At 52.4% G+C, this 70,714-nt stretch overlaps 1 protein-coding gene and 1 non-coding gene across 2 annotated transcripts; one reads left to right on the forward strand and one right to left on the reverse strand.

The window, feature by feature from the left end:
- Nucleotides 1-5,587: 5,587 nt before the first annotated feature.
- ECEL1 (endothelin converting enzyme like 1) lies at nucleotides 5,588-36,546 on the forward strand. Its single transcript, XM_029049625.2, has 18 exons — nucleotides 5,588-5,657; nucleotides 10,521-11,389; nucleotides 18,268-18,336; nucleotides 19,602-19,712; nucleotides 20,844-20,936; nucleotides 22,005-22,129; nucleotides 25,023-25,245; nucleotides 27,261-27,359; nucleotides 27,757-27,831; nucleotides 29,099-29,202; nucleotides 29,484-29,542; nucleotides 31,432-31,483; nucleotides 32,818-32,885; nucleotides 33,729-33,853; nucleotides 34,178-34,243; nucleotides 34,891-34,986; nucleotides 35,468-35,544; nucleotides 35,764-36,546. Exons 2-18 carry the CDS (start codon nucleotides 10,595-10,597, stop codon nucleotides 35,861-35,863), a joined length of 2,337 nt encoding a protein of 778 aa, XP_028905458.1. The 5' UTR covers nucleotides 5,588-5,657; nucleotides 10,521-10,594; the 3' UTR covers nucleotides 35,864-36,546.
- On the reverse strand, nucleotides 12,438-12,561 carry LOC114816723. Its single transcript, XR_003764536.1, has one exon. It is a non-coding gene; the product is annotated as a U6atac minor spliceosomal RNA (small nuclear RNA).
- Nucleotides 36,547-70,714: the final 34,168 nt, after the last annotated feature.

Genomic DNA, 70,714 nt, shown 5'->3' on the forward strand with positions numbered 1-70,714 from the left:
CCAGGATTAAACCCCACATCTTCTGACTTCAGGCCTGGGCTCTATCCAGTGCACCATGCTGCTTCTCTCCCCGGGTTAGGAAAGGGTCTGGCCGTCCCCGGGACCCTCCGACCCTCCCTTCTCTCTCCGTTCCAGGCCGGGGTTCCCGTGGCTTTGCCGCTCCGCTCTGCTCTCTCCTCTTTCCCCGTAGCTGCCGTCCCTTGGTGCTTGGCTGCGAGAGCCCAACCTCGGAATCATTTTCGTGCTCATGATTCTCGGGGTCACCTTGCCAATCTGCCGGGGAGGGACTCAGAGCCAAGGCAAACAGGGAGACGCAGGCCAGGGGAGAGCCGCTCCGATCGCGCTGCCAGGTTCAGGAAATTGGGCTGGGAGCCAGAACTCCTGGTTTAGGCTATTGACAGGTCGGGTGAGCTCACCCTCTGGATAGTTCCTAGGCTTCCAGCTCCTCTTACTATTATTATTAGTAATAATCGTATTTATTGAGGGCTTACTGTTGGCAAAGCACTGTATTAAGCACTTGGGAGAGTGTGATATAACATCCCTTCTGGAAAACCGGGAGAATCCCTTTCCTGTCCCCCAGGGTGGAGAAGATGATTGAGAGGGTGACCAAGAGGAGGAGAAGGAGGAGAGGGAGGAGGAGGAGGAAGAAAAGGAGGATGAGGAGGAGGGGGCAAAGAGGAGGAGAGGAGGAGTAGGATGAGGAGAGGGAAGAGGAGGAAGAAGAGGACGAGGAGGGGGGAAGGAGGAGGAGAGGAGGAGGATGAGAAGGAGAAGGAGCAGGAGGAGAAGGAGCAGGAGGAGGAGGAGAGGAAGAGCACAAGAGGAGGGGGGAAAGAAGAGAGGAGGACGAGGAGGAGGAGCAGGAGGAGAAGGGATAAACTGGAGTGAAGCAGGGGATTCCGATTATTGATTATCGGGCCCAGGGGTGTCCGGGAGAGGTCGGGAAACCCCATAGCACCCATGGGAGGGAATCCCCGTCCCCTCTAGATCCCCACCTTGGCCTGAGAAGTGAGTGTGGAGAGCCAGCCAAGCTGCTGGGGGAAGGAAAAGGTAATGAGATATAGAGAAGGCAAGAAGCGTTAGCCCAGCCAGGCAGGGGTGGCCGGGCTGCCGGATTGAGAGCTAGATAAACAGATCAATGGAGGTTGGGGAGACCGATGGGTGGAGGGAGGTGGGAGCCCGCAGGTAGGCTGGGGGCACCGTCCGGGCCGTGAGGGGTCGATGGGCAGCTGCGGGAGCTGGATGCAGGGACCGGACCCGGATCGAGTCCCGGGAGCTGGAGACGGGGTCCGGGCTGGTCTGGAGGGGGACACGTTGGGCTCTGCGCCTTTCTGTCGGATAGCGCGTCTCCCCGAGACAATATCCATTTTTATATTTCTTGGAAATTTCACGGCATTCATTTCGGGGAAAATAAAAGCTGTCATTGCCGGAGAAATGATACCAATCGGGGCCTGAAAAGGCTGGGAAATTATCCTCCCGGAGACGGAACGTTGGGGGAAAAAAATGCAGATTAAAAAACACAAAGAGCCACTTTGCCATCCCTCTCTCCCCGCTTCTCCCCCCGCCACGGAATCGCCGCATTTTACATAATTCCAACTCTCCGAGTCAGAATTAATTCCGCAGAAGAGGAGAAAGCGAGGACCGGAAAGACACGGTGACAGAGATATACCCGCAGAGAGACAGAGACAGAGAGATGAGCAGAGACCCATGGAGAAGGAGAGTGGGGGAAAGAGGGAGAGACAGAGAATACGGCCCGAGGCAAAGTGAGGGGCAGCACGGAAAGAGAGACCACCAGCTCCAGGAGCCAGATGGCCTCATCCATCCCATCCCCTGACATCCTTTGCTCCAGGGCCGACAAACCCACAGACCCTGGGCCCCACCCTCTCCCCTTGAACTGGGAACTTTAATAATAATAATAGTTATTATTATTATTATTATTGTGGTATTCGTTAACCGCTTACTACGTGCCAGGCACTGTAATAAGCACTGGGTGGATCCAAGCAAAATCGGGTTGGACACAGTCCCTGTCCCACGTGGGGCTCACAGTCTTAATCCCCATTTTACAGATGAGGTAACTGAGACACAGAGAAGTGAAGTGACTTGCCCCCAGTCACACTGGGACCAGTCCAGTCAGTTTAGGGGGAAACCAGAGTGGATAGAGCCCAGGCCTGGGAATCAGAGGGTCATGGGTCATGCCACCTGTCTGCTGTGTGACCTTGGGCAAATCACTTCCCCTTTCTGTGCCTCAGTGACCTCATCTGTAAAATGGGGAGTAAGACTGTGAGCCTCACGTGGGACTACCTGATTACCCTGTATCTCCCCCAGCGCTTAGAACAGTGCTCTGCCCATAGTAAGCGCTTAGCAAATACCAACATCATCATCATCATCATCATCAGGATAAGCTGCATTCAATCATTCAACCGTATGCAGGCTGTACCTAGTCTGCTAGAGGCGAGGCGCAGAGCTCGGGGTACCCAGGGCACCGGACCCGCCCGGGGAGACGGAACCTAGGGCACGGGGTCCGGGAGGGACCCCAGGGCTCGGGGCAGATGGAGCCCAGGCCCAGTTTTATTCCCACCTCTTAATCCGGGGTCGAGGCCGAAGTAGGCGAGGAATAATGCGAGGATTCAGAAGTAGGTCCAGAGCAAGGCAGCTCTACCTTGGGCCAGGTGGAGCTGCCCTAGCCCGTGGTTGCCATGGAAATGCTTTTCATTTCTGTCCAGCGAGTGGCCTGACCTCTAAATGGGTGATCCAGGAGGCTCTCCCCCTTAGCTCAAGGGCTTTGGGCCACACTGGATCCTGACAAAGAGCTGGGGGTAGTTAAGGGTGAGGTTAGAGAAGCAGCGTGGCTCAGTGGGAAGAGCCCGGGCCTGGGAGTCATGGGTCATGGGTGCGAATCCCCGCTCTACCACTTGTCAGCTGCGTGACTGTGGGCAAGTCACTTCGCTTCCCCGTGCCTCTGTGTGTCACGCAGCCGACACGTGGCCGAGCCGGGATTAGAACCCACGACCTACAGTATAACAGAGTTGGTAGACCAGTTCCCTGCCCATGTCGAGTTTACAGTCTAGAGGGGGAAATCGATTTGTCTCTCCCCAGACAGCCGGGGAGGGGAGTTGGATTCGTCACTATTTAATCAGCTAAGCAGCTCTCTTCTGCCTAGGGACCCCAGAACTCTGACAAGCATCTTCCCCTGGGGCAGCTCCTTGGGGAAGATCTGAGCCAGATCTGGGCTCTTTTCTCAGACAGCCTCTGTCTGGGCTCAGGCGGAGATCCGGAGGTTAACAATTCTCCACTCGAGGCCTGTCATCCCTCTAATTCCGAACAGAGGCTGCTCCTTCCCTGCCTTCTCACCTCCCCCGACCTCCCCAGCCCCAGCTAAGAGGATTAGGGGTGGTGTCTTTGCGTAGGTGAGGGGAGAAGAGGAAATGGATTCTCTGGGGAGATGGAGACGGCGGCCGCCTAGTCCCTTCCTCGCTCTGGAAGGTTAGCGGATCCCTTCCCGAGCCCCCCATCTCCTCCCCGCCTCTAGACCGTGAGCCAGTGGCGAGCAGGGACTGTCTCTCTTTATTGCCGTATTGTACTTTCCAAGAGCTCAGTACAGTGCTCTGCACAAAGTGAGCGCTCAATCAAGACGACGGAATGAATAAATGAATCGCCTCTAGCCTCAGCGCTGACCCTTTTATGGCCGGACACCTTTCATAGGGTGGCGGGGAGACAGGAAAGGAAAACCACGGGTCTTCTTGCCTTAGGGGAGTGCCGTCCTCCCCCTACTTGGCATTCCCAAGGAGGCACTGGGCATCTTGGAATTGAGGATTATGCCAGTTTATTGTTGCATGCTACTCTCCCGAGCGCTTAGTACAGGGCTCCCCACACCGTAAGCGCTCAGTAAATACGACCGAACGAACGAATGCGTTCCCTTTACACACCTGCTGCCGCAGCTGAATAGAGGGACAACGGGAAGAGGCCGCAGTGGGCGAGGGCTCCGCTCCTTCAGACCCTACCCGTTGGAGCTGACCACCGCCCCACACCCTCCGCGATCCATCAGTCGTATTTATCGAGCGCTTACTGTGTGCAGAGCACTGCGCTAAGCGCTTGGGAGAGTACGACACAACAAAATAACAACTGGCACATCCCCAGCCGACAGCAAATTGCAGGCTAGAGGGAATACACGCACGCAGACATACACACACGCCCCTTTCCCCCTCAGTTTTTTCAGCCCCCGGAGAAGTTGTCCCCATGCTACCCAGGCTTCCAGGGGATCCCTCCCTGGTGCGGCCCCTAAGTAGCCTCGGGGATGACCCCCGGTTTGCTGTTCCGAGGAGGGGCCGTGGCTTCTCTGTGAGCGAATGAGTGAGTGAGAGCCTCGCTCACGGGTGGGAGTCTGGCTAATTTGGTGGCTAATTTAGAGACCGTCCAGGCCGAAGGGAAGCTTGACAGCAACCCGGCTGGGGGAAATGTAGGCGGGCGAGGGTTACTATTTCAATGGACCTTTTAAAAGAGACAACGGTCACCGAGTCACCAAAGGTCAGAGGTCACTGACCAAGCCCTGACTCCCGAAGGGGCGGGGGACCCGACCCTCCCTTTTCCTTTGTCTCTCCTCCTTCCCCTTCTTCTTGTCTCTTTCCTGGGCTCTCTTGATCTCGCTCTCTCTGCCTCAGTCGCTGTCTCTGTGACTCTTTCTTCCCATTCCCCTTCTCCCTCCCATTCTGGTTCCCGTCTCTCCCAATCGGACAATGAGGTCAGACTTTCTAGTGGTCCAAACCTATTTGCATAATAATCTGGTTAATGTTCCCGCGGCCCCAGCCTTACCCCCCCCCCCCCAGCTCCTCCCCCTCCCCCCACTCTCCCCCTCCAGACCCCCATCTCTCTCCCTCCCCTCCCCCATCTCTCCCCCTCCCCGGCCCCCAGCTCTCCCCCTCCCCCCTCCAGACCCCCCATCACTCCCCCCTCCTCCCCCAGCTCTCCCCCTCTCCAGCCCCCAGCTCTTCCCCTCCCCCCAGACTCCCATCTCTCCCCCTCCCTCCCCCAGCTCTCCCCCTCCCCAGCCCCCAGCTCTCCCCCTCCCCCCTCCAAACCCCCATCTCTCCCTCCCCCAGACCCCCCAGCTCTCCTCCTTCCCTCCCTTAGCTCTCCCCCTCCCCCCTCCAGACCCCCATCTCTCCCCTTCCCCTCCCTTAGCTCTCCCCCTCCCCAACCCCCGGCTCTCCCCTTCCCCCCCCCCAGACCCCGCATCTCTCCCCCTCCTCCCCCAGCTCTCCCCCTCTTCCTCCCAACCCTCCCCCTCCCCCTCCCGACCCCCAGCTCTCCCTCTCCCCCCCCCTCCCGACCCCCCAAATCTTCCCCTCTCCCCAGATCTCCCCCTCCCCCTGCTTGCTGCAGCCCCTGCTCCACGCTCACCCCCCGCCCCAGCACCGACAGGTAGGAGGGAGGGGAGGAGGAGGAGGAGGAGGGAGAGGAGGAGGAGGGTGGAGTCGCCTGCGCTGCCCCTTCCCCAGGGAGGGATCCGAGACTGTGCTGGCAGCTCGGCAGAGCAGCTCAAGGTGCCGGGGAGAGAGGCTCGGCCGGACGGGGGTCCCGCCCCCTCCCGCAGCCCCCTCCCCCTCTCCAGCCTCAGCTCCGGGGTCCAGCCCCCAGACCCTTACTCACCTGCCCGGCCGGTAAGACCCTCGGCGTCTCTCGGGCTCCTTGTCTCTCTCTCTCTCTCTCTCTGGCCCGTCCTGAGTCTCTTTGGATCTGTCTCTTGGCCCTGGCTCTCAGAATATCTCTGTCTCTCTTGGCTCTCTCTCTCTTTCTCTCCCCCTTTGCGCTTGCCTCTGGGTCTCTGCTCTGCCCTCGTGTCTCTGTCTCTTTCTGCTCTTGCTTCTCTGTCTCTCTCTTTCTCTCCCTCTTTGCTCTTTTCTCTGGGTCTCTGCCCTGCCTTCGTTTCTCTGTCTCTCTCTGCTCTGGCTTCTCTGTCTCTCTCTCTCTCTCCCTCTTTGCTCCTTTCTCTGGGTCTCTGCTCTGCCTTCCCGTCTCTGTCTCTCTCTTTCTCTCCCTCTTTGCTCTTTTCTCTGGGTCTCTGCTCTCGTGTCTCTGTCTCTGCTCTTGCTTCTCTGTCTCTCTCTTTCTCTCCCTCTTTGCTCTTTTCTCTGGGTCTCTGCTCTCGTGTCTCTGTCTCTGCTCTTGCTTCTCTGTCTCTCTCTTTCTCTCCCTCTTTGCTCTTTTCTCTGGGTCTCTGCTCTCGTGTCTCTGTCTCTGCTCTTGCTTCTCTGTCTCTCTCTTTCTCTCCCTCTTTGCTCTTGCCTCTGGGTCTCTGCTCTGCTTTCCCGTCTCTGTCTCTCTCTCTCTCTCTCCCTCTCTGCTCTTTTCTCCGCGTCTCTGCTCTGCCCTCGTGTCTCTGTCTCTGCTCTTGCTTCTGTGTCTCTTTTTCTCCCTCTTTGCTCTTGCCTCTGGATCTCTGCTCTGCCCTCGTGTCTCTGTCTCTCTCTGCTCTTGCTCCTGTCTCTCCCTTTCTCTTTCTTTCTCCCTCTTTGCTCTTGCCTCTGTGTGTCTCTTTCCCTCCCTCTCTGCTCTGGCCTCACGTCTCCGTCTCTCTCTGCTCTTGCTTCTGCATCTCTCTCTTTCTCCCTCTTGGCTCTTGCCTCTGTGGGCGTCTCTCTCTTTCTCTCCCTCTTAGCTCTTGCCTCTGTCTCTCTTTGCTCTTACCTCTGTGTCTCTCTCTGTCTCTTTTTGCTCTGGCTTCTGTCTGGGTCTCTGTCCCTTTCTTTGCTCTTACCTCTGTGGGTCTCTCTCTGCCCTCGCCTGTCTCTCTGTCTTTTTTTCCTCTGTGTTTCTCCGGGTCTGGACCGTGTAGGGCGGCGTGGCCCGGGGTAGCCGGTTGCTGGCCAGAGGGTTGGGGTTGGGGGGGGAGGGAGCGGGGGCGGCTCAGCCCTGGGTTCGAGGGGGAGAAACTTTCCTCAAGTTTGGGGTGTTCGTTAGAGAGAGCTCCCTGTCGCAGCCTGCCGGGGCAGGGGAGAGGATAAACCCTACAATCACTCTTCCCCCACCTCCCCGCCCCTTCAAAGCCCTACTGAAGACGCACCTCCTCCAAGAGGCCTTCCCAGATTAAGCCCCCCCCCCTTTCCTCAGCTCCCCCTCCCTTCCGCATCACCCTGACGCGCTCCCTCTGCTTTTCCCCCCCCCCTCCCCGCCCCACAACACTCATCTATAGATCTATCATTTTATTTATTGACATTGAAGCCTGTTGACTTGTACTGATGTCTGTCTCCCCCGTTCTAGACCGTGAGCCCGTCGCGGGCAGGGACACGGTAAGCGCTCCATAAATACGATTAAACGAATAAACGAATGAACCTACGGACAGCTCCCCGGGTTTTGGGCTAAGGGGCCGAGAGGTTGAGGGGGTGGGAGCATGAGTTCTAATCCCGGTGCTTGGACAAGCCACTTCACTTCTCTGTGCCTCACTTACCTCATCTGTAAAATGGGGATCAAGACTGTGAGTCCCACGTGGGACAGCCTCATTCATTCATTCGTTCAATCGTATTTATTGAGCGCTTACTGCGTGCAGAGCACCGTACTGAGCGTTTGGAAAGCACTACCTTGTATCTACCCCAGCTCTTAGAACAGTGCTTGGCAGATAGTAAGCGCTTAACAAATACCATCATCATTATTATTAAAATGGGGATTAGGAGTGGGAGCCCCATGTGGGACCACCTGCTTTCCTTCACTCCACCCCAGCGCTTTGAACGGTGCTTGGCACATAGTAAGCGCTTAACCAATACCACTATTCTGTTTAGACGGCGAGCCCGACGTTGGGCAGGGATTGTCTCTATCTGTTGCCGAATTGTCCATTCCAAGCGCTTAGTACAGTGCTCTGTACGTGGTAAGCGCTCAGTAAATACTATTGAATGGATGAATGAATGAACAAATACCATCATTATTATTACTAAAATGGGGATTAGGACTGTGAGCCCCACGGTGGGCGACCTGGTTACCTTCAGTCTACCCCAGGGCTTTGAACAGTGCTTGGCACATAGTGAGCGCTTAACAAATACCATCATTATTATCGCCCGCTGACTGGGTACGGGGGAAGAGCCAGGGGCAGAACCCAGTAGGGGCCGAACCAGTGGAGAAATTCGTTGTGTCGAATACGCCCTAAATAGATTTTCCCCCTCTCCTGACCTGGAGGGAGGGGGTGGATGAGGGAAGCGGGAAAAGCGGGAGAAGCAGCTCATCCTTCTCTTTCCCTGAACTCTTCCCCTCTCCTCCGCATTCCGTCCCGACCTCCTCTCTCCATCTTTGTCTCCGATTCCCTTCCCTGGACCCCTCCTCTCCCCTCCCACCCCCACGCTTGCATTTCTTTTTAGATCCACCTGGGCAATGGCTAGCCATCGTGGCTTGGGAGGGGATCCTTCTGCCTCAGTCGATCAACCGACACTGGACATTTCCGGGGGGCCGAGCACTGTTCTAAGCGCTTGGGAGAGCACAGCGCAAAGGAGTCCGTAGAGGGGTCGTCTCTACCGCAAGGAGCTTCCAGTCCAGAGGGGTTGATAGACTCTTTAAAGTGAATTACGGTTGGATACGCACCAGAGTGCTCTGGGGCCGGGGAAGGGGGAAGATCTCAGATTGCCTCCTCTCTGCTATTGTGTCTGCCTTCTCTCAGCCCCCTTTCTCCTGCTTCTCGCCCTGTTTCTTGCCGCCTTTCTCCTTCTCCTTCTTTCTCCCTTCAGCACGCCACTCCTCCCCGGACGCAGAATCATTCATTCAATCGTATTTATTGAGCGCTTACCGTGTGCAGGGCCCTGTCCTTCCCGCTGCCCCTACGGCTCAAGGGTTGGGAGGGGGACTGTGCCTGTCGATTTCTCGGGGCCGGAGGCGGTGGCGACCTCACCCCTCTCCCCGCCAGGGTCGATCTGGGCATCAGGCGAGGGGCTGTACCGAGCACCCCCGGGCACCTCCCTCTCCCCCTCTCCCTGCGGGCTCCATCCGGAACTATGAGCCGTCCGTCTTTGGAGCCCGGGCCTGGGAGTCAGAGGGGTCATGGGTTCCAATCCCCCTCCACCACATGTCCGCTGCGGTGGAGTCACTTGACTGTGCCTCAGTTCCCTCATCTGTCAAATGAGGACGGAGACCGGGAGCCCCACGTAGGACGGGGACGGTGTCTGACCGGATTTGCTTGGATCCATCCCAGCACTTAGCACCACGCCTTGCACAAAGTGAGCTGTTAACAAATACCACAATTATCATCATTCTTCGTGCCTCGGTTCCCTCATCTGTCAAACGGGGATGGGGACTGTGAGCCCCACGTAAGACAGGGACTGCGTCCAGCTCGGTTTGCTTGGATCTACCCCAGTGCTTAGTACAACGCCTGGCACATAGTCAGCACTTAACAGATATCGTAATTATTATTAGCGTTATTATCATCCCCGTTGGGCAGGCCGGGTGCAGGGACCGACCCTCCCTGAGCCTCTAGTCTTCTTCTTCCTTCCCTGCAGGGTCCAGCCCGCCACCATGAGCCTTCCATCCTCGGATCCCGGGCGGTAGCATCCCACCGATCCGGACCGGACCGGACCGGACTGACCCTCCTTGAGCTCCCAGGCTTCTTCTTCTTCTTCCTCTTCTTCTTCCTCCTCTCTTAGAGTCCGGCCCGGGACCACGAGCCGTCCTTCCTCAGAGCCCGGGCCGCAGCATCCCCATTATTCCGACCGGGCCCACCCTCCCTGAGCCCCCAGGCTTCTTCTTCTTCCCCTGCGGGGTCCAGCTCGGGACCATGAGCCCTCTGTCCTCGGAGCATCCCCGTAGCGTCCCCGTTATCCAGACCAGACCGGATCAGATGGACCTTCTCTGATCCCTCAGGCTTCTTCTTCTTCTTCCCCTGCGGGGTCCAGCCTGGACCGTGAGCAGGCCGGAATCCAGGCCGTAGCATCCCCGTTATCCGGACCGGCCCGGACCGACCCTCCCTGATCCCCCAGGCTTCTTCTTCTTCCTCTTCTTCTTCCTCCCCTGCAGGGTCCAACCCGGGGCCAGGAGCCATCCGTCCTCAGAACCCGGGCCGTAGCATCCCCGTTATCCGGACCGGACCGGACGGACCCTCCCCGAGTCCACAGGCCTCTTCTTCTTCTTCTTCCTCTGCAGGGTCCGGACCACGAGCAGGCCGGAACCCGGGCCGTAGCATCCCCGCCATCCGGACCGACCCTCCCCGAGCCCCCAGGCTTCATCTTCTTCTTCTTCCTCTCCCTTAGGGTACATCCTGGGCCCACGAGCCACCCGTCCTCAGAGCCCGGGCCTTAGCATCCCCGTTATCCGGCCTGACCCTGGCTGGACCACCCCGGCCGTCCCCTCCCCGCCCCCCCCCGCCCCCGGGGCTTCTTCTCCTTCCTCCTCTTCATCCATTCATTCAGTCGCACCGATTGAGCGCTGACCCTGTGCGGAGCACTGGACTATGGGCTTGGGAAGTACGATTCGGCCACAGACGGAGACCACCCCTGCCCAAAGACGGGCTCGCTCATCTTCCTCTCCCCCCTACCCCCCCCCCCCCCCCGCAGGGTCCCTCCGGACACCATGAGCCATCCGTCCACCACCGAAGCCGGGCCTTAGCGTCCCGGGGTCTGGGGCGGCCATGGAGCCCACCTACTCCCTGACGGCCCACTACGACGAGTTCCAGGAGGTCAAGTACGTGAGCAAATGCAACTCGGGGGGCGGCTCCTCCCTCCCCCACGGCTTCCCCCTGCCCCGCGGGGCGGGGGGCTCGGGTCGGGGCCGGGGCCGGGGTTCCCCCGGCTGGAACCGGCGGGAGCTCTGCCTGCTGTCGGGGCTGGTCTTCGCCGCGGGGCTGTGCGCCATCCTGGGCTGCATGCTGGCCCTCAAGTACCTGGGCCCGGGGCGGGCGGGAGCCGGGCCCGGGGCCTGTCCGGAGGGCTGCCCCGACCGCAAGGCCTCCGGCCGCGCCGCCCGCTTCCTGGCCGCCAACCTGGACGCCAGCATCGACCCGTGCCGGGATTTCTACTCCTTCGCCTGCGGGGGCTGGCTGCGGCGCCACGCCATCCCCGAGGACAAGCTGACCTACGGCACCATCGCCGCCATCGGCGAGCAGAACGAGGAGCGGCTGAGGAGGCTCCTGGCCAGGCCCGGCGGCGGACCCGGGGGCGACGCTCAGCGCAAGGTCCGAGCCTTTTTCCGCTCCTGCCTGGACATGGGCGAGATCGAGCGGCTGGGGCCCCGGCCCATGCTGGAGGTCATCGACGACTGCGGGGGCTGGGACCTCCGAGGAGGAGGGCACGGAGGAGACCCACCGGGCCCGCGCTGGGACCTCAACCGCCTCCTCTACAAGGCGCAGGGCGTCTACAGCGCCGCCGCCCTCTTCTCCCTGGCCGTCAGCCTCGACGACAAGAACTCCTCCCGCTACGTCATACGCGTGAGTCCCGACGGGCCCCGATAGTCCCCCGTCCCACCGACTTGTCCCAACATCGCCAATCGCAGCCCCGTCCCTCATGATAATATTGGCATTTGTTAAGCGCTCACTACGTGCCGAGCACCGTCCTAAGCGCTGGGGGAGCTACGGGGTCATCAGGTGGTCCCACGGGAGGCTCACCGTCTCCACCCCCATTTTGCAGATGAGGGAACTGAGGCCCAGAGAAGTGAAGCGACTCGCCCACGGTCACCCGGCTGACAAGTGGCGGAGCGGGGATTCGAACCCATGACCTCTGACTCCCGAGCCCGGGCTCTTTCCACCGAGCCACGCCGCTTTACTATGTGCGGAGCGCTGTTCTGAGTGGTGAGGTAGAAACAGGGTAATCGTTCATTCAATAGTATTTATTGAGCGCTCACTCTGTGCAGAGCACCGTACTAAGCGCTTGGAATGGACAATTCGGCAACAGATAGAGACGATCCCTGCCCAGTGACGGGCTCACGGTCTAATCGGGGGGAGACGGACGGACAAAAACAAGACAACGTAATCACGATAAATAGAATCAAGTATATATTTTCGTTACCCTATTTATTTTGTTAATGAGATGTACATCACCCTGATTCTATTTATCTGCTATTGTTTTAATGAGACGTTCTTCCCCTCGACTCTGTTTATCGCCATCGTTCTCGTCCGTCCGTCTCCCCCGATTAGACCGTGAGCCCGTCAGACGGCGGGGACCGTCTCTATCTGTTACCGATTTGTCCGTTCCAAGCGCTTCGTCGGTGCCCTGCACGTAGTGAGCGCTCAATAAATACTATTGAACGAATTGAATGAATGTACACTTCGTTAACAAAATAAATAGGGTAGTAAAGCAGATTGTCCCGGGTGAGGCTCCCAGTCTTCATCCCCACTTTCCAGATGAGGTCACTGAGGCCCAGAGAAGTGAAGCGACTCGCCCACGGTCACCCGGCTGACAAGTGGCGGAGCCGGCATTCGAACCCATGACTTCAGACTCCCGAGCCCGGGGTCTTTCCAGCGAGCCACGCTGCTCTCTTAAATTAGGTTAGATGCCACGAAGCAGGTGGCAATGCCTTAACCACATGTGTGTTGTAAAGGTCACCAGGACCTCTTCCGTCCTTCTCCGGGGGAGTGCTAACCTTCTCCCCTCTCATAGCCACGCCCCCTCCCCGACCGACCGATCCGGGCCCCGCCCCGCCTGGCCCCGCCCCTCGTAGCCACGCCCCTTTCCCCACCAGTCAATCCGGCCCCTGCCCAGCCTAGCCCCGCCCCTCATAGCCACTCCCCTTTCCCCACCAGTCAATCCGGCCCCTCTCCCCCTAGCCCCGCCCCTTCATAGCCACGCCCCCTCCCCGATCAGCCAAGCCGGGCCCTGCCCCGCCTAGTCCCGCCCCCTCATAGCCACGCCCCTTCCCCGACCAGCCAATCCGGGCCCTGTCCCGCCTAGCCCCGCCCCTCATAGCCACGCCCCTTTCCCCACCAGTCAATCCGGCCGCTGCCCAGCCTAGCACCGCCCCTTCATAGCCACGCCCCTTCCCCGATCAGCCAATCCGGGCCCTGCCCCGCCTAGTCCCGCCCCCTCATAGCCACGCCCCTTTCCCGACCAGCCAATCCTGCCCCGCCTAGCCACGCCCTCATAGCCACACCCCTTCCCTCATAGCCACACCCCGTTCTGACCAGCCAATCCAGGCCCTGTCCCTCGTAGCCACGCCCTTCATAGCCACGCCCCCGCCACGCCCAGCCAATCCTGGCCCTGCCCTCCCCTAGCCCCCCACCCCACCCCGACCAGCCAATCAGGGCCCTGCCCCGCCTAGTCCCGCCCCCTCATAGCCACGCCCCTTTCCCCACCAGTCAATCCGGGCCCTGCCCCGCCTAGTCCCGCCCCCTCATAGCCACGCCCCTGCCCCGACCAGCCAATCCGGGCCCTGCCCCGCCTAGCACCGCCCCCTCATAGTCACGCCCTCCCCTCATAGCCACGCCCCTTTCCCGACCAGCCAATCCTGGCCCTGCCCCGCCTAGCCACGCCCTCATAGCCACACCCCTTCCCTCATAGCCACACCCCGTTCTGACCAGCCAATCCAGGCCCTGTCCCTCGTAGCCACGCCCTTCATAGCCACGCCCCCGCCACGCCCAGCCAATCCTGGCCCTGCCCTCCCCTAGCCCCCCCCCCGACCAGCCAATCAGGGCCCTGCCCCCGCGTAGCCCCGCCCCTCCCAGGACAGCCAGTCCTGGCCAGAGAAGCCGCGTGACTCAGTGGCACGAACCCGGGCTTGGGTGTCAGAGGTCGTGGGTTCTAATCCCGCTCCGCCGCTTGCCAGCTGTGCGACTTTGGACAAGTCACTTCACTTCTCTGCGCCTCAGTGACGTCATCTGGAAAATGGGAATTAAAACTGTGAGTCCCACGTGGGGCAACCTGATCTCCTTGTATCCCCCGCCCCCAGCGCTTAGAGCAGTACTTTGCATAGCGTGGCTCTGTGGAAAGAGCTTGGGCTTGGGAGTCTAGAGGTCATGGGTTCGAATCCCCACTCCGAATCTTATCAGCTGAGTGACTGTGGGCAAGTCGCTTCACTTCTCTGGGCCTCAGTGACCCCCTCTGTAAAATGGGGATGAAGACTGTGAGCCTCACGTGACCTTGTATCCTCCCCAGCGCTTAGAACAGTGCTCTGCACCTAGTAAGCGCTTAACAAATGCCGACATGGTTATTATTATTACTATATAGTAAGCGCTTAACAAATAGCACTATTATTATTAGTAGTAGTATTATTATTATTAGCCCCGCCCCTCCCAGCCCAGAGGATCCTAGTCCCGCCCCTCGGACTCCCGCCTCCCTAATAGCCCCGCCCCTTTTAGTCTGCCCCGCCAATCGTAGCCCAGACAAGTCATAGCAGCGTGGCTCAGTGGCTTGGGAGTCAGAGGTCGTGGGTTCTAATCCCAGCTCCGCCACTTGTCCGCTCTTTGACTGTGGGTAAGTCACTTCACTTCTCTGGGCCTCAGTTACTCCATCTGTCAAATGGGGATGAAGACTGTGAGCCGCACGAGGGACAACCTAATCACCTTGTTTCTACCCAGCGTTTAGAACAGTGCTTGGCACATAGTAAACGCTTAACAAATACCAACATTATTATTCTTGTCATAGCCCCGTCCCTGATAACCACGCCCCTGCCAGCTCAGCCAATCCTGGCCCCTCTTTGGAGCCCTGCCCCGCGTAGCCCCGCCCCTTCCAGAGCAGCCAGTTTTAGCCCCGCCCTCGGAGCCCCGCCCCTTTTAGACGCCCCGCCAATCACAGCCCAGACCCTCCTAGCCCCGCCCCTCCTAGCCCCGCCCCTCCCAGCTCAGCCAATCCGGACCCCTCCTTGGAGCCCTGCCCCTCCTAGCCACGCCCCTCCTAGCCACGCCCCTCCCAGATCAGCCAATCCGGGCCGCTCCTTTGAGCCCTGCCCCGCGAAGCCCCGCCCCTCCCAGAACAGCCAGTCTTAGTCCGGCCCTTCATGGCCCCGCCCCTTTTAGTCTGCCCCGCCAATCACAGCCCAGACCATCATAACCCCGCCCCTAACAGCCACGCCCCTCCCAGCTCAGCCAATCCTAACCCCTCCTTGGAGCCCTGCCCCCCCCATAGCCCCTCCCCTCCCAGAACAACCAGTCTTAGTCGGGCCCCTCATGGCCCCGCCCCTTTTAGACCGCCCCGCCAATCGCAGCCCAGACCCTCATAGCCCCGCCCCTCCTAGCCCCGCCCCTCCCAGCTCAGCCAATCCTGACCCCTCCTTGGAGCCCTGCCCCTCCTAGCCACGCCCCTCCCAGCTCAGCCAATCCGGGCCCCTCCTTTGAGCCCTGCCCCGCGTTGCCCCGCCCCCCCAGAACAGTCAGTCTTAGCCCGGCCCCTCATGGCCCCGCCCCTTTTAGTCTGCCCCGCCAATCACAGCCCAGACCATCATAACCCCGCCCCTCCCAGCTCAGCCAATCCTGACCCCTCCTTGGAGCCCTGCCCCCCCCCCCGTAGCCACGCCCCTCCCACCTCAGCCAATCCCGGCCCCTCCTTGGAGCCCCGCCCCACGTAGCCCCGCCCCTCCCAGAACAGCCAGTCTTAGTCCGGCCCCTCCTGGCCCCGCCCCTTTTAGTCCGCCCCGCCAATCACAGCCCAGACCCTCAGAGCCCCGCCCCCTCAGAGCCCCGCCCCTCCCCGCCCAGCCAATCCTGGCCCCGCTCCTCAGAACCCTGCCCCTTTTAAACTGTGACCCCGGTCACTGGGCAGGGCTGGTCTCTATCAGTTGCCCAATTGTCCATTCCAAGCGCTTAGCACGGTGCTCGGCACATAGTAAGCGCTCAAAAAATACTAACGAATGAATGAATGCCCCATAGCCCCGCCCCCAGCCCCGCCCAGCCAATCATGGCCCAGAGCCTCCTAGCCCCGCCCCCTAAGCCCCGCCCACCCACCCCAGCCCCTCCCCGTCCCCCGGAGCCACGCCCACCCGCCTCCCGCCTCTCCTTTCATCATCCAATCAATCAATCCTATTTATTGAGCGCTCGCGGTGTGCTGAGCCCCCCAGCGGGTTTCTCCTCGTGCTCCTCCGAAGGGCAGAGCTCGGGGGGTCGGTGCTGGGGGCTCCAGGCTGGGGAGGTTGCGTCGTGGGCACAGGGAAATTGCCTGTTTAATAATAATGTTGGTCTTTGTTCAGCGCTTACTATGTGCCGAGCACCGTTCTAAGCGCTGGGGGGGGGGGACACAGGGGAATCGGGTCGTCCCACGTGGGGCTCGCAGTCTTCATCCCCATTTTCCAGATGAGGGAACCGAGGCCCGGAGAAGGGAAGTGACTTAGCCACGGTCACCCAGCTGACAAGGGGCAGAGCCGGGGATTCGAACCCTTGACCTCTGACTCCAAAGCCCGTGCTCTTTCCACCGAGCCACGCTGTTTATTGTTTGAGCGCCCTCTGCCCAGCGCTTGGTACAGTGCTTTGTGCACGGTTGGCGCTCAATAGACACGATCGAATGACCGGAGGAGGGGGCCGGACCTCTAGGCTGTCAGCTCGTCGGGGGCGGGGATTGTGCTTATTGTTTTATCGCCCCCTCCTCAGCGCTTAGTACAGTGCTCTGAGCACGGTTGGCGCTCAGTAAATACGATGGAGTGAATGTATGGATGGAGGAGGGGGGGCCGGACCTCTAGACCCTCAGCTGGTCGTGGGTAAGGAATTGTCTAATAATAATAATGCTGGTATTCGTTAAGCGCTTCCTATGTGCCGAGCACTGTTCTAAGCGCTGGGGTAGACACAGGGGAATCGGGTTGTCCCACGTGAGGCTCACAGTCTTCATCCCCATTTTAATAATAAGAATAATAATGTGGGTATCTGTTAAGCGCTTACTCTGTGCAGAGCACCGTTCTAAGCGCCGGGGGAGACACAGGGGAATCGGGTCGTCCCACGTGGGGCTCGCAGTCTTCATCCCCATTTTACAGATGAGGGAACTGAGGCCCAGAGAAGTGAAGGGACTTGCCCACGGGCACCCAGCTGACGAGTGGCGGCGCCGAGATTCGAATGCAGCTTATCCCGCTGCTGCTGCTGCTGATGTTGGTATTTGTTAAGCGCTTACTATGTGCAGAGCACCGTTCTAAGCGCTGGGGGAGATACAGGGTCAACAGGTGGTCCCACGTGAGGCTCACAGTTAATCCCCATTTTCCAGATGAGGTCACTGAGGCCCAGAGAAGTGAAGTGACTTGCCCACGGTCACCCAGCTGACAAGGGGCAGAGCCGGGATTCGAACCCATGGCCTCTGACGCCCAAGCCCGGGCTCTTTCCACTGGGCCACGCTGCTTGTTGTCTTATCGCCCCCTCCTCAGCGCTTAGTACAGTGCTCGGAGCCCGGTTGGCGCTCAGTAAATACGATGGAGTGAATGCACGGCTGGAGGAGGGGGGGCCGGACCTCTAGACCCGCAGCTGGTCGCGGGCAGGGAATGAGTGATTATTGTTTCATCGCCCTCTCCCCAGCGCTTAGCACAGCGCTCTGCACATAGTTGGCGCTCAATAAATGGGACTGAACGAATGCATGAACCGAGGAGGGGACCGGACCTCTAGGCTGTCACAGCTCGTCGGGGGCGGGGAATGTGTCTGCTTATTGGTCCATCGCCCTCTCCCCAGCGTTTAGCCCAGCGCTCTGCACACCGTCCGGCGCTCAATAAATACGATCGAATGAATGCGTGAAAGGAGAAGGCCGGGCTCTGCGGGATCCGGAGAGGAGGGAAGCGGGAGAAGGGAGGAGGAGAGCGCGGGGAGGAGGTGATTTCCCCGGAGTAATTGCAGTGTTTAGCGGAGCAGCGGGAGCCTCTATTTCCCAGACCACAGGCGGGAGAGGGGAGAGGCGGCAGAGCGTGAGAGCGAGAGTGCGCGCGTACGTGGGAATGGCGCTGTGGGATCGAGACCGTGTCCCCGAGAACCTGATGTCATTTTGCCGCGGCCGGGATTGACTCCAGGAAAGGGCCCGGCCTTGGGAGTCAGAGGTCATGGGTACGACCGCTTGTCAGCTGGGCGACCGTGGGCAAGTCACTTCACTTCCCCGGGCCTCGGTTCCCTCGCCTGGAAAATGGGGATTCACCGTGAGCCTCCCGCGGGACAACCCGACGACCCCGTATCTCGGCGCTCGGCACGTAGCGAGCGCTTAACCAATACAAAGATGAGATTCCCAGGTGAGATGAGATGGGACGTGTGTCTTGGGGTGGGTCGGTGCGGTTATTCCCTGCCTAGAGGACTGGCTTTCCCTTCTCTCCCGGGGATCGCCGTCGGGAAAACCGAGGCTGGGGGGAAGGCTAAGAATTAAAGGAGGAACGAACCCGGCTCCCGGGGGCGACCCGAGGCCGACCCTCTTCTTCCCCCTTTCCTAGATCGATCAGGACGGGTTGACGCTTCCAGAGAGGACCCTGTACCTTGCCCAGGATGAGGAGAGTGAGAAGGTGAGGCGGGGGACGGGGGGGACGGGCAGGTAGGTCCGTCGATTAGACCGTGAGCCCGTCGAAGGGCGGGGACCGTCTCTCTCTGTTACCGCTTTGTCCATTCCAAGCGCTTAGCACAGCGCCCCGCACGTAGTAAGCGCTCGATAAACGAATACCATCGGACGTTCCGGGGACGGCCTTGGGCACCACCGCAGAGGGAACGGCGACTCGGGGCCCGGGATCGTAGGGTGCCGGCGATGGGCGCTTCCGAAGGAGGAGCGGCCGGTTCCCTCCTGGCAGCCCCCAAAGCCCCCCTTGTCCCCCCACCCCTCCAATCTCCCAAATCTCAGCTCTTATGAAATTCTTCCCCGTTATCTGCCCTAGGGCTGCGGCAGCCTCTTATAATAATAATAATATTTGCTAAGTTATGTGCCAAGCCCTGTACTAGGCACTGGGATAGACGCAACCTCTCCAAGAGGCCTCTTCTCCTTTCTGCACTTGGATTTGCATCCTTTATTCTCCCCTCCCTCGGCCCTTACGGGAAGCGGCGTGGCCCCGTGGAAAGAGCCCGGGCTTCGGAGTCGGAGGTCATGGGTTCGACTCCCGGCTCTGCCGCTTGTCAGCTGGGTGACTGTGGGCGAGTCACTTCGCTTCTCTGGGCCTCGGTTCCCTCATCTGGAAAATGGGGATTAACTGTGAGCCTCACGTGGGACCACCTGATGACCCCGTATCCGAAGCCCAGGCTCTTTCCGCTGAGCAATGGACAATAAACGGACACATTCCCTGCCCGCCGGGAGCTTACAGTCTAGCGGGGGAGGCAGACATGAATCCAGATAAATAAATCACATCTCTGTACATAAGTGCCGTGCGGCCGGGACGGGGGGGATGAATAAAGGGAGCCGGTCAGGGCGACGCAGAAGGGCGTGGGAGAAGAGGAAAGGAGGGCTTGGTCAGGGCAGGGAACATCATCTACCAACTCTGTTATACTGTACTCTCCCTCCCACGTACTCAAGTACAGTGCTCTGCACACAGTAAGCACTCAATAAATTTTATCGCCATCGTTCTCGTCCGTCCGTCTCCCCCGATTAGACCGGGAGCCCGGCAAAGGGCAGGGACCGTCTCTATCTGTTGCCGACTTGTCCATTCCAAGCGCTTAGTCCAGTGCTCTGCCACCGGGTAGGCGCTCAGTAGATACTATGGCATGAATGAGTGAATGAATGAATGAATATGCCTGTAGCTTTTTGCCTGCTGCAACTGAAGGGGCTCCATTTCGACCCGGTTCCTAGATCCTGGCCGCCTACCGGGTGTTCATGGAGAGGCTCCTGAGTCTGCTGGGGGCCGAAGCTGTGGAACAGAAGGCCCGGGAGATCCTGCAGCTGGAACAGAGGCTAGCCAATGTGAGCGCCCCTTCGCCCCACCCCGGATCCCCCAAACCCAGAATCGCCCTGCCCTCCCGAACTCCGTCCCCCGCCGAGCCTAGGCCGGAGACCCCGGGACTCCCCCAGTCCCCCCTCCCGGCCATCCTCCGCGGCTCTCGTCGGCGTAATTCACCGTCCCCCTTCTCGTGAGGCTCCCCAGTCTCCCAAGATCAACTGAAACAGCACGAGCCGCAGCGTGGCCTAGTGGAAAGAGGCCGCTCGTCTGCCGGGTGACCCCGGCCAAGTCGCTCCACTTCTCTGTCGGTTCTCTCACCTGCAAGATGATGGGGATTCGATACCATTCCCGGCCCTGCCGCCTGTCAGCTGTGTGCAGCGTGGCTCGGTGGCAAGAGCCCGGGCTTTGGAGTCAGAGGTCATGAGTTCGAATCCCCGCTCCGCCACTTGTCAGCTGTGGGACTGCGGGCGAGTCACTTCACTTCTCTGTGCCCCGGTCACCTCATCGGTAAAATGGGGATTGAGACTGTGAGCCCCACGTGGGACAACCTGATTCCCCCGTGTCTACCCCAGCGCTTAGAACGGTGCTCTGCAGATAGTAAGCGCTTAACAGATACCCACATTATTATTCTTATTATAAAAATGGGGATTAAGACTGTGAGCCTCACGTGGGACAACCTGATTCCCCTGAAGCGCTTGGAACAGTGCTCCGCACATAGTAAGCGCTTAAATACCGCCACTGTTATTATCATTACCTGTTCTCCCTCCTATTTAGACCGTGAGCCCCATGAGGGACCTGATTAGACCGTAAGCCCGTCAAACGGCAGGGACCGTCTCTATCTGTTGCCGACTTGTTCATCCCAAGCGCTTAGTACGGTGCTCTGCACATAGTAAGCGCTCAATAAATACTATTGAATGAATGATCTCGAATCTCCCCCATCGCTTAGTACGTAGCAGGCACGTAACAAATACCACTCCCCTTATTCTTAACTGGATGAGGGGAAGAGGGGTCCCGGGAACCGTCGGAATCGTATACGACGGGCGGAGGCTCGGCCCTCCCTCCGGGATGCCAAGAACACGGGACCCAGGGCTGGGCTGGAGGACGGGGGGGGGGAGAGCCGACGCACATGCGGTTATCCGTGCCGTCTCCATCAGATCACCGTGTCCGAGTACGATGACCTGCGCAGGGACATTAGCTCCATGTACAACAAGGTGACGCTGGGGCAGCTGCAGCAGATCACCCCCCATGTGAGTAGACGATCTCAGGAGAGCTGGGGCTCTGGGGGGACTCGGGGAACCCTTTCTCTTCAGAGGTGGGACGCGGCTACGACCCCAGATCCAGTGCGGGGGGGAGGCGGGCACAGAGGCGGGCGTCGGTCTCCACTTGGATGCCGTTCGGACCTGGAAGTTGGAGGGTTGGGGGAGGTCCAGAGGGTGGAATCGGGAAAGGCAGCCGAAAGAGGGGAAGTCTCAGAGCCTCCTCTTTCCCCATCTCCTTCCTTTCCATCTCTGTTCCCACTCCTTTCTAGTGGAAATAATCATAATAATGTTGGCATTTGTTAAGCGCTTACTATGTGCAGAGCACTGTTCCAAGCGCTGGGGTAGATACAGGGTCATCAGGTTGTCCCGCGTGAGGCTCACGGTTAATCCGCATTTTACAGATGAGGTAACTGAAGCCCAGAGAAGTGAAGTGACTCGCCCACAGTCCCACAGCTGACGAGTGGCAGAGCCGGGATTCGAACCCATGACCTCTGACTCCCAAGCCCGGGCTCTTTCCACTGAGCCACGCTGCTTCTCTAACGGCGAACGGGCACGGGCCTGGGAGTAGGAGGACCTGGGTTCTAATCCCGGCTCCGTCCCGTGCCTGCTGGGTGGCCTTGGACAAGTCACTTCATTTCTCTGGGTCTCTGTTTCCTCATCCGTAAAATGGGGATTCAGTCCCCGTTCTCCTTCCTACTTAGACTGTGAACCCCGTGTGGAACAAGGGACCGTGCCTGATCTGATTATCTTGTAGCTTCCCCAACGCTTAGAACAGCGCCGGACGCATAATAAGCGCTTAACGGATACCACACACTGTTATTATGAGAATTATTAACTTCTCTCTGCCTCAGTTTCCTCCACTGTAGAATGAGAATTCAATACTTGTTTTCCCCTCTACTTAGTCTGTGAGCCTGGTGTGGGAGCTGGGCTGTGCTTGACCTGATTCCCTTGTGTCGCCCCCCCCAGCTCTCGGCACAGTGCTCGGCACGCAGTGAGCACTTACCAATACCACCATTATGATTACCATCTCCTGTGCTTCCCACTCCTCCCCAACAGCTACGGTGGAAGTGGCTGCTGGACCGGATCTTCCAGGAGGACTTCTCGGAGGAGGAGGAGGTGGTGCTGCTGGCCACCGACTACATGCAGCAGGTGTCTCAGCTCATCCGCTCCACACCCCGCAGGTACCTGGGGGGTGGCCCAGCGTGGCCTCGTGGATAGAGCCCATCCCTGGGCGTCAGAAGGACCTGGGTTCTAATCCCGGCTCCGCCGCTTGTCTCCTCTGTGCTGCTGGGCAAGTCACTTAGCTTCTCTGTGCCTTAGTGTCCTCATCTGTAAAATGGGGATTAAGGCTATGAGCCCTCTGTGGGACAGGGACTGCGTCCAACCCGATTAGCTTCTGTCTACCTCAGCGCTTAGTCCGGTGCCTGGCACGTAGTAAAGCACTCAACGGATCCCACTAAAGAAACCCAAAGAAACAAAAAACTTATTCCTGATGGTATTTCGAGAAGGAGGGTTCATTCATTCATTCAATAGTATTTATTGAGCGCTCACTATGTGCAGAGCACTGTACTAAGCGCTCGGAATGGACAAATCGGTAACAGATAGAGACGGTCCCCGCCCTCTGACGGGCTTACGGTCTAATCGGGGGAGACGGACAGACGAGAACGATAGCAATAAATAGAATCGAGGGGAAGAACATCTCATTAAAACAAGAGCAAATAAGTAGAATCAGGGTGATTTGCATCTCATTAACAAAATAAATAGGGTAACGAAAATATATACAGTTGCGCGGACGAGCACAGTGCTGAGGGGATGGGACGGGAGAGGGGGAGGAGCAGAGGGTGGTGGGGTCAGAGAGGATGAGGACAGAGTGAAGCCCTCTGTGGGACACGGTCTGTGTCCGACCTGATTATCTTGTATCTATCCCAGAGCTTAGAAGAGTGCCTGGCACATAGTAAGTGTTTAACAAATACCCCAGTGATTATTATTACTATTACCTGGAGTTCCTGGGGTCGGCGGGTAAGGGTAGGAAGGAAGGCGCAAACCCTGTAGAGTCTGACAGCTATAGGAGAGGTGGAGTTAACATGTCAATCAATCCATCGTATTTATTGAGCATTTCCCATGTGCGCAACCGTGTACTAAGCTCTTGGGAGAGTACATATAACGGACACATTCCCTGCTCACAGTGGGCTTACAGTCTGGAGGGGGAGACAGACATTAGTATAAATAAATTTTGGAAATGAACATAAGTGCTGTGGGGCTGGGTGGGGGATGAATAAAAGGAGCAAGTCAGGGTGACACAGAAGGGAATGGAAGAGAAGAAAACGAGGGGTTTGTCAGGGAAGGCCTCTTGGAGGAGATGTACAGCATGGCAGAGTGGATAGAGCACGGGCCTGGGAGTCAGAAGGTCATGGGTTCTAATCCCGGATCCTCCACTTGTCCGCTGTGTGACCTTGGGCAAATCGCTTCACTTCTCTGGGCCTCAGTTACCTCATCTGAAAAATGAGGGTTGAGACTGTGAGCCCTACGTGGGACAGGGTCTGTGTCCAACCTTTCATTCATCATTCATTCAATAGTATTTATTGAGCGCTTACTATGTGTAGAGCACTGTACTGTGCTCTTGGAATGTACAGGTCGGTAACAGATAGAGACAGTCCCTGCCCTTTGACGGGCTTACGGTCTAATCGGGGGAGACGGACAGTCGAGAACGATGGCAAGAAATAGAATCGAGGGGATGAACATCTCATTAAAACAATAGCAAATAAATAGAATCAAGGGGATGTACATCTCATTAACAAAATAAATAGGGTGATGAAAATATATACAGTTGAGCGGACGAGTACAGTGCCGAGGGGATGGGAAGGGAGAGGGGGAGGAGCAGAGGGAAAGGGGGGGAAAAGAGGGCTTAGCTGAGGGGAGGTGAAGAGGGGGTAGAGGGGGAGCAGAGGGAGCAGAGGGAAAAGGGGAAGCTCAGTCTGGGAAGGCCTCTTGGAGGAAGTGAGCTCTAAGTAGGGTTTTGAAGAGGGGAAGAGAATCAGTTCGGCGGCGGTGAGGAGAGAGGGCGTTCCGGGACCGCGGGAGGACGTGGCCCGGGGGTCGACGGCGGGATGGGCGAGAACGGGGGACGGCGAGGAGGTGGGCGGCGGAGGAGCGGAGCGTGCGGGGTGGGCGGTGGAAAGAGAGAAGGGAGGAGAGGTAGGAGGGGGCAAGGTGATGGAGAGCCTTGAAGCTCCATACAACCTGATTTGCTCGTATCCACCCCAGCACTAAGTACAGTGCCTGGCACATAGTAAGTGCTTAACAAATATCATCATTATTATTATGTGCCTTCAATAAGGCTTTGAAGGTGGGGAGAGTAATCGTCTATCGGATATCAGAAGCCCACAGTGGTCCCTATTTTCTGAGCACCGACCTTGACTCCTCTGGGTCGTAAACTGCAGTTTCATGCGAAACTGGCTGCCTGTCATCCCTGGTTTCTGGCTGGGCCTGCTCCCGTTGGAGACAGAGGAGTCAGTGCTCAGGAACCAGTCAGTCAACCGGTTCATTGACTCCATTTTATTTATTGAGCACTTACTGTGTGCAGAGCACTGTACTAAGCGCTTGGAATGTACAATTTGGCAACAGAGACAATCCCTGCCCAACGACGGGCTCACAGTCTAAAAGACTTTAGATTGATTTTATTCTATGATTTTTATAAACCGGTGATTTTCTTGAGCACTGTACTAAGCGATGGGGGAGAATACAGTACAACGGAGTTGGTAGACACATTCCGTTCCCAAAAGGAGCTCACGGTTCAGAGGAACGATCTCTGCCGCGGCGTGGCCGCCGGGGTTATTGATCCGACCCCTACTTCCTTCCTTTCGCTCCTGTCTCCTCCTCCGGGCGGCCTCCACCTGACCACCCGAATGGCCCCGTTACGGGGAGTAGGTCGGGACGAGAGCTGGGTTTGGAAACTGGGCAGCCCGGCTGGCCGGGCCCCAGGCAGTCTCCTCTGCTTCTCCCTCCCTCCTTTCGTCCGTCCCTTCGTCTCTTCCCTACTTTCCTGCCTCCCTTCGTCCCTCCCTCCCTCTCTAGGATCCTCCACAACTATCTTGTGTGGCGAGTGGTGGTGGTGCTGAGTGAGCATCTGTCCCCTCCGTTCCGCGCGGCGCTGCATGAGCTGTCGAGAGAGATGGAGGGCAGTGACAAGCCTCAGGAGCTGGCCCGGGTCTGCCTGGGCCAAGCCAACCGTCACTTCGGCATGGCACTCGGGGCCCTGTTCGTGCACGAGCACTTCTCAGCTACCAGCAAGGCCAAGGTGAGGCCCGGGGGCGGTTGGAGGGTGGGGGAAGACTTGGTGACCACAAGGACGAGCGATAAGGGTGGGCGGGGGGGGGGGGGCCCGGACCGGTGGGGTCCTGGGAGGGTGGGCTTAGAGAATGGAAGTTAAAACTGCGAACCCGTTGTTAGGGATTGTCTCTATCTGTTGCCGAATTGTGATAATAATGTTGGTATTTATTAAGCACTATCTAAGCGCTGGGGTAGATACAGGGTAAGCAGGTCGTCCCACGTGAGGCTCACAGTTAATCCCCATTTGACGGATGAGGTAACTGAGGCCCGGAGAAGTGAAGTGACTCGCCCACGGTCACGCAGCCGACAAGGGGCAGAGCCGGGAGTCGAACCCATGACCCCTGACTCCGAAGCCCGGGCTCTTTGCACTCAGCCACGCTGCAAGCGCTTAGTACAGTGTCCTGCACATAGAAAGCATTCAATCAATACGATCGAATGAATAGTAATAATAATAATCATGGTATTTGTTGAGCACTTACTATTTTCCAAGCACTGTTCTAAGCGCTGGGGTAGATACAGGGTCATCAGTTTGTCCCCTGTGAGGCTCACGGTCTTCATCCCCATTTTCCGGACGAGGTAACTGAGGCACAGAGAAGTTAAGTGGCTCACCCAAGGTCACACAGCACAAGGGGCGGAGAACCCACGATCTCTGACTCCCGAGCTCATGCCCTTTCCGCTAACCCACGCTGCTTCTCAAGTTCCGCTCACAGATCTGCCCGCTGTGCTCCCCGGCCCGATCCTCTGCCACCGTCCCCCCCCCGATTGCCCCGGAGGTTCTCTGGCCGGCTTTGGGCCCTAATCAATCAATCAATCAATGGTATTTATTGAGCATTTACTGTGTGCAGAACACTGTTCTAAGCACGTAGCCAAATCCCAGAGGGGGACTTTGGAGAGCTGCCGTTGAGTGAAGGTGATCGGTCAGGGTGCCGGTGACTCGAGGGTGAGACGGGCTCTGGCAGCAGCTCTCCTCAGTCCTACTTGCCGAAGGACTGGGGTACAGGGCCTGGGGCAGTCGCCAGGAATTAGCCAATGGGTGGGATGGCTCTGGGATGGCTAGAGGCCTTCCAAGAGGCCTTCCCAGACTGAGCTTCCCCTTTTCCCTCTGCTCCCTCTCTGCTCCCTCCCCCTTCCCCCCTTCACCTCCCCTCAGCTAAGCCCCCTTTCCCTCTGCTCCTCCCCCTCCCTTTGCCCCTCCCCTCAGCACTGTGCTCATTTGTATATATATTTTTATTACCCTATTTACTTTGCTAATGAGGTGTCCATCCCCTTGATTCTATTTATCGTGCTTAAGTTGTCTTGTTTTTATCCGTCCGGCTCCCCCGATTAGACTGTGAGCCCATCAGTGGGCAGGGATGGTCTCTATCTGTTGCCCAATTGTCCATTCCGAGCGCTTAGTCCAGTGCTCTGCACATAGTAAGCGCTCAATGAATACTATTGAATGAATGAAGGAATGGAGGAGCACAGGTAGGAGGCTGAGGAATTGCTAGGATATGGCCGGGCGATGGTGGGGAAGTATGGCTGGGAGGCACAGTTTAGAGAAGCAGCGTGGTGCAGTGGATAGAGCACGGGCCTGGGACTCGGAAGGTCACGGGTTCCAATGTTGGCTCCTCCATTTGTCTGCCGTGTGACCTTGGGCAAGTCACTTCACTTCTTTGTGCCTCAGTTACCCCATCTGTAAAATGGGGATTGAGACTGTGAGTCCCACAAGGAATGGGGGCTGTGTCCGAATCGATTTGCTTGTATCGTACTCCAGTGCCTGGCACATAGTAAGCACTTCATACATACCATAATAATTATTATTATCATCACCAGATACCACAATCATCATCATCATTATTATTATTCATGATAATTTCGGGCAGATTCCTTCCGGTACCAGAGATGCCCATGCCTCCAGCCCCGATTGTGAGCCTGGTCTCAGGTCCCCAACCTCAGGTTGCCCTCGACCTGACGCTCCCCTCCCTGGGCCCCTACCTCTGGCAGGTGCAGCAGTTGGTGGAGGACATTAAATATATCCTGGGCCAACGCTTGGACGAACTGGACTGGATGGACGCAGAGACCAAGGCGGCCGCCCGGGCTAAGGTACCAAGTCGGGGCTGGGTCTGCCTCTTCTGGCCATTCCCAGTTCGGGGAGGTGAACGCTTGTTCGGAAGGCCCAGTGCCAGGGATGACCCGGGCTGGGAGCCTGGCAAAACTTGAGTGGACTCCACCCCGACTCCAGCTCCTGGCCCCGAACCCCTTCTCTGGCGAAGTCTGACGATTCGCCACGTGGCCGTGACTTCCGGATCCCGCGGGACGGGCCTCTCGTTGTCTATCGTGCCGGGAGGGCAGACCGTCTCAGGATGCCTCCTCCCCTGCAACGTCCTAGGCTTCGGACGATCCCTTCCGATGGCTTGAAGGGGTGGTGGCCCGGGCTCCTTCACCCCTCCCCCCCCCCCCCGAAGCCCCCTGACCCTCAGATCTCCGCTCTTGCTCCCAGTTGCAGTACATGATGGTGATGGTTGGTTACCCCGACTTTCTGCTCAAGCCCGATGCCATCGACAAGGAGTATGAGGTAGGGCTCCTTTCGCTTCAGCCTCCCGCTCTGGCTGACTCTGGCTCGTTGAGACCGGAGGGTCGGGGGGAACGTCCGGATTCAGAGATCCCAGTCCCGTCTCCCCGTTGGCTGCCGTCTGTGGCTGTTTGGGCAGGCGCAGGTGGGACAGCCTTCCCCCACGCAGCCTCCCACCCCCCTCGCTCCCCCACTGAGGACTGTAAAGTCATCACCAAGGAGACCCTGCGGCAGCCGCCCCTCCTCGAAAACAGCACCCAGAGGCCTTTTCGGGTAGACCATAAGCTCTAGACTCTAAGCTCGCCGTGGGCATGTCTACCAGCTCTGGTGATAGCGTGGCCTAGTGGATAGAGCCCGGGCCTGGGAGTCAGAAGGACCTGGGTCCTAATCCCTGCTCTGTCGCTTGTCTTCTGTGTGACCTTGGGCAAGTCACTTCTCTGTGCCTCGGTTCCCTCATCTGTAAAATGGGGATTAAGACTGAGCCCTCTGTGGGACGGGGACTGGGTCCAACCCGATTAGTTTGTATCTACCTCGGCACTTACTACGGAGCCCGGCACATAGTAAAGTGCTTAACGAATACTATTATCATCATTAGTGTACTCTCCCAAGCACTCAGTACAGTGCTCTGCACACAGTAAGCACTCGATAAATACCACTGACTGACTGATTAGGTGTATGAACCAATCCTCAATCCCGCCCCGCCCCTTTCTTAATATGCCCCTACCTTTTAATTAATTAATTAACGTTGGGTATTTGTTAAATACTTACTATGTGCAGAACACCGTTCGAAGTGCTGGGGTAATAATAATAATAATAATAATGTTGGTATTTGTTAAGCGCTTACTATGTGCAGAGCACCGTTCTAAGCGCTGGGGTAGACACAGGGGAATCGGGTTGTCCCACGTGGGGCTCACAGTCTTCATCCCCATTTTACAGATGAGGTCACTGAGGCACCGAGAAGTGAAGTGACTCGCCCAAAGTCACACAGCTGCTGACAAGTGGCCGAGGCGGGATTCGAACCCATGACCTCTGACTCCCAAGCATGGGCTCTTTCCACTGAGCCACGCTGCTTCTTTTAGCCTAGCCCACTCCCCCTCACCCCTCCACCCCCTCACCCTCCCAGCCCAGCCTTTTGACTTGATCTTTGCCCCCACTGATCAGTTCGGGCAGCCTCACTCCCCTGCACTCAGCCTTCCCCCTAACCCAGTCCAGTCCCGCCGCACCCCCCTCGCCCTCTGCTCCACGGGTCTTGGCCTTTCTGCTCCCCCAGTTCGAGGTCCATGAGAAGACCTACTTCAAGAACATCCTGAACAGCATCCGCTTCAGCATCCAGCTGTCCGTGAAGAAGATCCGTCAGGAAGTGGACAAGTCCGCGTGGGTTCCCACGGTCGCTGGGCTCGATGGGGCTGGATCCCCGCTGGAGGGGCCGGGGGGCCCGGCTGCAGCCCAGAAGAGCCTATGAGGGGGGTTCTGGGAATCAGGTTGCCTACAAGGAGGCCGATACCTCAGTTTCCTCTCAGTCGACTCCCGAGGGAAGGTGGGAGCCGCGGGACTTGGGGAGACCCTTCAGGACAGGAAGCTGGGCTGCTGGGACGGGTGTGAGCGGGAGGGGTTCGAATGGCTAAGGTGGTCTGGGTTCGCCCCTCTTTCTGCAGGTGGCTGCTCCCACCCCAGGCTCTCAATGCCTATTACCTGCCCAACAAGAACCAGATGGGTAAGTGAGAGACCAGCAAACCCACCCAGATACCCCCCTCCAGTGACTTGGGGTTGGGGGCTGATTCGGGAGACGGGAGGCAGGAGGGACTTGAGCAGATCTCGGCGGAGTAGCCCTCCCCCTCCTCTCCCGTGTCCCTGCCACTCACTTCCCACCCTCCCCAGTCTCCTTCGGTCGCAACAGCAGGTGGAGTTATAGGCCAAAACCCAAAATGGGAGTTGGGCTTGTGGCGGGGGACGGTGGTGGAGCAGGTTGACTGGCTGGCCGGAGGGTTGGGACTCAGGCACTTGCAGGCCAGAGGGGCAAAATGGGACTGGTTCATCTTTGGGTTCTCCAGTTATTCATCCGTTCATCCAGTCGTCTGTATTTATTGAGCACTTACTGTGTGCACAGCACTGTTTTAAGCACTCGGGAGGGTACAGTGCGACAATAAACAGACACGTTCCCTGCCCATAATGGACTTACAGTCCACTCCCACAGTTCCAAAGCTGGCACTGGGAGTGGCTGGGCATGGCTTCCTGGAAGCCCCTCATCTTCACCGCTTTCCCCCGGGACCCCATTTCCCAGCCCCACTATTCCACATGTCCCGCTACTACATTCATCCATTCATCCAATCGTTTGTATTTATTGAGTGCTTACTGTGTGCAGAGCATTGTATTAAGCGCTTGGGAGACTACAATGTGACGATAAACAGACACATTCCCTGCCCATAATGGACTTACTATCCACTCCCACAGTTCCTGCCTCCCAGCACTGGGAGTGGCTGGGCATGGCTTTCTGGAAGCCCCTCGTCTTCACCGCTTTCCCCCGGGACCCCACTTCCCAGCCCCACTGATCCACATATCCCGCTGCTACATTGTCCAGGAGGGATGCTCTCTAGCAGCCAAAGGGCCAGGGATCTGGGAAGAGGGAAAAAGGAAGGGACGATACGAAGGAGACCGAAGCCTTTGTACTCTGAGGAAATCGAAGCCAGGGGCTGTGGGAGACCAGTGGTAGGATGGAGGGTTTGGGCTTAGGCGGTGTGAGCCTGGAGTTGGGCATCCTCAGGGAGAGGGATGAGATGAGGGCGGGGATTGTCTCTATCGGTTGCTGAACTGTACATTCCAAGCACTTAGTACAGTGCTCTGCACATAATAATAATGTTGGCATTTGTTAAGCGCTTACTATGTGCAGAGCACTGTTCTAAGCGCGCGGGCAGACATGGGAATCAGGTTGTCCCACGTGGGGCTCACAGTCTTAACCCCCATTTTACAGATGAGGTAAGTGAGGCACAGAGAATAATAATAATACTGTTGGTATTTATTAAGCGCTTACTATGTGCAGAGCACTGTTCTAAGCGCTGGGGTAGATACGGGGTAATCGGGTTGTCCCACGTGAGGCTCACAGTTAATCCCCATTTTACAGATGAGGTAACTGAGGCACAGAGAATGATAATATTCAATAGTATTTATTCAATAGTATTTATTGAGCGCTTACTATGTGCAGAGCACCGTACTAAGCGCTTGGGATGAACAAGTCGGCAACAGATAGAGACGGTCCCTGCCGTGTGACGGGCTTACAGTCTAATCGTAATAATGTTGGTATTTATTAAGCGCTTACTATGTGCAGAGCACTGTTCTAAGCGCTGGGGTAGATACAGGGTAATCGGGTTGTCCCACGTGAGGCTCACAGTTAATCCCCATTTTACAGATGAGGTAACTGAGGCACAGAGAAGTGAAGTGACTCGCCCAAAGTCACACAGCTGCTGACAAGTGGCCGAGGCGGGATTCGAACCCATGACCTCGGACTCCAAAGCCCGTGCTCTTTCCACTGAGCCACGCTGCTTCTCTGATAAGGGCTCCATAAATACTACTGAATGAATGAATGAATCCAAACCTCTTTCTCTCCAGTGTTCCCGGCCGGCATCCTGCAGCCCACTCTGTACGATCCTGACTTCCCACAGTAAGTTGCTCCGGGGGGGGAGAGGGTCTCCTACTAGCACCTCCCCTTTCTTCCCCCCCCTACCAACCCATTTCAGTCCCTTCAGCATCTCCAGAGATGTAGCCTTGTTGTGAGGTCAGAAATGCCCAAGCCCTGGAATGATTATGTCCTTGGGAGTGCTGACAGTTACAAATTCAGGCCGAGGCCTTGGGAGGAGACAGTCAATCAGTGGTATTTACTGAGTGCCTACTGTGCACAGGGCAATTTACTAAGGACTTGGGAGAATATACTACAAGAGAGTTGGTAGACATGTTCCCTGTAGAGAAGCAGCGTGGCTCAGTGGAAAGAGCACGGGCTTTGGAGTCAGAGGTCATGAGTTTGAATCCCAGCTCTGCCACTTGTCAGCTGTGTGACTGTGGGCAAGTCACTTAACTTCTCTGTGCCTCAGTTACAAATACCAACATTAGTGAGCTTACAGTCTAGAGAGGAAAAAGCCAACAGGCCTGTTAATAATAATAATAATGATAATGTTGGTATTTGTTAAGCACTTACTATGTCCAGAGCACTGTTCTAAGTTCTGGGATAAATACAGGGTAATCAGGTTGTCCCACGTGAGGCTCACAGTCTTCATCCCCATTTTACAGATGAGGGAACTGAGGCACCGAGAAGTTAAGTGACTTGCCCACGGTCACACAGCTGACAAGTGGCAGAGCCGGCGTTTGAACCCATGACCTCTGACTCCCAAGCCCGGGCTTTTTCCACTCAACCGTGGAGGGTGTGATGTGGCCACTTCATAGCTGGGCTGTCTTTGGGTGCCCTAGCCCTGCAGCCTACAACCTGAGCCCGGGTTCAAATTCACACTCCTCACCCAGGTGGTCCCTGGAGAGGCTTAAGTGCCCCAGTCTCTTCTCATCCGTCCGCTCCCGGAACTTAATGATTATGGTACTTGTTAAACACTTACTGTGTGCCAAGCAGCGTTTTAAGCGCTGGGGTAGATATAAGTGAATCACGTCGGACACGACCCCTGTTCCATGTGAGGCTCGCACTCTTAATCCCCGTTTTACAGATGAGGTTAACTGAGGCCCAGAAAAGTGAAGCGACTTGTCCAAGGTCACGCCGCAGACATGTAGCAGAGGAGGCATTAGAACCCGGGTCCTTCCGACTCCCAGGCCCGTGCTCTACCCATTAGGCCACACTGCTTCTCCAGGCTGTGCTTCTCCAGTCTGCTCCAACAGTCAAAGGGGTCCAGGGCTGATCATTTCTCTTCTCTGGGTGGGTGTTCCGGGAGAGGAATACAACTTCAGCAGGGAGGAAGGAAACCCACTTCCTGACAAGACCTTCTTTGGTGCCCGCAGATCTCTGAACTACGGGGGCATCGGCACCATCATCGGGCATGAGCTGACCCATGGCTATGATGATTGGGGTAAGGACCCTGTTCTGGCCTCGTTCCTCCTCCCCGCTGTTCAGGGGTTCAGGAGGTGCTGCCGTCACCGGGTGCTCCAGGAAGCTAGGGATTCTCCCCGCCTTTTTTGTGGTATTTGTTAGGCACTTTCTATGTGCCAGGCACTGTACTAAGCGCTGGGGTGAAGCCAAGCAAATCGGGTCGGACACAGCCCGGCTCCACGTGGGACTCACAGTCTTGATCCCCGTTTTACGGATGAGGTAATTGAGGCACGGAGAAAAGTGACTTCCCAAGGTCACACAGCCGACAAGTGGCGGAGCTGGGATTAGAACCCAGGTCCTTCTGACTCCCAGGGCCGCGCTCTTTCCACTAGGCCACACTGCTTCTCAATTCATCGATTCACACATCTTCCCAATTCGTCCTGAAATGACAGCACGCAGCAAGGCCTAGTGGATAGAGCGTGGGCCTGGGAGTCAGAAGATCCGCCCTTGTCTGCTGTGTAACCTTGGGCAAGCCACTTAACTTTTGTGCCTCAGTTCCCTCATCTGTAAAATGGGGATTGAGACTGTGAGTCCTACATAGACTGTGTCCAATCCAATTATTTTGTATATACCCCAGTGCTTAGAACAGTGCCTGGCCCACAGTGAGAGCTTAACAAAATACCATTATTTTTAGAGTCTCAACAATCCCTTGGTTGGGACCCTCTGATGCCCACTTAATCCATAGAGAGGGAAACCTTCCCAAAGGGTCTTGAATGATCGGCGTAGGGTTGGGGGGATAAGGCTGGGATTTCCCTGGAGTGGACAGTGGGGCGGGGAGTCAGGACCCTTCAGAGAGTCTTCAGGTCCGGCCTCTTCCCCACAGGGGGCCAGTATGACCGCTCAGGCAATCTGCTACACTGGTGGACGGAGGCCTCCTACAGTCAGTTCCTGCGCAAGGCTGAGTGCATCGTCAGCCTCTACGACAACTTTACCGTCTACAACCAGCGGGTGAGGTGGTGTTGCGCCCTCCCCCCGACCCCAAAACCCAAGCGGAGGGACCATCTCATCCTAGATCCCCCCTCAGTGGGGAGGGATGGGATGGAGGCCGGGGAAGCCGGGGTCTAGGGGAAGGGGGAAGGAAGGAGTGAGGGGCTTGGGCAGCTTTGGAAGAACTTGGGGCTGCATGCGTGGCTTGTAATAATAATACTACTAGAAATGGTATTTATGAAGCGCTTACTGTGTGCCAGGCACTGTACTAAGCACTGGAGTGGATACAAGCAAATCGAACTGTAGCCCTAGGCCTGAGACATCTCCAATGTGACATCTCGGCAGGTCAATGGGAAGCACACCCTTGGCGAGAACATTGCTGACATGGGGGGCCTCAAACTCGCCTACTACGTAAGTATCCCAGTAGCCATCTGGGGATGAATTAACTTTTCACTCAAAGTTCAGTCCCTGACTCAGAGTCCTGACCTGCACCCACCACGGCCTGAATGAAATTTTATTAATATGACTGCGAGCTCTGTGTGGGCCGGAGACTGAGTCCAATCTGCCTCTCTCCTATCTATCCCGGAGCTTAGTCCAGGGCTTGGCACGTAGTAGGTACTTAACCAGTGCCACAGTTATGATTATTGTTAGGGTTATTTTCACTTCTAATGGCCAGTGTCTTATAAATAAACAAATAAAATATATATATATATACATAAATATATGAATAAAATTAATTCATATAAATAAGAAAATATTGGCCTTTTCAGAACCTGACCCCAAATCGATCCAGATCCCCAACTGGCAGGGCCCCTGATTAACGCACAGCCGATTACAAACCAACCCCTATCACAACACCACAGCTTCGCAATTCTCCCTGGTGTCCATCTTGCCCGCCGTTTCAGAATTCCCTGCTCCCACCCCATTTCCCATGATAGTCGGGGGGGTGCCGCCAGTGGATGATAAGGTGGAATTAAGGCCCCCTTCTCCCATGGTCCCCTCTTTCTCTCTCCCTCCCTCCCTTCTCTGCCTGGGGTCTATGTCAATCTCTCTCCCAGGCCTACCAGAAGTGGGTGCGGGAGCACGGCCCGGAACACCCCCTGCATCGTCTCAAGTACACCCACGACCAGCTCTTCTTCATTGCCTTTGCCCAGGTACCAAGCTAGGGGTCACCCGTGCCCTCCGTCCCCCACCCTGCACCGCCTCCTCCTCAGTCATGGCAGATGAGAACCTCCGACGCAATGGATCTGGGAGTGGAGGGCAGGGCTGGCCGCTGTGGCTCCTGGATTCTGTGGTTCTGGCTTTGTTTGCTGGGAGATCCCGAGGTCACCTTCCTTCCTTCCCATTTTGAAATCTCAGTTATTCCCTCTGGCCCCCCAGATAGATTCATCCCAGCCCTTCTCTGCATCCCCAGGAGGTTTGGCCATAGGTAAGGGAACGAGAGCGTCTTGGGAAGTAAAGGCAAGAGGCCCCAGAATTATTAGGATTTGTGATTCATATTTAGAAAGCGAGTCCTAATTCTGGTCCTCCCCTGTAATGAGATGCACACTCCGGGGAAGGGGCTACGTGGGGGGCGGGGTGTCTCAGCTGGGTAATCTCTAAACCTCCTCTCCATCTCTCCCTGCTCTGGCCTAGAACTGGTGCATCAAGCGGCGATCTCAGTCCATATACCTGCAGGTGCTAACGGACAAGCATGCCCCTGAACACTACAGGTAACCCCAGACCTCTGGGAGATCAGGGAGATGCTGATGCGGGGCTGGGGGCCGGGACAGCCTTGGTGGGGCAAAGAAGACAGGAGGGAGGACAACCAAGGGGAGGCGGGGAGGGGTCAGAGAGAAGGGCCTCGGGAGCTGAAGAAGCTTTGTCTTGGGGAGCTATCTCACGAGAGGGGGCTTGGAATGACGCTGAGCGGGTGCCTTATCCCTCTGCAGGGTGCTGGGCAGCGTGTCCCAGTTTGAGGAGTTTGGCCGGGCCTTCCACTGCCCCAAGAACTCCCCCATGAACCCGGCTCACAAGTGCTCTGTGTGGTGAGCCCACAGCCCGCCCCTCTCCCTCCCCTCACCCCCCAGTAAGTGCACCTCCCTCTACTCCTTCAGGTGGGCAATGGGGCAGGTGGGCCGGACGCTGCCCGGGCACCAAGGACCTTCGCTGGGCAATGACTCCTGTTCAGGGGCTGGGAGGGGCCTTGGCACTCAGGGACACACACCTACACACCCAGACACACACACCCCCCTCTACCTGTGGCTGCCGCCGGAGATTTCCTCTGCTCTAGACCCATCCCTCTTACTCTAACAGCCGGTAGGGTCCCTGGCTGCCCCCGGGCCCTCACCCTCACCCTTGGGGATGCAGCAGGGCACAAGGCCAGGGAAGGGAAAAGAGGTTGGGGTCCTTAGGCCTGACTGCCATGTTTGCTGTCCTTTGGCTTCAGGTCAGAGGATGTCGTGGCTGGAGGGGGAGAGGGGGTCAGCCCTCCATCTTAGGGAGCGGGGGCAGAAATGAGACGTGGGTCTAGGTAAAACATTCGTCTGAGGGGGAGAGTGTGAAGGAGTTTCTATTGTGGAGAACAGGGCCCAGCTGGGGCCTCGGGGGAACAAAGGACCAGGGCACCGGGGAAGTCAGGAAAGAATAGATTCGGGGGGATCGGGCTTGTACAGATGCTGCTGTCGCTGTGTTATTGCTGCTGAATTTGGTCAATAAACCTGCTGTGACTGTCAGCTTCAGCCACTGGCTTATTCTGCGCCCCAATCCTGGGAGAGTGGGTTTACTGGGGAGGGGAGGGTACTCTTTGGGTGGAGGTCTTTGACCCCGTTGGGGGTGAAAACACCAGGACTCCTAGCTTGTCTGTCTGAGAGGTGCAGACGGTGATGGAGAACCGGGAGGAGGAACTAGGTTGGGTCAGGGACTACTTGGAGGAAGAGGGATGGAGCCTTAGCGCTCCTCCCAGCCCCATCTCCACCCCTCAACCCTCACTTTGCAAAAACAGGGTCGTTTCCTTTTCTTCTTCCTCTACCCCTCTCCTTTCTGGACGGACAAAGATAATATGGCCGATGAAAGGAAGGTTGTCGAGAGGCCAGGGACCGGATCAGATGACTTAGAAATCTCTTCCAGGCAAGGCTTATGATCCCATGGTTCCCTTTTCCCTCCCCTCTCCTTTCTTCTTTTCTGGCTCTGCCACTTGCCAGCTGAGTGACCTTGGGCAAATCACTTAACTTCTCGGTGCCTCAGTTAGTTCATCTGTAAAATGGGGATAGAAGACCTGTTCTTCCTTCCTCTTAGACTCTGAGCCCTGTCTTGGGACAGGGACTGTATCAGACTTGATTATGGTATATCTACCTCGACACTTAATAATAATAATTATGGTATGCGTTAAGCACTTACTATGTGCCAGGCACTGTACCAAGCCCCGGGGTGGATACAAGCAGCACGGATTGGAGCAGTCTCTTGTCCCACCTAGGGGCTCGCAGTTTCAATCCCCATTTTACAGATGAGGTCACTGAGGCCCAGAGAAGTGAAATGACTTGCCCAAGGTCACCCAGCAGACAAGTGGCAGAGCCGGGATTAGAGGCCATGACCTTCTGACTCCCAGGCCCATGCTCTATCCACTAAAGTACGGCACATAGTAAGTGTTTAAGAAATGCCACAAATATTGTTGTTATTATCATTATACTTCTTTTCTCTCCCTGGCCTTCCTCCACCTCCTCCTCCCACGGTCTCTTAGGATGAATAGCTCCCTCAGCATCCTGGGGGTGTCATGGGATTGCAGATCCAGGCTTCTCTGACACCCCCTGGCAGAGGCAAAAGTCATCTCCTGTTTCTGAGGCCTTCCCTCCCATTCGCCCACTCTCCCGCCCGCCTGCCCACCCACAATCGGCAGGGAAACACTCCCTACCCACGACACCACCCTCTCCAACCTGTGTCTTCTGCCTTCTCCCGAACCTGGGGCTCTTCTTGGGAACTTGTATCTCCTTCACTCATTCCTTTCCCTTTTTTTTTAATGGTATTTGTTAAGCGCTTATTCTGTGCCAGGCACTGTACTAAGCACTGGGGTAGATACAAGATGATCGGGTTGTCCCACGTGGGGCTCACAGTCTTCATCCCTGTTTTACAGATGAGGTAACTGAGGCCCAGAGAAGTGAAGTGACTTGCCCTAGGTCACACTGCAGAGAAGTGGCAGAGCATAGATTAGAACCCAGATCCTTCTGACCCCCAGGCCTGGGCTCTTTCCACTAAACCCAATCTTTTCCATCACTGCACGTTGGTTTCCAGGCTCTAGGATCTTCCATATGGTTGCCATCTCCCTCTCCCTATTCACCTATCCCCTGTCTCCCCCTCACCCCTAGGTCCACCATCTTTTTCCACTCTGGTTCCCTCCTGGCATTTTATTCCCTCTTCTTCCAAGCCTCCAAACTTTACCCACTGTGACGCCTGCCTTCCCTGCTGCCTGTCCGCCGAGGTACCACCCCCCGCAGTGCCCACCAGCAGCGTGACTTAGTGGCTAAAGCATGGGCCAGGCAGTCAGAAGGATCTAAGTTCTAATCCCGGCTCTGCCAGGTGTCTGCTGTGTGACCTTGGGCAAGTCACTTCACTTCTCTGGGCCTCAGTTCCCTCATCTGTAAAATGTGGATTAAGACTGTGAGCCTCACGTGGTGATTACAAGGTAATAATAATGTTGGTATTTGTTAAGCGCATAGAGAAGCAGCATGGCTCAGTGGAAAGAGCACGGGCTTTGGAGTCAGGGCTCATGAGTTCGAATCCCAGCTCTGCCACTTGTCAGCTGTGTGACTGTGGGCAAGTCACTTAACTTCTCTGTGCCTCAGTTCCCTCATCTGTAAAATGGGGATTAAGACTGTGAGCCCCACGTGGGACAACCAGATTCCCCTATGTCTACCCCAGCGCTTAGAACAGTGCTCGGCACATAGTAAGCGCTTAACAAATACCAACATTATTATTATTAAGCGCTGGGGGAGATACAGGGTCATCAGGTCGTCCCATGTGAGGCTCACAGTTAATCCCCATTTTACAGATGAGGTCACTGAGGCACAGAGAAGTGAAGTGACTTGCCCACAGTCACACAACTGACAAGTGGCAGAGCCGGGAGTCGAACCCACGACCTCTGACTCCGAAGCCCAGGCTCTTTCCACTGAGCCACGCTGCTTCAATCACCCTGTATCTACCCCAGTGCTTAGAACAGTGCTCTGCATATAGTAAGTGCTTAACAAATACCAACATCATCATTATTATTATTATTATTAGGACTTGTCTGCTGTGTGACCTTGGGCAAGTCGATTAACTTCTCTGTGCCTCACTTACCTCATCTGTAAAATGGGGATTAAAAGTGTGAGTCCCACGTGGGACACCTGATTACCCTGTATCTACCTCAGCGCTTAGAACAGTGCTTAACAAATATGTGTTTAACAAATACCATTCTTCTTCTTATTATCATTATTACTATTATTATTATTAACAATAATAAAAACCTGCAAGCCAGTGCTCAGGAACCATTCTTTGGGGCTTCGACAAAGGACTGTGAGGTGAGTGAAGGGAGAGGCAGGGGTGGAGAAAGCTTGAAGGACGAGGCTACAGAGAGGCCTGTCTGTTTCTGTTTGGACTGTATTACCTCTGCCTGAACCTGGGGAGAGTGTCGACATGGAAGGAGAATGAAATTTGTAAAGGCATTGGTTTTCCAGGTCTGTGTTGGCTGACTCTATCTTATCCCAAATCCTGGGGCAAAGGTATTTCAATAATAGTAATGATAATAATAATAATTATTATCATGGTATTTAAGTCCTTACTCTGTAACAAGCCCTGTACTAAACACTGGGGTAGATGCAAGACCATCAGGTCTGGCATAGTCTCAGTGGATTCCCGGTCTAAGAAGGAAGAAGAACAGGTATCGAATCCCCATCTGACAGATGAGGAAACTGTGGCATAGAAAAGTGAAGCGACTTGCCCCAAGGTCACCCAGCAGGCAAGCGTGGTGTGGGGATTCGAATGCAGATCCACTGACATCCAGGCCTGGGCTTCCATTGAAAAGTTGGAAAGCAAAGACAACCTCACCTGGACAGCCCCATGAAGCCGCCTCTTCTTCCTAACTTGGAGAGCCTAGGCCAGAGTCATGTTGTCCCTGCGGGAATACGTGTAAAATACTGACAGATAATGTTTCTAGAAACAGGAAACAATGAAGAAATGCCGGCATCCAGGAACTGGGGGCTCCTGCGGCCCTGAGATTTAACAAGGCTCAGGGTGGGGTGGGCAGCAGCGGCGTGGGAGAGAGTCGAGGGCAGAGATTCGAGTTGACTGCGCGGAAGGCGGCGACGGTAAACCACTTCCGTATTTTTACCGAGAAAACTGGACGGATCCACTATCAGAACGATTGCAGATGGAGAGTGGGGCGTTTCTGGGAGAGATGTGTCTGCGGTGTCTCTATGGGTTGGAAACAACTTGACGGCATAAGACGAGACAAGGGTGGGATGGGGGGGATGAGGAGAAGAGGGAAGAGTGTATGTGAGGGGAGACAACACATGGTTACTCAGCGTTCTCACTGTCATTCTTTTTTATGATATTTGTTAAGTGCTTACTGTGTGTCAAACAATTCTAAATGCTGGGGTAGTTATAAGTTAATTAAGTTGAATGCTGTCCCTGTCCCACATGGGGCTCACAGTCGAAGTAGAAGGGAGAAAAAGCATTGACTCCCCATTTTACAGTTGAGGAAACTGAGGCAAGGAAAAGTTAAGTGACTTGTCTAAGGTCACAGAGCAACCAAGTGATAGAGTTGGAATTGGAACCCAGGTCCTCTGACTCCTAGGCCCGTGCTTTTTCCACTAGGCCTGCTATTCGTTCAATCATATTTATTGAGCGCTTACTGTGTGCAGAGCACTGTACTAAGCTCTTGAAAAGTACGTCAGCAACCAATAGAGACAATGCCTGCCCACAATGGGCTCACACGTTATTGAGCTATTACCGTGTGCAGAGCACTGTACTAAGCGCTTGGGAGAGTACAGTCAACAGAGTTGGTAGACACGTTCCCTGCCCAGAACAGCTTACGGTCCAGTCTCCTGAATGTGGTTCCTCATCAGGGATGCCAGGAGATTTCTGGGAAGTCCCTTCCTGAGCCCTGGGACCTGTTCAGACCATAACGACCTAATAGACCTTTACCCTTCTGGGGAAATTGGTGGGTAGACTTCTCGTCCATACCCGTGTGAAAATGGCTCCCGGTGGCATGAAAGGGATTGGTGAGGACACCGTAGGTCTGTTCAACGCTACCGTCTAAAATTATGGGCTCTGCTAAGGCCCGGAAGGGTTGGCCTTGAGAAGCAGGGTGCCTAGTGCATTTGAACATGGGCCTGGGGGTCAGGAGGACCTGGATTCTAATACTGGCTCCACCACTTTTCTCATGTGGGACCTTGGGCACGTCACTTTAATTCTTTGTACCTCAGTTCCCTCATCTGTATAATGGGGATTAAGACTGTGAGCCTCCTGTGGGACAGGGAATTTCCAACCCGATTTGCCTGTATCATTCAATCGTATTTATTGAATGCTTATGCTCCTAGAAAAGCATTGACAGCTGACACCAGCCACAACCCCACAGCTATCACCTTTGTAGTGCAGAAATTAGGGCTGGTCTGGGGAGGTGAGGAGGGGAGGGGAGGGGAGGAGAGAAGTTTCCCAGGACAGTATCCTCAAGGTTGCTATGGGCAGAGGGTGAGAGTCGACGTAAAGGGCAAGAGACGATGCACAAGGATGGAAGCCCACACCGCTAGCTAGGAAATAATGGAAAGTGTCTGATGGTCCCGTTAGCCCCCCAATTTCTGCCACGGTCCTATTGTTCTCTTCCTTTGATATCAACCACCGTGAGTAAAAATAATAATAATTGTGGTATTTAAGTGCTTACTAAATACCAGGCTAAGTGCTAAGTGCTGGGATCAATACAAGCAAATCGGCTTGGACACGGTTCCTGTCCTATATGGGGTTCACGGTCTTAATCCCCAATTTACAGATGAGGTAACAGAGGCACAGAGAAGTGAAGTGATTTGCACAAGGTCACACAGCAGATAAGTGGAAACCGGGGATTAGAACCCAGGTCCTTCTGACTTTCAGGCCCGTGCTCTAGCCACTAGGCCATGCCGCTTCTCTCCCGCTCTACTTTCTGTCTACCATCTTGTTGCTCCCTTGCCTGAGAGGCAGAGTGGCCTGGTGGATACCAGAGCAAGGGCCTGGGACTCAGGGGCCCTGTGCTCTTATTCTGGCTCTTTCACTAACTTGCCCACTGCGTGACGTTGGACAAGTTACTTCACTTCTCGGTACCTCAGTTTCCTCTTCTGTAAAATAGGGATTCAATATCAGTTCTCCATCCTACTAAAACTGTGACCCCTTTGTGAGACAGGGACCGTCTCTGACCTGATTATCGTGTGTCTACCCCAGAGCCTCCCCTTTCAAGATTGCACCTGGAGAGTTGCCAGGACTCTACCTGTCTCGGCTTCAGCCGGGAGAGACAAGCAGAGGCTTAGACGTTCCATTCCTAGCTTGGCCAGTGGCTAACGAGTGGAAAGCAATCCGCTACAAGTCAAAATTCCCCTATGCTGGGCAGCAGAGGCGAGGGAGAGAGTCGAGGTGGAGACTCAAGTTTACTGAGCGAAAGAAGTCAGTTGTAAACCAATTCCCTATCTTTACCAAGAAAACTCTATGGATACACTACTGGAATGGTTGCAGATGGAGGTGGGGTGTTTTGGGAGAGAAGTGTCCATGGAATTGCTATGGGTTGGAGACGACTTCACAGCAGAAGCCAAGACAAGACCCCACGGCGTGACATATGGTGAGTGCCTAACAAATAACCCGATTATTATCATTACTAATCATTCAGGTAGGTTTCCCCCTGTTTTAGCTCTGCTTCCCAACTTACGTTTCCCTTACTCTTTGTATTTCTGACTTCCTGACTCCTCTTCCTCTCAGGCTCCTCCGCTGAGCAGATCCTTCCTGGTTGTGAAAGAGTGCGGATAAGAGGATCACAAAGAGTTGGCATCTCCCTCTCCGGGTGCCGGTTTCCTTCCAGCATCCCTAGCCTCCGTTGCTTCAAACCCCTTTCAGTAACCTCACCTCACAAAACCTTCTCTGCCTCTCCTCAGCCTTGGGCTCTCCAAACCGCCACTCCTCACCAGAGTTCTGGTCTTTTCACCCTCAGTCACTTCTCCCTCTGGATGTGGGCTTCTGTCTGAGTACCCATCCCTGAGGGTATGAGTGTGCTGGATTTAAGAAGTTATAGCCACACCTGATCTCATTCATTCATTCAGTCTTTTCAATTAGTGCTTACTGTGTGCAGAGCACTGTACTAAGCGCTTGGAAAGTACCATTTGGCAACAGAGATAATCCCTACCCAACAACAGGCTCACAGGCTAGAAAGGGGGTGACAGACAACAAAACAAGTAGACAAGCATCAGTAGCATCAAAATAAATAGAATTATAGATATATATATCATTAATAAAATAGAATAATAAATATATACAAATAGACACAAGTATTGTGGGGCAGGGAGAGGGATAGAGCAGAGGGAGGGAGTCGGGGCGATGGGGAGGGAAGGAGCAGAGGAAAAGGGGGGCTCAGTCTGGGAAGACCTCCTGGAGGAGGTGAGCTTTCAGTAGGGCTTTGAAAGGGAGGAGTGAGCTAGTTTGGCGGATGTGAGGAGGGAGGGCATTCCAGGCCAGAGGGCAACAGCGGGAACAGGTGAGAACGAGGCCCAGTGAAGAGGTGAGCAGTGGCAGAGGAGCGGAGTGTGCGGGCTGGGCTGGAGAAGGAGAGAAGGGAGGTGAGGTAGGAGGGGGCAGGGGATGGACACCTTTGAAGCCAATAGTGAGGAGTTTTTGCTTCAGGTGATGCAGGTGAGTTCTCCTTCACCTGCAGTGGGAGAGAGAAATCTCGGGGGTTCCACCCTTGATCCAGCTCTTCCCTGCATCTCTTTGCAATCTCTTTAGCATTCCATGCCCTCAGTGATCCTTAAAAGGATTATTTGAAGCGAAAGATTTACTCTCGACCCCTCTGCACCATTCTGCTTCTCCCTCAGCTACTTTCCCTGGTTACTGGGCTCCGACTCAGTGGCTCTCACTATTCTAGTTCCTCATATTTATTTTTTTCTTCATGTTGTTTGTTAAATGCCAGGCACTGTATTAAACACCGGGGTAGATTCGAGTTAACCATGTTAGACACAGTCCATGTCCCCCCTGGGGCTCACAGTCTTAATCCCCATTTTACAGAGGAGTTACAGAGGCACAGAGAAGTTAAGTGATTTGCCCAAAGTCATCCAGCAGATGAGTTGCTGAGCTGGAATTAGAACCCAGGTCATTCATTCATTCATTCAATAGTATTTATTGAATGCTTACTATGTGCAGAGCACTGTACTGAGCGCTTGGAATGTGCAATTCGGCAACAGATAGAGACAATCCCTGCCCAATGACGGGCTTACAGTCTAATCGGGGGAGACAGACAAAAACAAGACAACATAATCATGGTAAATAGAATCAAGGGGATGTACACCTCATTAACAAAATAAATAGAGTAATAAAAATATATGCAAATGAGCACAGTGCTGAGGGAGGGAGCAGAGGGCGGAGGGGGAGCAGAGGGAAAAGAGGAAGCTAAGTCTGGGAAGGCCTCCTGGAGGAGGTGAGCTCTCAGTAGGGCTTTGAAGAGGGGAAGAGAATTAGTTTGGTGGAGGTGAGGAGGGAGGGCGTTCCAGGACAGCGGGAGGATGTGGCCCGGGGGTCGACGGCGGGATAGGCGAGAACGGGTGACGGTGAGGAGGTGGGCGGCAGAGGAGCGGAGCCTACGGGGTGGGCGGTAGAAAGAGAGAAGAGAGCTGAGGTAGGAGGGGGCAAGGGGATGGAGAGCCTCGAAGCCCAGAGTGAGGAGTTTTTGTTTCATGCGGAGGTTGATAGGCAACCACTGGAGGTTTTTAAGGAGGGGAGTGACATGCCCACAGAGTTTCTGCAGGAAGATGAGCCGGGCAGCAGAATGAAGAATAGACTGGAGCGGGGAGAGACAAGAGGAAGGGAGATCAGAGAGGAGGCTGACACAATAATCCACCCGGGATATTATGACAGCCTGTACCAGTAAGATAGCCATTTGGGTGGAGAGGAAAGGGCGGATCTTGGCGATATTGTAAAGGTGAGACCGGCAGGCATTGGTGACGGATTGGATGCGTGGGATGAATGAGAGAGCTGAGTCAAGGATGACACCGAGGTCGCAGGCTTGAGAGACGGGAAGGATGGTCGTACCGTCCACAGTGACAGGGAAGTCAGGAAGAGGACAGGGTTTGGGAGGGAAGATAAGGAGCTCAGTTTTGGACATGTTGAGTTTTAGGTGGCGGGCAGACATCCAGGTGGAGACGTCCCGGAGGCAGGAGGAGATATGAGCCCGAAGGGAGGGGGAGAGGATGGGGAGGAGATGTAGATTTGGGTGTCATCTGCATAGAGATGATAGTTGATGCCATGGGAGCGAATGAGTTCACCAAGGGAGTGAGTATAGATGGAGAACAGAAGAGGGCCAAGAACTGACCCTTGAGAAACCCCTACAGTTAGAGGAAGGGAGAGGGAGGAGGAGCCCGTGAAGGAGACCGAGAATGAACGGCCAGAAAGATAAGAGGAAAACCAGGAGAGGATGGAGGTCCTTCTGACTCCCAGGCCCGTGCACTATCCACTAAACCACACTGCTTCTAACCTAACCCAGGTAGGCAGTAGTTGTTTTGCCATTCACCGGCCACTTAAACTGTGCAAAGGTGCTGAGCTTAGCACTGGGAAGTGGTGCAAGTGAAGCGATTGGTTCAGACACAGTCCCTGACCCACAGGGGCTCACGTCCTTGAATGAATGAATGAATCTTGGAGTGGAGAGAGGACAGACTCACCAGGAAAGGTAAAAGTAAATTCACCAGATCCACAAAAGCAATGGCAGTCAGACAACAAGCATTTCATTCATTTATACATTCATTCAATCATATTTATTGAGCATTTACTGTGTGCAGAGCACTGTACTAAGTGCTTGGAAAGTACAATTCGGCAACTAAGACAATCCCTACCCAACAATGGGCCACAGTCTAGAATAGGGAGACGGACAACAAAATGAAACAAAACAAGTAGACAGACATCGAGAGCATCAATATAAAGAAATAGAATTATAGCTATATATACTGTTGGGAGGGAATAGTTGCCAACTCTCTCATTGCTCCAGGTAGGGCAATCCTAGGCTCAGACTGTTGCAACCTTCCCAGCTTTCTAAAAACTCTTCAAGCTTCTCTTTCCAGTGTGGGAAGGGCCTGAGACACATGGCCAGCTGGTGTGTGTGGACTCAAGGCTGCACCCTCTTCCTCCTTTCTGACCTCAGTGTCCCCCCCCATTGACCCCGTCTTCCCCCTCGACCCCAGTGTCTCCACCCTTGGCAGCCTGACCCTGATGACCAGGGCATTAGCTAATTTTGTCACTTCACCTGATGCCCACTCTGTTATAATAATTGTGGTATTTAAGTGGTTATTGTGTACCAAGTACTATACTAGACACTAGGGTAGATAGCAGCTAATCAGGTCAGAGATGGTCCCTGATGGGGCTCGGTCAATCAGTCAGTTGTATTTATTGTGCACTTACTGTGTGCAGAGTACTGTACGAAGCACTTGGGAGAATAAAGCAGCGTGGCTTAGTGGATAGAGAACGTACTCGGGAGTCAGAAAGACCTGCGTTCTAATCCTGGATTTGCCACATGGCTGTGTGAGCTTGGGCAAGTCACTTAACTTCTCTAGGCCTCAGTTATCTCATCTGTAAAATGGGGTTTGAGAGTGTGAGCCCCATGTGGGACAGGGATTGTGTCCAACCTGATTAACTTGTAGCTACTCCAGCGCTATAGAACAGAACGGACGGCTGTATGACCTTGGACAAGTAAGCCTGTGGGCAGGGAATGTGTTTTTTGTTATATTGTACTCTCCCAAGTGCTTAGTACAGTGCTCCGCGTACAGCGAGCAATCAATAAATACGATTGACTTCTCTAGGCCTCAGTTTTCTCATCTGTAAAAGGGGGAATAAGACTGTGAGCCCCATGTGCAACAGGGACTGTGTCCAACCTGATTAACTTGTATCTACCCCGGTACTTAGAACCACCTGACACACAGTAAGGGCTTTACGAATGCCGTCATTTTTATTATTACTTTTGACCACCGAATAGACTACAGTAATAGTACAGTTGTTCTTTGGTTCGGAGATGGTGCTGCTGACAGTGAGATTGGGACCATGAGAGGAATGTCTTAGAAACAACCACTTGCACACTTGGTCTAGAAAATACTAGCAGTGTACCTTTTCTGGCCCTTTGCCATTTAGGTGAGTATCATTCAGATGCCAGAGGTTTAGAGGGAAAAAGGTCTGACCCACTTCCCATGGGTGGTCCAATTCTTGGGGCTAGGGCCTCTCAGCTGGGTGAGATAGACTCTTAGGCTTTGCTCATTTCACGTCTCTGACAAGACCTCAGATTGTCCACTGAGCACTGAAAAGACCCAAAATGGCCATCTTCTGCCCCATTAGCTTTTTGAAGCCAGGCCCCTTCCAGTCCTTAACACCCAGTAAAAACCTCAGCCCTCTTTTCTCCCTTGCAGTCAAAATAAAAAGCCGGGTCCTTGGTTGCTACTAGCCGGATGGCAGTCGTGGTGAAGTTTTGTTCTGAGCCATCCACATCCTTTCGCCTAGCTCCCTGGACTCATGTGGTGATCACTCAATCAATCAATCAGTGGTTTATACTGAGCACTTGCTATGTGCAGAGCACTGTAGTAAGCACTTGGGAGAATACAATAAATAGCTTTAGTTGAACATGGCTCAAGTTTTTCCCTCAACACAACGTATATGGGGAGGCCCAGCCTCATAACTCGGTTACTCAGAGAAGCTGAGAACTGAGAAGCTGAGAAGCAGTGTGGCCCAATGGAAAGAGCCCGTGCTTGGGAGTCAGAGTCAGGGAGATCTAATCCCTGACTCTGCCACTTGTCAGCTGTGTGACTTTGGGCAGTTCAGTTAACTTCTCTGGGCCTCAGTTACCTCATCTGTAAAGTGGGGATTAAGACTGTGAGCTCCACGGGGGACAACCTGATTACCTTATATTCCCCCTCCCCAGAGCTCAGAATAGAGCTTAGCACATAGTAAGCACTTAACAAATGCCATCATTATTATTATTATTATTACCTTGGATCTGAGAGTCAGAGAAGCAGTGTGTCCTAGTGGATTTAGCATGGGGCCTGGGAATCAGAAGGACCTGGGCTCTAATAGGGAGAACAGGAGAAGCAGCATGGCCTAATGGATAGAGCACAGGCTTGGGAGTCAGAAGGACCTGGGTTCTAAACCCTGCTCTGCCACTTGTCTGCTGTGTGATCTTGGGCAAGTCACTTCACTTCTCTGTGCCTCTGTTCCCTTATCTGTAAAATGGGGATTCAGACTGTGCGACGGGGACTGTGTCCAACCTGATTTGCTTGTATCCACCCCAGAGTATAGTGCTGGCAGATAGTAAGCGCTTAACAAATACCACAATTATTAGAACAGGAAAGGTCTAAGGCGATGGAACGGAATATCTCTGAGATATCAAGAGCAGCAAGAACTACTCTGACTCATCCACTCCTGGACATTTGGTGCAGTTTCTGTTGCTGCATTTTAGGAAGGACAAAATAGAGATGGAAACTTTTTGGAGAAGAGCAAGCAAGGTAATCAGGGGTGGACTCTTCCATTTTTCCCAGCCGGATTTCAAGAGGCAATCTCCCTCATCCTCTGAAAATCTATCCTCTGTAACCTGAGTCTCCAACCACAACCCTTTGCACCTTATCAAAACAAATGCCCCCTCCCTTCTTCCCTCCCTGACTGCCATCTTCAACCATTCACTTTCTGTCTTCTTTCCCATGGCTTTCAAATATGCTTATGTATCTCCTATCCTAAAACATGCTTCCCTCCATGGCTCCCTCCAGTTATTGCCCCATCCTGCTCCTACCATTCTGCTCCAAACTCCTTGAATGGGCTGTTTACACCTGTTGCCTCTACTTCCTTCCCTCCAATTTTCTCCTTGATGGAGGTTTTCCAATCACTTTTTGTGCCTTTCACTCCACCGAAACTGCCCTCTCTAAGGTCACCAGCAACCTTCTCCTTGCCAAATCCAACAGCCTCTACTCCCTCTCAATCCTCCTCGACCGCTCAGCTGCTTTAAACACTATGAACCCTCACCCCTTCTCCAAGAAATATTATCTAACCTTGGTTTCACTGACACAGTCCTCTCTTGGTTCTCTTCCTAACTCTCTGGTCGCTCTTTCTCAGTATCTTTTGTGGGCTCCCTCTTTGCTTCCCAACTGTTGGAGTCCCTCAGGGTTCAGTTCTGGGTCCTCTTCTATTCTCCATCTACACCCACCCCTTTGGAGAACTCATTCAGTCCTTCAGTTTTTACTCCTATCTCTATGTGGATGATTCTCAAATCTACCTCTCCCACCCTGACCTTGCTCCTTCTCTGCAGCCTCACATTTCCTCCTGCCTTCAGAACATCTCTACTTAACTTCCAACTTAACCTATCCAAAATAGAACTCCTCATTTTCCCACCCAAACTTTGTCCTCCTCATGTCTTTTCCATCCCTGTAAGCAACACTGCTATCCTCCCTGAATCACAAGCCCATAACCCTGGCATTATCCTCTCTCATTCAACCCACGTATTTGAGGTCACCAAGTTCTGCCGATTTTACCTTCACAGTATTACTAAAATCTGCCCTTTCTTCTCCATCCAAAGTGCTGCCACGTTAATCCAAGCATTTATCCTATCCTGCCTGGATTGCTGCATCATCCTCCTTGCTGACCTCACTGTCTCCTGTCTCTCCTCACTTCGGTCCATACTTCACTCTGCTGCCCATATAATTTTTCTTTAAAATCATTCAATCCACATCTTCCCCCTCCTCAAAAACCTCCAGGGGTTGCCCATCCATTTCTGCCTCGAACAGAAACTCCTTACCATTGGCTTTAAATCACTCAATCGGCTCCCCCCACCAATCCCATCTTACCTCTCTGAGTTTCTATTACATCCCAGCCTACATGCTTCACTCCTGCAAACTTGATACCATCTACCTCATTGCCAACCCCTTGCTCACATTCTCCCTTTGGCCTGGGACTCCCTCTCCCTTCATATAATGATAATAATAATAATAATAATGTTGGTATCTGTTGAGCGCTTACTATGTGCAGAGCACTGCTCTAAGTGCTGGGATAGATACAGGGTAATCAGGTTGTCCCACATGAGGCTCACAGTTAATTCCCATTTTACAGATGAGGGAACTGAGGCAAAGAGACGCTAAGTGACTTGCCCACAGTCACACAGCTGACAAGTGGCAGAGCCGGGATTCGAACCCATGACATCTGACTCATTCATTCAATAGTATTTACTCAATAGTATTTATTGAGCGCTTACTATGTGCAGAACACTGTACTAAGCGCTTGGTATGTACAAATCGGTAACAGATACAGTCCTTGCCCTTTGATGGGCTTACAGTCTAATCGGGGGAAACAGACGGACAAGAACAGTGGCAATAAATAGAATCAAGGGGATGACCATCTCATTAAAACAATAGCAAATAAATAGAATCAAGGCGATGTACATCTCATTAACAAAATAAATAGGGTAATGAAAATATATACAGTTGAGCGGACGAGTACAGTGCTGAGGGGAGGGGAAGGGAGAGGGGGAGGAGCAGAGGGAAAGGAGGGAAAAGAGGGCTTAGCTGAGAAGAGGTGAAGGGTGGGGGGTGGAGGGGGAGCAGAGGGAGCAGAGGGAAAAGGGGCGCTCAGTCTGGGAAAATATTAAGAAGCAGGCCCTAGTGAGAGCCCAAGCCCGGGTTCTTTCCACTGAGCCACGCTGCTTCTATATGAAGCTGCTTCTCTGCTTCATATATAGCAGACTACCACTTCTCCACCTTTAAAGCCTTATTTAATTCACATCTCCTTCAAAAGGCCTTTCCTAATTAAGCCCTAGTTTCCTCTTACTGCCTCTCTCTGTTGCATTGCCTATGCAGTTAGATCTGTAACCTTTAAGCACTTAATATTCACCTCCACAGCACCTATGTACATATCCATAATTTATTTTAATGTCCTAAGCACTAGGTAGATACCAGTAAATCAGGTTGGACACAGTCTCTGTCCCATATGGGCCTCACAATTTATGTTGGCGGGAGAACAGGTATTCCATCCCCATTTTATAGTTGAGGAAATTGAGGCACAGAGAAGTGAATTGATTTGTCAGTGGTGACACAGAGACGAGTAGAAGAGCAGGGATTAGAACCCAGGTCCTCTGACCCCCAGGCCCATGTTTTTTCCACTAGGCCATGCTGCTTTCCAGTGCTTTATGCCCCAGTTCCCTCATCTGCAAAATGGGAATGTAACATCTGTTCTCCATGCTACTTGGACAGTAAGCCCCGTGTGGCACCTGATTATCTTATATCTACCTCAGCGCTTAGTACAGTGCCTGATACATAGTAAATGCTTAACAAATAACACAGTTATTCATTATCATCATTAGTATTATTATCTTTGTTGCCCTGCACTCTTCTAAATGCTTAGTACAGTGTTCCGCATATTATAAGCACTCAATAAATACTGTTGATGATTGATTGGAAAAGCTTCTGGATGAGGAGAGGCTGACAAGGAGGAGAACTCTTCTTCATTCTAGAAAGGTGTGGGCAGGTGAACTGTGGATCATCAGATTCTCCGAGGCCAGGGTGTGTAGGCAGCCACTGAAGCTTGAAGTTGATAGGTTCAAAACAAAAGCAAACACTGCTTCTCCCAGCGGGTGGTAAACTATACAACTCATTACCACAGGAAGCTGAGCAGGTTGAAAATATCAATAAGGTCAAGAGGAGTTTGGACAAATTAATGAATGAGTGGGCTGGAGTGGATTATGAGGGGGAAAGTTAGGGATAGAGCACAAAAAGCAAGCAATACTGGATGGGGCTTCCAGGGCCAGTAGGGTGGATATTGTCAATCAATCATCAGTTGTATTTACTGAGCACTTACTGTATGTAGAGCACTGTTCTAAGCTCTTGGGAGAGTACAAAATTACAATATAATAGAGTTAGTAGACACACTGTTAGATATGACGAGCTTACAGTCTAGAAGGAGAGACAGACGTTACTACAAATGAATAAATTATGGATATGTACATAAGTGCTGTGGGATTGATGGAGGGATGAATAGAGGGAGCAAATCCCTCAGTGGATTTGCCCCAACTCCCTCCTACCATTTCTCTCCAAAATCCTTGAGCAAGTTGTCTACATTCACTCTCTCAGTTTCCTCTCATCCAATTCAGTCCTTGACCCCCTCCAATCTGGCTTCCATCCCCTTCACTCCTCAGAAACCACCTTCTCGAAAGTCATCAGTGATCTCTTTCATGCCAAATCCAACATCTTCTACTCCACTTAATCCTCCTCGACCTCTCAGCTTCCTTTGACACTGTTGACCATCCCCTTCTCTGGAAACACTCTCCAATTTCTATTTGTGTAGGGGCAACCATCTCACTGCCCCTTGTAGGAGCCTGGAGTCACTATTTTAGGCAGATTATTGTCCTGGGTGGACCTTGGTCTTACTCGGAAATGATATCGTTTCAGTGACTCAATCCATGATATTTATTGAGTACTTTGTGCAAAGCACTGTACTTACTGTCCGGGAGAATACAATTGAGTTGGTAGACATAGTCTCTGCCCTCAACTAATTTAGAGTTTAGTGGGGGAGCCAGTCATTGAAATAAATTACAGATGAGGGAAAGTATAAGGATACGTATGTAAGACGTGCTTGAGGGTGCAGGCCCCAGGACATAAGAGCAGGGACTGTATCTGTTACCGATTTGTGCATTCCAAGCACTTAGTACAGTGCTCTGCACATAGTAAGTGCTCAATAAATACTATTGAATGAATAAATAATGCAGAAAGGAGAATGAATATGGTGGGGGAAATGAGTGGTTAGTTAGGGAAAGCCTCTTGGATGAGGTGTGATTTTAGTGTGGTTTTGAAGATGGGAGAATTGTGAACTTTTGGATATTAAAAGGGAGGGAGTTCCGAATCAAAGGAAAGATGTGGGTGAGGGGTAGGTGGTGAGAAAGACAAGCTTGAAGCACAGGGAGAAAATTGGCATTAGGGTAGTGAAGATTGCAGGGGGGATTGTAGTAGAAGATCAGTGAGATAAGGTTGGAGGGAAAGATATGATGGAATGCTTTTAAAGTGATGGTAAGGTGTTCTTGTTTGATGTGGCGATGGAGAGCAACCATTGGAAGTTTTTGAAGGATGGGGAGATGTGGACTGAATTTTTTTTTAGAAAAATTATTTTGCAGGGATAGTGAAGTATGGGCTTGAGAGGGAAGAGACAAGAAACAGGGAGGTCAGCGAGGAGGAGGAGCAATAGTCAAGGTGGGATACGATAAGTGCTTAAACCAGCCTATTTGCAGTTTGCATGGAGGATAAAGGAGAGGATTCTAAAGATGTTGTGAAGGTAGAACCGACAAGATTTAACAAAGGATTGAATATGTCGGATGAATAAGAGAGATGCGTCAAGGATAATGCCAAGATTATGGGCTTATGAGATAGGGAGGTTAGTGATATTGTCTGCGATTGATGAGAAAGCTGGCAGGAAAACAGGATTTAGGTGGGAAGATGGGGAATTCTGTTTTGTACATGTTAAGTTTGAGATGCTTTTGTCCTGAAGGCAGGGGGAAATGTGAGACTGTGGAGAAGTGAGGTCAGGGCTGGAGAGGCAGATTTGGGAATCATCTGTATAGAAATAGTTGTTGAAGTTGTGGGAGGGAATTAGTTCTCAAAGGGAGTGGGTGTAGATGGATGGGGACCCAGAACTGAGCCTTGAGGGACCTCCATTAAGGGGTGGGTGGCAGAGGAGGTGCCTGCGAAAGAGACTGAGAGAGAGAGGCCAGAGATATAGGAGGAGGGCCAGGAGAGGACAGTGCCACTGAAGCAGAGATTGGATAATGTTTCCAGGAGAAGGGGGTGGTCGACAGTCTCAGAGGCAGCAAAGAGGTTGAGGAGGATTAGCATGGAGTAGAGGCTATCAGATTGGGCAAGAATGGGATCTTTGGCGACCTTAGAGAGGGCAGTTTCTACGAGTGAAGGGGGCAGAAGCCAGACTGGATTGGGTCAAGAAAAGAAATGGAGAAGAAAAAACAGATGCAGCCAGTGTTAACTCACTGAGGGAGTTTGGAAAAGAATCAAAGGCGGGAGATGGGAATCGTTGGAGGGAGCTCTGGGGTTAAGGGAGGAGATTTTTTTAGGATAGGTGACACTGGGCATGTTTGAAAGCAGTGGGGAAAGAGTCATTGGAGAATTAGTGAGTGAAGATGGCAGTCGGGAGGGAAAAAAGGAGGGCAAGTGTTTGATAGGATGTGAAGGATTGGGGTCAGAGGTGCAGATGGAGGGAGTGGATTTTTAGTGGAGGTGGAAGACCTCCTGTTGTGATACTGAGGAGAAAGGTGAGAGTCGAAGAAGGGGCAGGAGGAGGGAGAGACAGGAGAGGAGCAGGAGAGATTTGAGGGAGATCGCCCCTCATGGTTTCAATTTTATCAATAAAATAGGTAGCAGGGTCATTAGGGGTAAGAGATGGAGAAGGTGGGGGAACAGGGGGTTTAAAGAGCGAGTTAATGGTCTGAAACAACTGGCACAACCAATGGATATGGGCATCAATAAGAATGAAGAAGCACAGTTGCTGGGAGAAGGAGAGGGCAGAGTTATAAGCATGAGTTTTGAGGTGGTTGAGGTTGGCCTGATACCAGATATTCCCCTTCTCCTCCCTCTCCCACTGCCTGGAATTCCCTCCTACTCGAAATCTGACAGATCACACCTCTCCCCCTCTTCAAAGTCCCTAAGAAATCACATCTTCAAGGAAGTTTTTCCTGATTCATATCCTATCACCCCACTTTTTATCCCTCACTGGTTCCTTCAACATTTCTACACCTCCTAAGCAACCTAAGCACCAGTGAACTCATAACCACCTTTAGCACTCTTTTTTAATGGTATTTGTTAAGCGCTTACTATGAGTCAAGCACTGTACTAAGCCCTAGGGTAGATACCTGTCCCACCTTTGACCCCTGGCCCACGTCCTACCTCTGGCCTTTAATGCCCTCCCTCCTCACATCTGCCAAACTATCTCTCTTCCTCCCTTCAAAGCCCAACTGAGAGCTCACCTCCTCCAGGAGGCCTTCCCGGACTGAGCTCCCCTTTTCCTCTGCTCCTCCTCCCCTCCCCATCGCCCCTACTCCCTCCTGTTCTATCCCCTCCCCTGCCCTACAGCACTTGTGTATATTTGTACATATTAATTAGTCTATTTACTTTATTAATGATGTATATAGATCTATAATTCTATTTATCTATTTTGATGATATTGATGCCTGTCCTCTGTTTTGTTGACTGTCTCCCCTTCTAGATGGTGAGCCGTTGTTGGGTAGGAATTTTCTTTATCTGTTGCTGAATTGTACTTTCCAAGAGCTTAGTACAGTGCTCGGCACACAGTAAGTGCTCAATAAATATGATTGAATGAATGAATACAAGTTAATCAGGCTAAACGCAGTCCCTATCCCACTTGGAGCCTCCAGTCTAATCCCCATATTACAGCTGGCTCCCCAACCTGTGGCTGGAGGCATGATAGGGCCTTGTCTCCCTTCTGACAGCGTGGCTCAGTGGAAAGAGCACGGGCTTTGGAGTCAGAGGTCATAGGTTTGAATCCCGGCTCTGCCACTTGTCAGCTGTGTGACTGTGGGCAAGTCACTTAACTTAATAATTAGAACTCAGGTCCTTCAGACTCCCAAGACCATGCTCTAACCACTAGGCACCAACAGTGAGGGGGCTGGGCTAGTCTCGGTGGCCAGTGAGATTTCCGGCTGCTTTCCGGATAGCCTGCTGTTGTTGGGTGGCCTTGAGGGCCATGGCTGCCTGGTGGTTCCTCTCCAGGGAGGGGCCCAGCACTGAGGGTTGGACTTTCTTTCAGCAGTTTACCTGATCTACACGGTTCTTCTCTTCTCCTCCAAGGAAGCGCGGGTGTCCCACATGTAATTATTTTTACTTGGAGGGGCCTCGAAGGTTAAAGTGTGGCAACTATTCAGGGTCTTGGAGGCTCGGCCCAGCTATTCCCATAGTCCCCTTGGCAGCAGAGGAGAATAATTGATGAATATTCATGGTGAAAGCTGGTTTGGCAGATTAAATTTAGGCTCCCTATTAGGTTAGAGGAGGCACAGAGGGAGTAGGTTTGGGTAAATGGGTTTGATAATAATAATAGTTGTGGTATTTGCTAATCACTTACTATGTGTCAGAGTCTGTACTAAGCCCTGGGGTAGATATTAGCAAATTGGGCTGGACACAGTCCCTGTCCCACATGGGGCTCGCAGTCTTAATCCCCACTTTATAAATGAGGGAACTGAGACCCAGAGAAGTGAAGTGCTTTGCCCAAGGCAACAGAGCAAGCAAGTGGCAGAGCCGGGATTAGAACCCATATCCTAGAGAAGCAGCACGGCTCAGTGGAAAGAGCAGGGGCTTTGGAGTCGGAGGTCATGGGTTCGAATCCCGGCTCTGCCACTTGTCAGCTGTGTGACTGTGGGCAAGTCACTTCACTTCTCTGTGCCTCAGTTACCTCATCTGTAAAATGGGGATTAAAACTGTGAGCCCACGTGGGACAACCTGATTCCCCTCTGTCTACTCCAGTGCTTAGAACAGTGCTCTGCACATAGTAAGCGCTTAACAAATATGAACATTATTATTATTATTATCCTCTGACTCTCAGGCCTGTGCCCTGTCCACTATGCTGTGCTCATGCCAGGGCACAGTTCTCAGGGGAACCCCACCAGAGTGGGGACGTCGGCTTATTGAGCTAGTTTACCTGGATTGGGTTTTTTTTTTTTGCTTTCACTTTTTTAGTTATGTTCCATGACCCTCCCTTATGATCATTCTCATCCAGGCTTTAGACATAATCCTCCACTACTCATTTAATAGCAGGTTAGAGAGGAAAACTCAAACAATGCGTTGCCTTAGTAAATGTCTGAGCCTCTCCGGATTCTTCTCGTTGCAGGCGTAAGGCCTTCTCGTTGTAAGGATAAGGGTGCCCAGTGAACACATTGATGGTCGCCCAAATTTCGGCATGGACAGCCAGAAGGGAAATGAGGCCCCATCATACCTCCATCCACCTCTCCGGGTGTGCAAAACGCCGCTTCAGTTCTCTGCTTCTCTTGGAGGCGTACTTCTAAAATGCAACATTTCAGAACAAGTTCTAGGTGAGAGTCGGACAGCGTTCTGCCCCAGCCACTGCCCCAACCTTCGACCCATCCCCTACCCGGGCCCTGCCCCATCTCCTGCCCCATCCTCTCCCCAAGCCCTTGCCTGGGTCCCTCCTCATCTCCTGCCTAATTCCCTACCCTGTCCCCTGTCCCCTTCCATGCCTTCTAGGGCTCCAGGCCTGGAGAAGTGTGGTTGCATTACCGCTTATGCTCTCTCAGTGAGGAAAATTGTCAGAATATAAGAAAGGGGCCCACCTGGTCCAGGAAGACTACTGCAGTGGTCCTCCGTGATTTCCATCCCGTTTTTTAGGGTGCCACTTCTAACATCTTTATCTCCTAACAACCTGGGGTGGCCTCACTGAGGCCAGGGAATATGGCATGTGCTTCTAGTCTACTTTCCTTAATGCTTTGTACATTGTGTTGCACCCAGTGGTGCTCAATAAATGCCATTACTATTTACTACAGTTACTAAGCTCTCGCTATTATTGTAATATTAGTCCTTACTAAGTGCTTACTGAGTGCAGAGCACTGTACTAAATGCTGGGAGATAATATACAGGTGGGAATTAGATGTGGGTCCTATCTCTAGGGGGCTCACAATCTAGGACTACTGCTAGTCCTGGTTGTTCAAACCCTCCATAAGTGTATTGTAATTATATGCCTGCACAACTTCCTTTGGTAACAAATTTCATAGGCTGCCCATTTGCCAGGTGGGAAGAGTTTCCTTTTCTTTTTTATGGCACTCATTAAGAACTTACTATGTGCCGGGAACTGTACTAAGTACTGGAGTAGATACAAGATAATCGGGTTGGACTCAGTCTCTGTCCCACATGGGGTTCACACTCTTAATCCCCATTTTACAGATAAGGGAGCTGAGGCACAGGGAAGTGACGTGATTTGCTCAAGGTCAACGTTCAGCAGGCAAGTGGTAGAGCTGGGATTAGAACTCAGGGCCTTCTGACTCCCAGCCCCGTGCTCGATCTACTAGGCTACACTATTTCCCCTGTCGTTGGATCGGCATCTTCCACCCTCAAGGTGGAAGTATGGGATTTGAGGGTTTGGTTTGGTTTTGTTGTCTGTCTCCCCCGTTTAGACTGTGAGCCCATTGTTGGGCAGGGATTGTCTCTGTTACTGAATTGTACATTCCAAGCACTTAGTACAGTGCTCTGCACGTAGTAAGTGCTCAATAAATACGATTGAATGAATGAATGAATGAGGGATAACAATCCACCCCTGAAGCAGCGCCGGTCAGTCAGTCAGTTAATTGTATTTATTGAGTGCTTACTAAGCACTTGGGTGAGTACAATATAACAATATAACAGACATATTCCCTGCCCACAGCAAGCTTACAGACTAGAGGGGGAGACAGACATTAATATAAATAAATAAATCACAGATCTATACATAAGTGCTGTGGGGTGGGGAGAAGGGGGAAGAGCAAAGGGAGCAAGTCAGGGCAACGCAGAAGGGAGTGGGAGAAGAGGAAAGGAGGGCTTAGTTACAGAAGGCCTCTTGGAGAAGATGTGCTTCCATCAAGGCTTTGAAGGTGGGGAGAGTAATTATCTGTCGGATATGAGGATGGAGGGTGTTCCAGGGCAGAAGCGAAACGTGAGCTAGAGGTCGGTGGTAATAGACGAGAATGAGGTATGGTGAGAAGGTTAGCATTAGAAGAGCAAAGTGTGTGGGCTGGGACAGCAGTGAGGTGAGGCAGGAGTTGGCAAGGAGATCGAGTACTTTAAAGCCAATGGTGAGGAGCTTCTGCTCGATGCCGAGGTGGACGGGTAACCACTGGAGATTCTTGAGGAGAGGAGAAATATGACCTGAACATTTTAAAAGAAAAATGATGCAGGCAGCGGAGTGAAGTACGGACTAGAGGGGCGAGACAGGAGGAAGGGAGGTCAGCACGGAGTCTGATAAGGTGGGATAGGTTATAATAATAATAATGTTGGTATTTGTTAAGCGCTTCCTATGTGCAGAGCACTGTTCTACGCGCTGGGGTAGATACAGGGTAATCAGGCTGTCCCACGTGAGGCTCACAGTCTTAATCCCCATTTTACAGATGAGGTAACTGAGGCACAGAGAAGTTAAGTGACTTGCCCACAGTCACACAGCTGACAAGGGGCAGAGCAGGGATTCGAACCCATGACCTCTGACTCCCCAGCCCGGGCTCTTTCCACTGAGCCACGCTGCTTCTCTGTTCGCGATAACGTGGTAGCAGTTTGGTTGGAGAGGAGAGGGCGGATTTTAGCGATAGTTCTAAGGTCCAACTGGCAGGATTTAGTGATGAATGACTGAGTTCCCCTTCTCCCTCTACTCCTTCTACCGCCCCACTTCACCTCTCTGCAGCTAAACCCTCTTTTCCCCCCATTTCCCTCTGCTCCCCCCTCCCTTCCCCATCCCCTCAGCACTGTACTCATCCGCTCAACTGTATATATTTTCATCACCCTATTTATTTTGTTAATGAAATGTACATCACCTTGATTCTATTTATTTGCTATTGTTTTAACGAGATGTTCATCCCCCTGATTCTATTTATTGCTATTGTTCTTGTCTGTCCATCTCCCCCGATTAGACCGTAAGCCCGTCGAAGGGCAGGGACTGTATCTGTTACCGATTTGTACATTCCAAGAGCTTAGTACAGTGCTCTGCACATAGTAAGTGCTCAATAAATGCTATTGAATGAATGAATGAATGAATGAATGAACATGTGAGTCGAATGCGAGAGGGGAGTCTCGGATAATGCCAAGGTTATAGGCTTGTGAGACAGGAAGGATGGTGGTGTCGTGTACAGTGACAGGAAATCTGGGGGAGAGACAGGGTTTGGGTGAGAAGAAGAAGGATTTCTGTTTTGGACACGTTAAGTTTGAGGTGATGGCAGTACATCCAAGTCGAGATGTCTTGAAGGCAGGAAGAAATGTGAGAGATCAGGGCTGGAGATTCAGATTTGAAGCCATGGGAGAGAATGAGTTCTCCAAGGGAGTGGATGTAGATGGAGAATAGAAGGGAATCCAGATCTGAACCCTGAGGGACCCCCAAAGTTAGGGGGTAGAAGGCAGAGGAGGAGCCTGTGAAGGAGACTGAGGATGAGCACCCAGGGAAATAGGTTAGGACAATGTCAGTAAAGCTGAAGTTGGATAATGTTTCCAGGAAACGGGGATGGTCGACGGTGTCGAAGGCAGCTGAGAGGTCGAGGAGGAATAGGACGGAGTAGAGGCCGTTGGACTGGGCAAGAAGGAGATCATCGGTGACCTCTGAGAGGGCGGTTTCTGTCGTGAAGGGGACGGAAGCCAGATGACCGCACAAGTCCCCACTTGTTTCCCTCAAAGATTCTCATCTTCTGCGTGGGAGAACCCCAGTCTACCAACCTTCAGGACCTGTGTAAGACTTCTTCTGTTGGAGGGGAGGGAGACGTTGTTCAAAATGTAATGTTTTAATTGCTGCCGTTTTGTTCTGTGAATCTGTAGCAAGTGCTTCGGTATTGCGCTTGTGCCCTGAAGGGATTTAATAGTGGAGGGTGTAATTTAAAAAATCGAACAAAATAAATTAAATAAGAAAATCCCAGGCGCACATGGGCTTCAGGGAGGCAGAGATTCTTAGGCATCCTGGAAGAGAGTAATAGAGGTATACAGTTGTAAACTGCAAAATGGCAACTCCTCAAGTGGATATGGTAATGAGTCCCCGGATGAAACTTGGTCTTAAAAAAGAGCACTCTGTGGACTTCTAGATCCGTGTGAAGTGCTTAGCTGAAGATAAACGTGTAATTGGCACCTTTTTCAACCCCTTTTACGTACCTTCCTCAAGTTACCGTTGAGACATTCTGTTGAGTTAGCTGAATTTGCTTAATGGAAATGTGACTGGCAAATCTCCTGTTGGTCAAAGTTCGTAAAGTGTGCGTTCAATCGGTGAAAGAGTGTGCGTACCTTTAAATTATATTGTATAAATAGTATAAATTATGTATCCATAGCACATTATAGTATATTATACATTATTTATAATATCTGTCTCCCCTCTAAACTGTAAAGTCGTTGTGGGCAGGGAACGTATCTGCTAAACCTTGTACTCTCCGAAGCGCTTAGTACACTGTTCTGCACATAGTAAGTGCTCAAGCTCGTTGTGGGCAGGAATGTGTCTTTCTAATTCTATTGTACTCTACCAAGTGCTTAGTACAGTGCTTTGCACACAGTAATAATGATAGTGATGGTGGCATTTGTCAAGTGCTTACTATGTGTGAAGCACTGTTCTAAGTGCTGGAAGCGCTCAATAAATACAATTGAATGAATTAATGATACATATAGAGCTAAAGAAGACAGCAGTGATGGTGAAATTCCCCTGTGAGTGTATATGTATGGCTGAAAAAAAAATCAATAAATAAATGGTGGTATTTGTTAAGTGCTTACTATGTGCAAAGCACTGTTCTAAGCACTGGGGCATACAAGGTGATCAGGTTGTCAAGTCCTTATAATAATAATAATGATGTTTACTATGTACCAGGCACTGTTCTAAGCGCTAGGGTAGATACAAGATAATCACGTTGGACACAGTCCCTGTCCCACATAGGGCCGTAATTCCCATTTTACGGATGAGGTAACTGAGGTCCAGAGAAGTGAAGTGACTTGTCCAAGGCCACACAACAGACAAGTGGTGGAGCTGGGAGTGGAACCCATGATTTTCTGACTCCCGGGCCAGGGCTCTTTCCACTACTCCTTGCTGCTCCCCCTTTCTTCTATTGTCAGTGTTGTGTTCAGGGCATGCTTCTCACGCTCCTGTTGTTTCCCAAGGATTTTAGCACAATGCATTACATTCAGTAAGTTCTTAATGAATACCACGACTCCTCCTCCTAATATGACCATTATCACTACAATTCTCACTGCCGAAGTGTCTTCATTGAGTGTCTGCTGAAAGAGCAGCCTGTGATAAGAAGTTGAGAAGGCATTTCCCAGTCCCCTTGCAGAATGTGGCTACTAAGGGACCCTAAAACAATTCGCTCAGAACATTTCCTTCCTCACAATCACCCGGGCCAAACACCAGCCAAACCCCGGCCATTCCCTGCCACTCAGTCCCCTACAGTTTCTCCTCTTTCAACCTATCCTAGGCCAGTCAACCCCACACTACAGCATATTTGCCTATTTCTTAATTCACGCAACTACCTAGACTGTGAGTCCCATGCGGGACAGGGACGGTGTCCGACCTAATAAACTTGTACTTACCCCAGCGCTCAGAACAGGGTTTGACACATAGATGCTTAACAAATACCATAAAAAACAAAAAAGGAACAACAAAAAATGATATCCATTCTCTGATTCGTAATGACGGCATATCAGTTTGTGTACAAACAATAACTCCTTAACATCTCTTCTAAGTCAACTGATCAGCCCTCACCCTCCTTCTTTGCCTAACTGCAGCGTGGCCTAGTGGAAAGACCCCAGGCTTGGGAGTCAGATGTCATAGGTTCTGATCCTGGCTCCACCGCTTATCAGCTGTGTGACTTTGGGTAAACCACTTAACTTCTCCTACCCTCAGTTCCCTCATCTGTAAAATGGGGATTAAGGCTGCCCCACGTGGGACAGCCTGATTACCTTGTAGCTACCCCAGCGTTTAGAAGAGTGCTTGGCACATAGTAAGTGCTTAACAAATACCATCATCATTATTACCACAACCCAGCCCACACATTTTGCTCCTCTAATGCCAGCTACTCATTGTACCTCAATTTTTTCTGTCTCTCTGCTGATACAATGCCCATATTCTTCCAGCAGCCTGAAACTCCCTCTCCTCTCATAATTGACAGACACCATTCTCCCCCAATTCATAGGCCAACAAAAATCACATCTCCTCCAAGAGACCTTCTCTGGCCAAGCCCTCATTTCCCCTACCCACTCTCTCATCTGTGTTGCCTCTGCATTTAGATATCTACCCCCTAAGAACTTGATATTTACCCCACCCTCTAGGCATTTGGAAGTAGCCTAACCTAGTGGATAGAGCAAAGGCCTGGGAATCAGAAGGTCATGGATTCTAATCCTGGCTCCGCCACTTGCCTGCTGGGTGACCTTGGCCAAGTCACTTCACTTCTCTGGGCCTCTGTTACCTGATCTGTAAAATGGGGATTGAGACTGTGAGCCCCATGTAGGATAGGGGCTGTATCCAACCTGATTTGCTTATATCTAACACAGAGCTTAGAATAATGCTTGACACATAGTAAGTGCTTAACAAAATACCATCGTCATCATCATTATTATTATTAATACCCCACCCTCAGTTCTACAGCACTTATGTATACATTCTTACACTCTGCCATTTACCCTATCTGTAATCTATTTTAATGTCTTTCTCCCTCTCTAGACTGAGAGAGACTTTAGGCAGGGAACATGTTCTTTGTAGTATACTCTCCCAAGTGTTTCCTGCAGTGCTCTGCACACAGAAAGCACTCAGTGCATACCATTGATTGATTGATGGATTGCACTAGGCACTGATAGAAAATTGGTGGAAGGGATGTTTGATGTGTGAATATCAGGTTTGCTCCTTTAAATAATTACTCTGTTCTTTCCTCAGTATTCAGTCCTCTATAAGTGACTCTGATGAGATACAAGCCAAAAGATCAAAATTAGGTATTGCAGAGACTTTGAAAAATTCGTTTCAGAAGAGAGTGAACACTACATAAATAACTGGGGACTTTGGTTCAAATATTCTTAAGTATTGAAAAGGTTCTAGCAATCTACTGTGCCCTTTTTTAAATTCTTCCATTTACTTGATTATACACCAGAATCAGATAAGCATTCTACCCACATATTCATTCTGTCACAAAATCCTGTCCATTATAACTTCACGACATCTCTAGAATCCACTCTTTCCTCTCCATCCAAACTGTTACCACGTTATTCCAAGCACTTATCCTATCCCGCCTCGACCTCTGCATCAGCTTCCTCATTGATCTCCTTGCCTCCTGTCTCTCCCCACTCCAGGTCACATTTCAACTGATGGCATGTAATGAGTGCTTACTGTGTGCAGACCATTCTACTAAGCCCTGGGGAGAGTACAAGGCAACAGTGTTGGTAGACACCTTCCGTGCTCACAGTGAGCTAACAGTCTAGAGTGGAAAACTCCACTCTGCTTCCCGGATCATTTTGCTGAATATCCAATCGGTTCATACCTCCTAACTCTTCAAAGACCGCTGGTGGTTGCCCATCCACTTCCGTATAAAATAGAAACTCCTTGCCATTGACATTGAGGTACTGAGTCAGCTCTCTCCCTCCGACCTAACCTAACGACCCAGCTTGCACACTTATACTCGTCTAATGCCAACCTGCTCTCTGTACCTTGATCTCCTCTATCCCGCCACTGCCCTATTGTCCATGTTCTCCCTCTGGCCGGGAACTCCCTCCCCCTTCTAGACCGTGAGCCTGTTGTGGGCAGGGATTGCCTCTATTTGTTGCTGAATTGTACTTCCCAAGCGCTTAGTATTGTGCTCTGCACACAGTAAGCACTCGATAAATACGATTGAATGAATATCTGGGAGTTCACCATTCTCCTCCCATTCAAAACCCTCCTAAAATCACATCTTCCCCAAGAGGTCATCCCCTTTCTGCCCTTCCCTCTGCATTGACTGGGGACTTGATTCTATTTATCTGCTATTGTTTTAATGAGATGTTCATCCCCTTGATTCTATTTATTGCTATTGTTCTCGTCTGTCTCCCCCGATTGGACTGTAAGGGCAGTCAAAGGGCAGGGACTGTCTCTATCTGTTACCGATTTGTACATTCCAAGCACTTAGTCAGTGCTCTGCACATAGTAAGCGCTCAATAAATACTATTGAATGACTTAGTTGTCTACCCCTTAAGCACTTTGATACTCACCCCAGCCCCACAAGCACTTATGTAAATATCCTTATACAGTACTATTTCCCCTATCTGTAATTTATTTTAACTCTTTCCCCCTGGGGACTATAAACTCCTTGTGGGCAGGGATCACGTCTATCAACTCTGTTGTATTGTACTTTTCCAAGTGATAATAATATTGTTGGTATTGTTAAGCGCTTACTATGTGCCGAGCACTGTTCTAAGCGCTGGGGTAGACTCAGGGGAATCAGGATGTCCCACGTGGGGCTCACAGTCTTAATCCCCATTTTACAGATGAGGTAACTGAGGCACCGAGAAGTTAAGTGACTTGCCCACAGTCACACAGCTGACAAGTGGCAGAGCTGGGATTCGAACTCATGACCTCTGACTCCAAAGCCCATGCTCTTTCCACTGAGCCACGCTGCTTCTCTAGTGCTTAGTTCAGTGCTGTGGACCCAATAAGTGTTCAATATATACCACTGATTTATTGATTAATGGAAGGTAGAGGGTGAGTGGTGGTCTGTCCTATATGAAGCAGGAGGGAATTCCAGGCCAGAGGGAGGGTGTGGGCAAGAGAACGGTGGCGAGAGAGATGAGATCGAGGTACAGCGAGTAGGTTGTCATAGAGGAGCGAGGAGTGAAATGGGAGAGCAGTGAGGTCAAGCAAGATGGGGCAAGGTGATAAAGTGCTTTAAAGCTCTAGGTAACAAGTTTCTGTTTGATGTGGAGATGTATGGGCAACCACTGGAGTTTCTTGAGAAGTGGGACTATATGGACTGGATGCTTCTGTATGTGTGTGTGTGTGTGTGTCCAGCGGGGAGGCAGAACAACAACGGTTCTACTCCCATTGTACCGATGAGAAAACGAAGGCACAGAGAAGTGAAGTGACATCCAAAGTTGTAAAACGGGCAAGTGAAGCAGCGTGGCTGAGTGGAAAAAGCCCGGGCTTGGGAGTCAGAGGTCGTGGGTACTAATCTCGGCTCCGCCACTTATCAGCTGTGTGACTTTGGGCAAGTCACTTCACTTCCCTGTGCCTCAGTTCCCTCATCTGGAAAATGGGGATTAAAAAAACTGTGAGCCCCACGAGGGACAATCTGATCACCTTGTATCCCCCTCAGCACTTAGAGCAGTGCTTTGCACACAGTAGGCGCTTAACAAATAACACTATCATTGTTATTATTATTATTAAGTGGAAGATCTGGGATTAGAACTCAGTTTCCCTGACTCCCAGACCCTGGATTTATTCACACAGCTATGCTGGTTTCAGCTTTCACTGAATCTCTACTCCACTCCTCTAAAGATCAACCATCCCAGCCCCATCCCAGATTTTTCATAGGTCATATCCCAGCCCTGGGATATCCTCAATCAATTTGTCAGCTCCTCCCACCCCCTCCCATCATTCAGGGAACTCAAGTCTTGTTTCCCCCTTGAAAGTTCCTCTCCAGCTTCAAAGCACAATTAAGGTCACATCTTCTCCATGAGGCCTTCCCTGATTAAGCTCTCTTTTCCCCAGCTCTCTCTTCCTTCTGCGTCATCTATGCATTCGGATCTGTGACCTTTGAACATTTGATATTTTCCCCACCCTCAAGTCCATAGCAGTTATGTACACATCTTTGAATTATTTATTCTAAATTACTCATTTATGCATGTTAATGTCTGTCTCCCCATCCAGACTGCAAGTTCATTATGGGCAGGGAACGTGTCTGCTAATTCTCCCAAACTCTTAGTACAGTGCTCTGCACATGGTAAGCACTCAATAAACCACTATTGGCTTTGAGTTGACTGAACAAAAAACTCAGCCTCTCAAGGTATACCCCGGTTTTTTGATTATGCCTGGATATGCCTCAGTAATATAATAATTATGGTATTTGTCAAGCACTTTACTCTGTGCCAGGACACTTGTACTAAGCCCAGGGGTAGATATAAGTAAAATTGATTGGGTGCAGAACCTGCCCTCATGGGGCTCACAGTCTTAATCCCCATTTTACAGATGAGGTACCGAGGCACTGAGGAGTGAAGTGACTTGCCCAGGGCCACACAGCAGACAAGTGGTGGAGACAGAATAAGAGCCCACGACCTTCTGACTCGCAGGTACGTGCTCAATCCATTATGCCATGCTGCTTCCCCTATGATAGAAACGTCGTCTTACTGGGCAAGATTTTAGTAGAACGCAAGTGGATGCCCATCCATTTCTTCAATAATGTGGAGACTTCGTTGTTCAGCGTGGCTCTGACATCTAAAAATAGCATTCAAGATACCTAGAATAAGAGTGGCTTTCAGCAAAGTGGCTTTTCCTTTTCCAGCTCTGGACTGCTCCCTCGCTGACTAATCTTCGATGCCAGAGAGTGCTGTGCCAGAGGCAGCCAATTAGGAGGGGTAGATGAGTTAGACTGCTCCCTGTGAGTTCTAGATGCAAGAAACCAGACCGCCTTCACCCTGTTGAACTGGATTAAATCCAACTAAGTAAAGTCATCCTGTCCCGGAGGTAATCAGCACTTGTTGCAACCAGTTCCCCAATATAATAATGTCGGTATTTGTTAAGCACTTACTATGTGCAGAGCACTGTTCTAAGCGCTAGGGTAGGATACAGGGTAATCAGGTTGTCCCACGTTGAGACTCACAGTCTTAATCCCCCTTTTACAGATGAGGTAAGATGAGGCCCAGAGAAGTTAAATGACTTGCCTAAGGTCACACAGCTGCCAAGTGGCAGAGCTGGGATTCGAACCCATGACCTCTGACTCCCAAGCCCATTGCTCTTTCCACTGAGCCACGCTGCTATCAGTCAATCAATCAATGGCATTTATTGAACACTTACTATGTGCAGAGAGCCCTGTACTAAGCACTTGAGAGACTATGATGTAAACAGAATTAGCACACACTATTCCTGCCCATAATGAGCTTACAGTCTAGAGGGGGAGAAAGACGTTTATATGGGTAAATGGTTCTAGACAACATTCTCTACCTGGAGTTCAGGGAGCTTATCAGTCGGTCACTTAAATAATATGGTTCTTATTTTTTTTTTACAGTTAATGATTTGGTTGTGTGCTCTTAGGTGTCAATAATTCTATTTTTAAAATGCGGCACTTATGAAGTTGGGGACCTAGAGAAACGAATCCCCTCAGTCTTTCAGTGACTTAAATGAAATGATATTATATAGCATGCTGGGGGTTTTTTTCCAGAAGAAGATTATAGTGGCTTGACTCTAGTTCTCTAGACTTAAGCTCCTTATGGGCAGGACATGTCTACCAACTCATTTGTACTTCCCCAAGTGCTTAGTCCAGTGCTCTGCACACAGTAAACACTCAGTAAATATCATCGATTGATTGATTGACTCTATAGTGTGCAATCAGCTGCTGCTTGCACTGGTATTTGTCTACTGGCCCTTTCTGTATTTTTTGGTTTTCATCAGTCTGATCATCCCTTCTCTGATGCCCCAGCTCTGAGCACCCCAGGTCTGAAAGCACAAGTTCTGAGCCCCCAGCTCTGAGCCCCTCCAGAGCCCGGGCTTTGGAGTCAGAGATCATGAGTTCGAATCCCGGCTCGGCCACTTGTCAGCTGTGTGACTGTGGGCGAGTCACTTCACTTCTCCTGGCCTCAGTGACCTCATCTGTAAAATGGGGATGAAGACTGTGAGCCCCACGTGGGACAACCTGATTCCCCTGTGTCTACCCCAGCGCTTAGAACAGTGCTCGGCACATAGTAAGCGCTTAACAAATACCAACATTATTATTATTAGCTGTTTCCATGGAACAGAAAACCTGCCCCCTTACTAATAATTGTGGTATTTGTTAAGCGCTTACTAAGCACTGTACTAAGCACTGTACTAAGCACTTACTAAGCGCTGGGGTAGAAACAAGCGTATTAGTTTGGACACAGTCCCTGTCCCACATGGGGTTCACAGTCTCAATCCCCATTTTTACAGATGAGGTCACTGAGGCCCAGAGAAGTGAAGTGACTTGCCCAAGATCACACAGTGGACAAGTGGCAGAGCAGGATTAGAACCCAGGACCTCTGACTCCCAAGCCCACGCACTTTCCACTAAGCACACTGCTGCTGTTCTCCATCTACAACCCAGCCCACACACTTTGCTCCTCTACTGCCAACCTACTCACTGTACCTTGACCTCGTCTATCTCACTGCTAACCTGTTTCCCACATCCTGCCTCTGGCCTGGAACACCCTCTCTTTTCATATCTGACAGACAAATTACTCTCCCCACCTTAAAAGTCTGTTGAAGGCCCATCTCCTCCAAGAGGCCTTCCCCGACTAAGCCCTCCTTTCCTCTTCTCCCACTCCCTTCTGTGTCTCCCTGACTTGCTCCTTTTACTCACCACCCTGCCCGACCCAAAGCCCCACAACACTTATGTATATATCCGTAATGTACTTATTTATATTAATATCTGTCTCCTCCTCTAGACTGTAAGGTTGTTGTGGAGAGGAAACGTGCATGTTATAAAGCTCAAAATAGTGCTCTACACACAGTAAGTTCTCAATAAATACGATTGATTGATTTATTGATTCATAGATGCTTGGAACAGTGGGATAAGCATTTGGATGGAGAGGAAAGGATGGATTTTAGCAATATTGTGAAGGTAGAAATAAAAGTATTTGGTGACACTGAGTATGAGGATTAGAGGATGGAGGTGATTCAAGAATAATGGCTAGGTTAGGGCTTATGAGATAGTGAGCATAGTGCTGCTGTCTGTAGTAATCATTCAATGATACTTACTGAGCACTTAATTGTGCAGAGCACTGTACTAAATGCTTGGGAGAGTACAATTCCACAGAGTTGGTAGATCCATTCCCTGCCCAGAGTGAGCTTACAGTAATGAGAAAGACAGTGGGCTTGGGTGGGAAGATGAGGAGTTCAGTTTCGAACACGTTAAGTTTGAGGTGCCAGCAGAATATCCAGGTAGAGATGTCCTGAAGGCAGGAGGAAATATGAGACTGCAGAGAAAGAGAGAGGTCAGGGCTGGAGAGGTAGATTTGGGAATCAATCAGGTAGAGATAGAAGTAGAAGCTGAGGAGCGAAATGAGTTTCTCCAAGGGAGTGGGTGTAGATGGAGAATAGAAGGGAATCAGAACTGAGTTTGTGGTTGGGAGGCAGATGAGGAGCCTGTGGAAGAAGGACTGAGAAGGAGCGGCCAGGGAGACCAGGAGGAGAACCAGGAGAGGACGGTGTCAGTGAAGCCAAGGTTGGATAATGTTTCCAGGATGAAAAGGGGAGGCTGACAGTGTCAAAGGCAGCTGAAAGATCGAGGGAGAATTAAGACGGAGTAGAGGCTGTGGATTTGCAAGAAGGCGGTCACTCGTGACCTTGAGAGAGGGCGGTTCCCATGGAGTAAAGAGGGCAGAAAACCGGTTTTAGAGGAGTCTAGGAGAAAATTGGGAGGAAGTGGAGGCAGCAGGTGTAGACAACTCACTCAAGGAGTTTGGCGTGGGAATGTCAGGAGGGAGATGGGGCGATAACTGGAGGGACCCGTTGAGGTCTAGGGATGGTTTTTCAACTATAAACATGTTTAAAAGCAGTGGGAAAGAGACCAATGGAAAGTGAATAGTTGAAGATGGTGGTCAGAGAAGAGGAATGGAGAGATAAGTTTCTGATAAGGAGCAGAGAGATGGGGTCAGAGGTGCAGGTGGATTTCCATTTCTTGGAAAAATGATTGCCTTTTAAAAAAAAGTATGTTTCTCAATCTTGATTAAAGGGTCATACTTCTAAGGAGAGAAGGGGGAACCCCCTCCCCTCCACACACACCCTGTAGCCCTCAGCA

This window comes from Ornithorhynchus anatinus, chromosome 1 (assembly GCF_004115215.2).
Source record: "Ornithorhynchus anatinus isolate Pmale09 chromosome 1, mOrnAna1.pri.v4, whole genome shotgun sequence".
NCBI classification, from domain to species: Eukaryota; Metazoa; Chordata; class Mammalia; order Monotremata; family Ornithorhynchidae; genus Ornithorhynchus; species Ornithorhynchus anatinus.

Bases quoted from the DNA above. Each gene is read 5' to 3' on its own strand.
- ECEL1 (XM_029049625.2), top strand. From the start codon at position 10,595: ATGGAGCCCACCTACTCCCTGACGGCCCACTACGACGAGTTCCAGGAG. The intron at 27,832-29,098 runs GTAGGGCTCCTT...CTGCTCCCCCAG, and splicing joins CCATCGACAAGGAGTATGAG to TTCGAGGTCCATGAGAAGAC. The intron at 34,244-34,890 runs GTAAGTATCCCA...TCTCTCTCCCAG, and splicing joins GCCTCAAACTCGCCTACTAC to GCCTACCAGAAGTGGGTGCG.